Source organism: Symphalangus syndactylus, chromosome 6 (genome assembly GCF_028878055.3).
Source record: "Symphalangus syndactylus isolate Jambi chromosome 6, NHGRI_mSymSyn1-v2.1_pri, whole genome shotgun sequence".
In the NCBI taxonomy this organism is placed as follows: Eukaryota; Metazoa; Chordata; class Mammalia; order Primates; family Hylobatidae; genus Symphalangus; species Symphalangus syndactylus.
Window position 1 is genome coordinate 50,668,951 of NC_072428.2, and position 71,554 is coordinate 50,740,504.

The 71,554-nt window shown below is 41.7% G+C and overlaps 3 protein-coding genes and 1 pseudogene across 6 annotated transcripts; 1 reads left to right on the forward strand and 3 right to left on the reverse strand.

Annotated features, from left to right (window-relative positions):
- Positions 1-637: 637 nt before the first annotated feature.
- On the reverse strand, positions 638-24,612 carry LOC129484506 (E3 ubiquitin-protein ligase TRIM34). 3 transcript variants are annotated; one of them, XM_063641215.1, is made up of 6 exons: positions 24,567-24,612; positions 20,778-20,908; positions 10,444-10,674; positions 3,840-3,862; positions 2,525-2,625; positions 638-2,219 (listed from the first exon to the last, which is right to left on the reverse strand). In XM_063641215.1, the coding sequence occupies exons 2-6, from the start codon at positions 20,850-20,852 to the stop codon at positions 1,327-1,329; spliced, it is 1,323 nt and encodes a 440-aa protein (XP_063497285.1). In that variant the 5' UTR covers positions 20,853-20,908; positions 24,567-24,612; the 3' UTR covers positions 638-1,326. The 3 variants fall into 3 exon arrangements, with proteins under 3 accessions (XP_063497285.1, XP_063497286.1, XP_063497284.1); XM_063641216.1 differs by lacking the exon at positions 24,567-24,612 and having other exon boundaries at positions 638-1,892; positions 2,193-2,219; positions 20,778-22,608; XM_063641214.1 differs by lacking the exon at positions 24,567-24,612 and having other exon boundaries at positions 20,778-22,702.
- A 10,264-nt stretch (positions 24,613-34,876) lies between these two features.
- Positions 34,877-51,024, reverse strand: TRIM6 (tripartite motif containing 6). 2 transcript variants are annotated; one of them, XM_055282663.2, is made up of 8 exons: positions 50,940-51,024; positions 43,907-44,396; positions 43,014-43,109; positions 42,076-42,306; positions 39,229-39,251; positions 37,381-37,481; positions 37,065-37,091; positions 34,877-36,849 (listed from the first exon to the last, which is right to left on the reverse strand). In XM_055282663.2, exons 1-8 carry the CDS (start codon positions 50,972-50,974, stop codon positions 36,284-36,286), a joined length of 1,569 nt encoding a protein of 522 aa, XP_055138638.1. In that variant the 5' UTR covers positions 50,975-51,024; the 3' UTR covers positions 34,877-36,283. The 2 variants fall into 2 exon arrangements, with proteins under 2 accessions (XP_055138638.1, XP_055138639.2); XM_055282664.2 differs by lacking the exon at positions 50,940-51,024 and adding an exon at positions 50,251-50,523.
- A 2,547-nt stretch (positions 51,025-53,571) lies between these two features.
- On the reverse strand, positions 53,572-54,582 carry OR52B6 (olfactory receptor family 52 subfamily B member 6). Its single transcript, XM_055282685.1, is given in 1 exon segment — positions 53,572-54,582. A coding segment is annotated over 1 exon segment (1,011 nt).
- An 8,716-nt stretch (positions 54,583-63,298) lies between these two features.
- LOC129484517 (heterogeneous nuclear ribonucleoprotein A1-like) lies at positions 63,299-64,406 on the forward strand (annotated as a pseudogene).
- The last annotated feature ends 7,148 nt before the right edge of the window (positions 64,407-71,554 follow it).

Genomic DNA, 71,554 nt, shown 5'->3' on the forward strand with positions numbered 1-71,554 from the left:
CTTTTTTATTCTAACATTAGCAGGAACAGGAACATCACTGGCAAGAGTGGGAACAATATAGAGAAAGGAGGAAGTGCCACACTCTTAAATAACCAGATCTCCCATGAACTCACAGCAAGAATGTATTCATTACCATGGGGATGGTGCTAAGCCCTCCATGAGGCCCCCATGATCCAGTCACCTCCCACCAGGCCCCACCTCCAACACTGGGGATTACATTTCAACATGAGATTTGGGCAGGACAAAAATCCCAACTATTTCAAGGATTCTAGTTAATATTGTATTGTATACTGGGAATTTGCTAAGAAAGAAGATTTTAAATGCACTTACCACCACCGCCCCCTACACACAGTAACTATATGATACAGTGGATATATTAATTTACTTGGCTGTAGTAATCATTTTACCATGTAAGTGTGTATCAAAACATCATAGTATGTATATCTTAAATATGTACAATAAAAAAGAAAAAAAACAGTCCCACTCTCAGTATAAAAAGTTCTATAAAATAAAACTAAAATTGGAGTGGTCTTGACAGTGGAGTCTGGGAACTTGAAAAATGATACTTCAGTAAAATCAACTACTATTCCTCTGAAGGCCACAAAACTATTGCACAGGACATTACTACAGCTCACAATTTTTAGTAATCATGAGAGCAAATATTTATTATGTTCCAGACACTAAATCGATGCATTACATTTAGAGACACTTAGTTTTACACAGTGATCTTAATAGTTAGGTACAGTCTTAAATCCCAATTTATATTTCAGGAAAAGGAAACTGAGAAAGTATTCATCATGTTTAGAAAACAAGAGACAAGGTTTGAGCTCAAATACTCTGGACATAAAATCTTCACTCTGAATACACATATTGCTCATATTTTCCTCTCCTTGATTCCTTGTTGTACCTGGGGTATCCTGAGCAACACACTGACATACCCTCCAAGAATCTTTAGTTGATGTTGGTGGTGGTCCTGGGGGTGGTTCCTATGGACTACCTAGGTAGCATGGATGGTGGCTAACAGGCTTTGGGCCTCTTCACATCAGTGATAAAGCGAAACATGGATAAATGGGAAGGCAAGGATGTTATACCCATACTGCTTTGTCTTTAGGAGGGATTAGGTAACTTTCTCTGAAAATATGAAAAAGAATAAATGAATAAATAAGCATCTCTCATAACTCAAGCCAAATACACTGTACATCTCAAGGATGAGTAAAAGTTCTAAAGAAGGGAAACCACAAGGAAGCAATGGTCTGAATGTTGCAGATGAGTCAGTTGCAGGAGATAAGTCAAGACAAAGGGTTGTAGGTGAAGAAACGAGAAAATTCAAGAGCTTGGGGGGCATAGACTCATGGGAGCTGGACAGTTCCAAGGATTGAAATATGGATAAACAGGCTGAGAAAAGCAACATTTAGAGAACTTGTAAATGAGGGAGCCATAGCTTGTGACATTGAAAAATGAGACAATGCCTGCTTCATAGTCTAGGAAAACCCCAACACGGCAGGGAGGCACAGCCATGGAGAGAGTCAAAACCTCGGGATCAGAGGACAAAGACTCCTCAAAGACAGTATACTTACATTTATTCTGTAACCCTATAACCCAGTAGCCAAATAGAGGTCTGTATTTGGAGTAAAGATTTTGATGATTTGCACGTCTTCTAAGAACATACTTTATATTGCGGGAATATGTTCTACAGTATACCCCCAGGATCCAGGCAGTTTTCTTGGACACATCCACTTCCCAGTAATGTTTCCCAGAGGAGAAATATTGGGATCCCAAGACACCATAATTATAACACTGAAAAGGCCAAATTGGCACAGATATCACTTGTCTCTGATCTTCTGAAAGGACAAGATTCAAATTTAGGTTGACTGAATTCAGTGTGACATCCACTGCAAGAAAAAAAAATATATATGTATGTATATGAATATAATAATCTATGTGATATATAAGATTAGGTGACAGATATGGAGTAGGTTTATCTAGTGACATTGTGATGAAGGAACTTGGGAAGTGACTGAAAAACTTGCGTTGATGAATTGGAGGGGTAAAACACTGGAGAAATGTGTTTAGCAAATGTTTTGGGAGGTGCTGAGAACGCATGAGGCTAAGATCAGAAGATATCATTGAAACCATAAACTTCTGAAAGGTAATTGGAAAACAGTTATTTAAAGACTGTAACTTTTTCTTACCCCAGTAGCACCGGACAGCTGTCAGTTCTGAAATAATAAAAGATTCAGTGATGCTGATTAGCAACAAAGGAGTAAGCACTGATACCTATCTATTCTTTAGAGTAGGGACAGGGGAAGGGAATACCATGAAGCTGTGAGCTAGTGAATTAAAAGATAAACCGGAGACCTAGCCATTTTTCCTTACATATAAATGCATCTTCTTCATCACAGAATATTCCTTATTCTCTGACCTCCCTCCTCTCTTCTGTCCTCAATTTTAAGTTATCCCACCTAGACAGTTTATTATCTGACACCACAACAATCCCACATCCACAGTCTTTGCTTCTCCTCACCTCTAAACATTCTCAGCATCCTACTCAGATCTGGAGCATGGAATACAGTCTTCAGTTTCTTGGAAACCGTTTTTGGCTTTTTCAGCCTCCAGATCTCACTCCTAAGGATGAAAAAAATTTTTTGACCCCCACATCTCTCATCCTGTGTCCATCCCTCCCACATCACTGGTTTCATCTCCTTCACATCACTGATGCACTTGAACCCTTCTCCCTGAGCCTGAGGAGGGGGAGAAGGGGGAGCCAGTCCCTAGATCCAGAAGAAATGTGACTGTGTCTATTTTCCCTCTTATCCTCTGGGTGACCTTGAGAAGCTCTTCATTTCTCGAAAGCACAGTTTCTTCCTTAAAAATGAAATTATTAAACCCTCCTTTGATATCTAATGGAAATAATAAAAAATTGGATAAAACAATAGATAGGAAAAGACTTTGCTACCTGTAGAAATGGTATGTGATATGTGGAAAACTCACTGCATCTCAGTGGGTCTTCTGGGAGGGGCCAGAGATGTAGTATTCTAAACTGTAGATCCTGACTGTGATATGGGGCTCTGTGGGGAAATCCTGTGAGCCTATGCCTGAGTTCAAAGCCTGAACTCCAGTGGAATGGCCCATATTTGAGATTTCAGATTCCTGGGAAACACAAACACTTGGCAAAGGAGAAGTTAAGACAACCTAATTAAAAATGGTTAGAATTTTATGTCTTTGTAAGAAACTTGATGTTTCCAAGTGGGTTGGCAATGGTAGACACAAGGAACAAGGACTACGCTTTTCCACAGGAGCTTCTAAAGTGTGTGAACAGGCAGAGATTAATTATCATCACCAGAGTCACAGCTACCGTCCTGAGGCTTGAGTCTACTTTTGGAAATCTAAAGAGAACCTTGCATAATGATCCGGTACCTTCTAAGTAAGCAAAGTAAATATAAAGGAGCTGTCTCCATGCCCTGTTTTAGGATTTGACAAGGCCCTCCATGTTTATGACAAACACATATAAAATAAAAGATCCAGGGCTGGATGCAGGGACAGAGGATGAATTAAATGAGTGAAGTCACCGAAGTCTGACAGTAAAAGCTCTCATCCTTTATATACTTTTTGGCTGTAGCTCTGAACTTCAACCACTGAATTTACTACCATAGGATCGAGTCCATTAATAGTTATGGAACACTCAAATACTCATCGGGGACCAGCAATTTAAGATAACGATACATCCACATTTTACTACTCTGGGAGATTTTTTATTCCAGTTGACCAGCAAATAACTCTAATAGCTACAAACACTTCTTTATAACTCACAAGCACCACTCCTGGCCACCCATACGCACCATTTCATGATTCCACTCATGTCCTAGAAAGAAAAGAGAAAACATGAGTCAAAGTGTATAAAGACTGGTGTAAGACTAATGAAAGAAAGAAGAACAGTAGAAAAAAAATGGAAAAATCAGAAGTGAGTTATATGAAAATGTCAACAAAATTGGCAAACTTTTAGCTAGTCACACCAAGAAAAAAAGTCAGGAATGAAAGATCGGATATTACTACTGACCTTATGGAAATTAAAAGGATTATAAAATGATGAAGAACTGTATGCCAACAAATTAGATAATGAAACAGACAAATTCCTAGAAATACAGAAACTATCGATACTCATTAAAGAACACACAGAAAATATGAATAGGCCTAAAACATGTTAAGAGATTAAGTTGGAATTCAAAGACCTCCTACAGAGAAAAGGCCTCACCCAGATGGCTTCACTGATGAATTCTGCTAAAGGTTTAAAAAGAAATAATATCAAAACTTCATAAATTATTTCAAAAATATAGAAGAGCAGGGAACACTTCCTAATTGATTACATGAGGCTCATCCTACCCTGATAAAAGAAGCCTGATAAAAGAACCAAAGACATCACAAGAAAAGAAAACCATAGGCCAATATCTCTTATCTCTTATAAATACAAAATTCTTCAACAAAAATACAAGAAAATCGAATCTGGCAATCCAGCAAAAAGATTATACCTGATGGCCAAGTAGAATTTATCGAGAAATGCAAGGTTGGTTCAACATAAAAAAAAATCAATTGATGTAATATACCATATTAATAAAATAAAGGATAAAAACCACATGATGATCTCAATAGACATGAAAAAAAAGCATTCAGCAAAATTCAGCACACTTTCATAAAAAAAAAAAAAAAAAAAAAACAGGAATGGTAACAAACTTGGAGTAGAAGAGAGGTCCCTCAGCCTGATAAAACACATCTATGAAAAACCTACAGCTAATATCATACTTTGTGGTGAAAAACTGAATGCTTTTTCCCAAAGATCAGAAAAGACAAGGATGTTTGCTCTCACTACTTCTATTTAACATAGTATTGGAGGTTCTAGTCAGGGCAGTTAGTCACAGAAAACAAATAAAAGGCTCTATGTTGGCAGTTAGATAGAATGAATAAGATTTAGTATTTGATACCACAACAGGGTGACTGTAGTCAACAATAATTTATTATGCATTTAAAATAATTAAAATAGTATAATCTGAATGTTGGTAACACAAAGAAATGATAAATGCTTGAGGTGATGGATACATCATTTACTCTGATGTACTGATGTAATTATTATGCATTGTATACCTGTGCCAAAATCTATGTACCCTATAAATATGTATACTTATTAAGTACCAATAAAAAATAATTTTTAAAAAAGCTTCTATATTGGAAAGAAGGTAGTAAATCTATCTCTTTTTACAGATGATATGGTCTTATGTACAGACAGAAAAGTCCTGTTCTATCCACCGCCTATAGGTAACCTCTTCCAATCTTTTTTTTGTTTTGAAATAGAGTCTCACTCTGTCACCCAGGCTGGAGTGCAGTGGTGCAACCTCAGCTCACTGCAACCTCCACCTCCCCAGTTCAAGCGATTCTCCTGCCTCAGCCTCCCAGGTACCTGGGACTACAGGCACGTGCCACCATGCTCGGATAATTTTTTGTATTTTTAGTAGAGACGGGGTTTCACTGTGTTAGCCAAGATGGTCTTGATCTCCTGACCTCATGATCTGCCTGCCTCGGTCTCCCAAAGTGCTGGGATTACAGGTGTGAGCCACCGCGCCCGGACTCCAATCTTAATTTTAGCTCACACATAGGTGCTGTTTTTTTGTCAACCTTTACATATCTAATCATTGTCTTTTGTCTGTAATCATGTTTTTTATAATACTGTGGCAGGTCAGGTTTCCATTAGCAACCAGAACAATCAGTTTCCCTTAACCCTTTACTATAATTTTGATGAATGCTTAAGTTAAACATTAAAGAACTGGAAATGCTGGTGCCTGAGTACCAGGGCTGAAATGCGAAAGCAAACCCTTTAAAGACCCTGCCTGGGTTTTCTCATACCCTAAAGTCTGATCGAATAATAAAAGCATTCTTACACATACAACTTGTATCAGGGCCCATTTAAGATTAAGAAACTTTCCAAGACTCTAGAGAAAGCTTTCTAAACCCCAGACCCTAGTTAAAGATAGATATAGATTGAATGAAACACTCCTGCTTGTAGGTGCACTCCCACGTGAAGGCATAGAGCTTAAAATGTATATAAGCACCAGAAAAAAAAACTTGTAACTCTGAATTGGTCTGATAAGTTACTCTGACCTTCTCCCTGTAACCAGTTGCAAAAATAAACTCCCTTCTTTTCCAAGTCAGTCTGCATCTCATTGGACTGTGGTGAAAAAAAGCAGCTAGACTTCATTCTGTACAGGTACAATACTAGATTCCACAAAGAAGAAAAAACGGGCACCAGTAACTAAGAATATCTAAAACATAAGCTATTCACCAACCATATTGTTTCCTTTCTTGTGGCGTACTGTCAAAATGGTATCAATATTCACTCAGTCCCTGTCCCAGACACTAAAACATTTTGTCAAGCCAGTCCATCCTTAACTTCTGTTAGTCATCTGCATTCCCCCATCATCACCACTATGGGTTAATTTGTTTTGAGCAAGATGTACCAATATATTTGGCTTTACTCTTTCATGACACCAGCTGGTGTACAACCAAATAAATGGTTTTGCTCTCTATATTAGTATAGTTTTGTTGTTCAACAACTAAAATTGCCTTAACTGGGAAGAAAGTAAGGGTTGTGGCCAGAGAGGTATTACTTTAGTCACAGATGGCTCTGGAAGCTCAAACCTCTGTCACAATTCTGGCCTCTCTGTGCCTATAAATTCTCATTTCTTCCCTATATTTTGACTGTATTCTCAGATTTTAGTTGATAGCAACTTGAATCTCTTTATTTGAATTATCTTCACTGATATTATTTTCTGCTAAAAAGGACAACTTCCCTTCACTGCAATGACAGTACAATTTTGTCATCCACAAGCATTCAGGATTGGGTCAGATGTCCAACTTAAAATAATCACTGTGTGGCTAGTAGGGATGTAAGGATTGGATACGATGATTTACATATAATTAACTAATTCATCCTTGATAGTGCTGATTTTCTCAGGTCTAAACAAGTACAAGGATGGAAATAGACATGCTAGTCTTTCTTCCAAGAGTAATTCCAGGTGTTATTACCAGAAAAACGGGGAATGGATATTGACGAGACAAAAATAATGAGTACCATATAGCCCAAACCCTAGCATTATGCAATAGACCCTTATAAGAAACCTGTAGGACAAATATTCTATGATTCCACTTATATGAGGTACTTAGAATAGGCAAAGTCATAGAGACAGAAAGTAGAATAGTGGTTATCAAAGTAGAACAGTGGTGACCAAAGGGAATGGGGAGCTGTTTTTTAATGGGTACAGTTTCAGTTTGGGATGGCGAAAAAGTCCAGAGAGGGATCACACTAATGGTTGCACAACAATGTGAATGTACTAAATCCATTGAATTGAATGTGCCCCCTGAATCTAAAATTTTTTTTTTTTTTTTTTTTTGAGACGGAGTCTCGCTCTGCCACCCAGGCTGGAGTGCAGTGGCGCGATCTCGGCTCACTGCAAGCTCCGCCTCCTGGGTTCACGCCGTTCTCCTGTCTCAGCCTCTCCGAGTAGCTGGGACTACGGGCGCCCGCCACCATGCCCGGCTAATTTTTTTTTTTTTGTATTTTTAGTAGGGAGGGGGTTTCACCGTGGTCTCGATCTCCTGACCTCGTGATCCGCCCACCTCGGCCTCCCAAAGTGCTGGGATTACAAGCGTGAGCCACCGCGCCCGGCCTAAAATTTTAAAAAATCTGAAAAAAAAATTTAAATAATAATAACTGCCATCTTCATTCCCTCATTTAGCTACCTACCATTCCCTCCTTTCAAAAATAAAAATGGCCAAATATAATAAAACTATTACAGAAAGCATTAAAAATCAAAATATCTCTTTTATAAGGGAAACAACCTAAAATCTCATCTAATTTTTGCATCAATTTTCAAGTTTAGCGTCTTTCTGTCTAGATCGTTCTTTGGCAGTAAGTTTTGAATGTAGCTCTTACGCAGTGAACATCAGTCCCTCTAGCAAACAAACAATGGATATATGATAACACCATCCATCCTGATTGCCATCATGAGAATCCATATAGAAAGAAAGTTGTTACAGGGACTCTCAGGAGATAGGACTGTGGAGGAGAAATACCACAAATACAACAGCATATATCTTTTTTTTTTTTTTTTAGACTGAGTCTCGCTCTGTCGCCCAGGCTGGAGTGCAGTGGTGTGATCTCGGCTCACTGCAAGCTCCACCTCTTGGGTTCACACCATTCTCCTGCCTCAGCCTCCCGAGTAGCTGAGACTACAGGCAGCCGCCATCACCAGCCAATTTTTTGTATATTATAAAATGCCTGGCTAATTTTTTTTATTTTTAGTAGAGACGGGGTTTCACTGTGTTAGCCAGGATGATCTCGATCTCCTGACCTCGTGAACCACCCGCCTTGGCCTCCCAAAGTGCTGGGATTACAGGCGTGAGCCACCACGCCCGGCCAACAGATTATATCTTAACATATTGGAGAGGAATAGCCAAAGTCCCTACTCAGATAAAAGAATAAGTTCCTTAGTTTTCCATTTGCCATTCTTTGAAGCTAACATCTAGAAGTGAAATGTTAATCCCACAGCATTTATAATTTTTGATCTACCAAATTTTTTTTAAATTCCAAGTGACCAAATAGCAACTAAGACTGACTTAAATAGGACAAATGCCTGGACAAATGACATAAACACAGTGTTCTTTTGTGAAGGTGGCGATTCCAAGGGTTGTGAAGAGCTTAAGGAAGAACCATAAAAAAGGGCCTATGGAACCTTTTCGTTTTTGTTTTTACTGAGATGTAGTTCAAATACCATAAGATTTGCCCTTTACAGTGCACAATTTAACAGGTTTTAAAATATTCACAATGTAGTGCAACCATCATTGCACAGTGAATCCAGATCATTTTCATCACTACAAATAGAAATTGTACACTAATTAGCAATTACTTCCTATTAATTCTTCCCCAGAGCCCTGGCAAACACTAATCTAGTTTCTATATTATAGATTTGCTACTTACAGACTTTCATATAAATGGAATCATACAAAAAAGAACTTTGTGTTTGCCTTCCTTCAATTATAATGTTTTCAAGGTGCATCCATGTCATAGCATATATTATTAATTCATTATTTTTCATAGCTAAACAATGTTGTTTGGATATAACACATTTTGCTTATCCATTCATCAGTTAAGGAGATTTGAGTTGTTTTTATTTATGAACAATACTGCTGTGAACTTTCATATATAAGTTTATGCACAGATAAATGTATTCAGTTCTTCTAGGTGTATAGGTAGGAATGGAATGGCTAGGCCGCATGAGAACTCTCTTTATGTTTCTGAGCAACTGCCAAGCAGTTTTTCCTAAGTAGCTTTACTATTTTACATCTCTACTAGCAATTCAAGAAGGTTTCAATTTCTTCACATCTTCCCAAATACTCGGTATTCTCTATCTTTTTTTATTATAGCCATACTAATGAGTGTAAAAGATGTTTAGGAACCTCTGTTCCAGAGTAATCTTAAATTTAAACAAAAAAAGAAGACAAAAGGAAAAAGGAATTTAAAAAAAGCTGAGATACAAGCACCAGAGACAAAGGAAACAATTCAACAAATGAAAATCAGTTACTCTCCTGCTTCCTTCCAAATCTTAAAAAGGAAATATTTGGAAATTCCTCAAAGAAAGGAAAGCACTGTCTGTCTATATATTTGTCCATCTCTCTCCCCAAAAGGCTCAATATTCTATCACTTTATGTTTAAAAAAAATTAACGGGGGGCTGGGCGCAGTGGCTCAGGCCTATAATCCCAGCATTTTGGGAGGCCGAGGCAGGCGGATCACAAGGTCAGGAGATCAAGACCATACTGGCTAGCACGGTGAAACCCCTTCTCTACTAAAAATACAAAAAAAATTAGCCAGGTGTGGTGGCGGGCGCCGTAGTCCCAGCTACTTGGGAGGCTGAGGCAGGAGAATGGCGTGAACCCGGGAGGCGGAGCTTGCAGTGAGCCGAGATCGCGCAACTGCACCCCAGCCTGGGCGACAGAGCGAGACTCCGTCTCAAAAAAACAAGCAAACAAAAACAAACAAACAAAAAAACTTAAATAGAACACATTTCTTAAATGTGTATGCTCTTAAACCTGAAAATGCATGTGTTTACCTGTGACTAATCCGAGTAAAGAGAAGTCTGATGAATGCCTGACACTAGGTCACATATAACAGGGGCCTAGAGACTATAACTAGATATCGTGGATCTTCTCTGCAAGGTAAAATGTATTCCCTTACTTCATAAATTAATAAAAATGTCATTCATGTCCGTGACATCTAGAATGGATGACAAGGCGGCACTGCAAGGCCAAAGAAACCCCTTAGTGTCACCACCAGGATGAGAACGCAAGGACACAGGAGGGAACTGTGTTCCCAGAATCTCAGATTGAGCGAACCTTCTTACCTGCAGCAGCTCCATTGTTGACCACTGACTCCGACACTTCACATCTGAGATGAGCTCTCTCACCAACTGCTTCTGCTGAGCTAGCTCATCCTCAGCCTCTGCAAACTTATCCAGCGTCTTCTTTTCCTCTTCTTCCAATCTTTGCAGCTCTCTCTGCTCCTCACTATTTAGGATGCTTCTAAGCCGATCAAATTCTGTTTGTATTCTTTCTCTCTCAGTTTGTACCTGATACTGCAAGGATGAACAAGAAAGAGATGTAGTAAGTTTGTCAGGCTAAGGGCCTATTGTGCAAGGGGATATATGCGTGTGTGTGTGTCTGTGTATGTGTATTATCTGTATATCTAATTTGTATTATCTGTATATAGATTTTTTTTTTCAGGGAGTTCAAATCAGCAAGGGAGTAGAAGCAATAGAGGTACTTTTTTTTTTTTTTTTTTTTTGAGACGGAGTCTCACTCTGTCACCCAGGCTGGAGTGCAGTGACGCAATCTTGGCTCACTGCAAGCTCCGCCTCCCTGGTTCACGCCATTCTCCTGCCTCAGCCTCTCCGAGTAGCTGGGACTACAGGCGCCCGCCACCACGCCTGGCTAATTTTTTGTATTTTTAGTAGAGACGGGGTTTCACCATGGTCTCGATCTCCTGACCTCGTGATCCGCCCGCTTTAGCCTCCCAAAGTGCTGGGATTACAAGCGTGAGCCACCGCGCCTGGCCGCGATAGAGGTACTTGGAGGGAAGCTATTTTTTCCTACTATTTTCCTTTCAGTACTTACCAAAACAATGACTCAAACTGTCTTATCTAGGCCAACCCTGAGACAATATGTAAAACATAAGGCTTAGCTTCTAGATAGCTTTCCTGGATATTCACGACTGCCTGCTTTACCACACTCCTAATTTGAATCTTGAGGAAAACCATAGTCCTTTATGTAGTGTCTTCCACCGGAAGTAGTAGAGCCCCATTGGAAAAGAGCAATGGAACACAGTATCTGCTAGCCTTCCTCATCATAGAGTCTATCTTTGTGCTCAGTTCCGGGTATGTGTGTGTAATTGTAACATGTCCACTTTGTAGCCTCCACCCCCAACAGGGACAGGACAGAGAAGAGAACTAATCAAATGGCTTCAGGACTCATGCAATGTCAAGGAATAAAAAGGACGAGGCCTCCTTGGATTAAGGTCCTGTCGAGATTCCTGTCTCATAAATCCTTCAGAATCTCCTCTTGCCTTCCAGGAAGTTTTCTCTTATCTGATGTCAGCTTCCAGCTTCTCAGCTTCCTCCTCCTCCTTCTTCAGCCTCTTGAGGACTGCCTGGAGTTTCTCCTATGAGAAGGGAATCACACTAGAGTCAAGCTATAAGCCTTCTTAGTATCTGGATAGAGGACAAACAGGGAAAAAATCAAGTTGATCCCAGAAAAAAGCAATTTACAGAAACTGTGAAGCTGGTGATTAGAATCTATGACATGGGGAAAAATTTGAGGAGATGAATGTATTGTTTACTCATTGTGATGAAAATCAATACCCCTCAAGAGGAGTAGTCTGATTCTCTCTTTCCTTAGAGTAAGTATTTACCCTGCAGAAAGTCCTTTCCTCTTATCAATGCTCTTTCCTGGTTCAATCCACAATGTTCCTTAGCAGTTATCCTGCTTAGAGAAGCAAGAGAGCTAACTTTGGGAAGGAATTTATCACTTATACAATGAAAAAGGAAAAAACAAGACAAAAATCTCTCATTCATGGCTAAGAGACTGTACTCTAGGATTGTCTGTTATGTAAATGAAAGGAATACACAGGAATGTATCCCAGGCATTGGAAGCTGAGCATAGGGTGAAAGATGTACATGGAGAAGATCACAGGACTCAGAATTATGGTTCCACAAGGGGTAAAGAAGGATGAAAAGGGCTGACTCCTTTTTCAGACTCAGCCCGCCTGCACCCAGGTGATTAAAAAGCTTTATTGCTCACAAAAAAAAAAAAAAAAGAAAGAAAGAAAAGGCCGAGCATGGTGGCTCACGCCTGTAATCCCAGCACTTTGGGAGGCTGAGGTGGGTGGATCACGAGATTAGGAGTTCAAGACCAGCCTGGCCAAGATGGTAAAATCCCGTCTCTACTAAAACTACAAAAAAAAAAAAAAAATTAACCGGGCGCGGTGGCAGGCGCCTGTAATCCCAGCTACTTGGGAGGCTGAGGCAGGAAAATCGCTTGAACTCAGAGGGCAGAGGCTGCAGTGAGCCGAGATCACGCCACTGCACTCCAGCCTGGGCGACAGAGTGAGACTCTGTCTCAAAAAAAAAAGAAAAAAAAAAGAAGGATGAAAAGGTGAGATTTTCCACCAACTACCATCTTCTGCCCCATCTGCCTCCATCTAGGGCCCTACCTGACATTCCTTGAATACTTCCTCCGTGAGGAATGTGTGGTGACCACGGTGCTCCTGAGACCGCTCACAAAGCCAGCAAATGACTTTCCTATCCTCCTTACAGAAGAGTAGGAGTTTCTCTCCATGATGATCACAGAGATCTCTCGTCTTCCCATTGTCTGGGCTCAACTTGATCTCCTTGAGTCTCTCCACTATGTTGGCCAGATGCTGATTAGCCTGTAGATGTTCAAATGAGTAACTGATACCACACACAGGACAGCTGCTTTTTCCTCCCGGGCTGGTCAGTGCCTCCTTGTTGCTCACAGTGATGCAGGCTCGGCAGAGGCTGTGGCCACAGCCTAGACTCAAGGGTTCTGTCAACAGCTCCAGGCAGATGGGACAGGTCACCTCCTTTTGTATGTTAAGCAAGGTTTTTGAAGCCATGGCACTGCTTCCCTGGCTTCTTCTCATCCTAACTCCTGAGGCTCTCCTCTCTCTTCTGGTTAAAGACCCCTGGATGGCTGAGAAGATTGAAAGGGGATGGTATAAGAATGGTACAAACAAAAAGCATTCTAATTGCACACACATCAAAGACTGGCCAAGACTGCAATATCAAAGAACAAAGAAGATGAGGAAGAGAAACCAAAAATGGCTGAAAGTGGTCTGGGCAAGCTGTTAATGCCTCAAGGCTTTTGCACTTGTTCATTACTCAGCCTAGAATTACCATCCTGTTGCTATTTGCATGACTTTCGTTTATACTTTTTTCAACTTTCTCCTTACATGTTCCTTCATCAGAAGGGCCTGCTAAGACAAACTTAAGTACAGCAAAACCACAAACTCATCATTCAGTGTACATTTGCCATCTTTCTTTTATTATCACTATCTTTTTTTTTTTTTTGAGACAGAGTCTCGCTCTGTCGCCCAGGCTAGAGTGCAGTGGCGCAATCTCAGCTCACTGCAATCTCCGCTTCGCGGGTTCAAGCTATTCTCCTGCCTCAGCCTCCCCGGTAGCTGGGATTACAGGTGTACGTTACCACGCCCGGCTAATTTTTGTACTTTTAGTAGAGACGGGTTTCACTATGTTGGCCAGGCTGGTCTCGAACTCCTGACCTCAGGTGATCCGCCTGCCTCGGCCTCCCAAAGTGCTGGGATTACAGGCATGAGCTACCATGCCCAGCCTATTATCACTATCTAGTTTTAAATGTCCACCTCTTCTTTCTAAAATATAATCTACACATAGATTAGGCACTTTTGTTTTTTTACTGCTATAGCCTCAGTGTTTAGAACACAGAGAAGCACAGTGTTTGATAAATATATAAAAAAAAAACTTCCTTGTCTCTCCATAGACAACTAAAACTTTATCAGTGGTTCATTATTTTCCTTCCGTTATTTGGAAATTCTTCAATAGCTGAACTTTGGAACCCCAGATGTGGTTTCCAGTGAAGAAGTGCTCGCCTCCTAACACATCTACCCACACAAAATCCTCCCACGCCCTCACACACTTTCCAGAGACACCCACAGAAACAGCAATGACCACAATATGGAGATTTCATTACCAGTTACAATTTAAAAATCACTTTGGCCTGTTTGTTCCTCCTTCAAAAATTCTTGAGAAATAAGAGTACTCCCTTTCTTCAGATGAATAAATAAAATTAAATGATTTACAAAGATCACCCAATTCAATAGGTAGAATTGGGGTGAACATAATATCCTCAGAGTTCTCTTTCAGAGGTCTCCACGCTACTCCACTTATTTAAACAAAGAAAAGCAGAGGTAAAGCCTGAAAGAAGTAGATTGGGATCCAGGGTTATGAGAGTGTAGAAATGGAGGAAACCACATAAGTTGGGAATTTCTGGGGGGTCTTGTATTTGTAGATGGTAGGATTTCATCTTGGCCTGAAGGATGTTATAGAGGTTGATAGGAACCCAAAGGTGTGTATTTGTTGGCGGAGGGGGTGTAACCAGCTGAATTACACATAGATCACAGATTCATACCAATGTCAGATCATTGAGGAATAGAAATACCAAGGAGATGGCTGTTGGTCATGAGGGAGATGTCCCAATATATAAGGGGAGACCACATTTAGGAGCAATGAAGTTCTGTCTGTGTTAAATCCACATCCACTAATTGAATGCCAATTATTCATGTGTTTATTTCGGAAATTCTCACTGAAGACACATTATCTTCCATGATTAAAATCCAGGAAATGGATTAAAATCCAAAGTTGAGTATGAACAGATGGTATTAGCCAGAATAAATAGTCACCTAAAGAAGATAGAAGCTAATTACATAATCATTCATAAAGTGTAAAATGGTAGGTGTAAAAAACACCATCATAGAGAGGTATAGGTTTTTAGAAAATCAAATAATTTGCTAAATAGAGAACTATCCAAGATATCTTGCTTGGATAAGTAAGAGTTTAATGAAAGCTGAATAATGAGAAAGGAATACAGAATGAGAAAGAAAACAAATATTTTAGGTAGAAGGAATCATGTAAGTGAATGCCCCGTTCATGGAGGACATGGCATCATAACATATTTGAAAGTTTTTAAATGTGTGGCTGGTATTCAAAAAGCCCTAGGCCTTGGCATCACATGAGCCTAGAGGAACCTGGATATGTGACACTTCCTAAATGAAGTAAAAGTGACAGTCTCTTTCCAATGAATAGGAGGTGGGGGCAGGGATGGGAGGATGCAGGACAAGTTAACAGAGGAAGCAGATGAGGGTGGGAAGTAGGGTAAGGTAAAGGAAATAAGATTGGAAGTCAGACTAGACATGTGGGGGAAAAAAAGGTTATCATTAGGCTTAAGTCCTTTCTCCTGTAAAAAAGACATCGCCATCACCATCCCCTGGTACGTTATTTTATTTTTATTCTTTTTGGTAAGCACAGACCTCCTTTTCCGTAAGAGGGTTGAGACTCTTGTGACAAAATATTCTCTGTAGGGGCCTGGAAGCTATGCTCATGGTCTTTACAAGGGAATCAGTCTGTTGATGTAAGATTTACCTAAGCTACGTTAGTTTCACACACATCCACATGATCTTGTACCACCATAAGAATCCTCACTAAGGCTGGGCGCGGTGGCTCACGCCTGTGATCTCAGCACTTTGGGAGGCCGAGGCAGGCGGATCATGAGGTCAGGAGATCAAGACCATCCTGGCTAACAAGGTGAAACCCCGTCTCTACTAAAAATACAAAAATTAGCCAGGTGTGGTGGCGAGCGCCTGTAGTCTCAGCTACTCCAGAGGCTGAGGCAGGAGAATGGCGTGAACCCGGGAAGCAGAGCTTGCAGTGAGCCGAGATCGTGCCACTGCACTCCAGCCTGGGCGACAGAGCGAGACTCTGTCTCAAAAAAACAAAACAAAAAGAATCCTCACGGAGAGCTCATCTGAAGCGGCCCTGTCTGCATGCTATATCTCCTGTCCCGTATTCCCCCTGTGGAGTTAAGCTGCATGAGTACAAATGGCAAAACAAACCCGCAATTATTGCTTGTGGTCAGCCAGAGGGTGTACCGCAGAGTAGTGGCATGATGATACAATGCCAATTCTCAGAACCTGAGGTCAGTTTAGACAAGAAACTGTGAGGCAAAGGGAAAAAGGGTGGCTCTCAGTAGGCAGTAACATTTTGATACTTGTTCTAGTAGATAGATTTATACCCTCTACAAAAATTGTTCACTTATGTGAATGTGACCTTATTTGAAAATCACATCTTTGTAGGTGTAATCAAGTTAAGATGAGGTCATACTGGATAAAGACAGGCCCTAAATTTAATGACCTGTAGTTTTTTTTTTTTTTTTTTGAGATGGAGTTTCGCTCTGTCGCCCAGGCTGGAATGCAATGGTACAATCTCAGCTCACTGCAACCCCCGCCTCCTAGGTTCAAGCGATTCTCCTGCCTCAGTCTCCTGAGTAGCTGAGATTACAGGTGTATGCCACCACGCCCAACTAATTTTTAGATTTTAAGTAGAGACGGGGTTTCACCATGTTGGCCAGGCTGGTCTCGAACTCCCGACCTCAGGTGATCCACCTGCCTCGGCCTCCCAAAGTGCTGGGATTACAGGCGTGAGCCACCGCACCCAGCCTTGACTTGTGTTTTTATAAGAGGAGAAGACATACAGACACACAAGAAAGAAAGCCATGTGACAATAGAGGCAGAGATGGGAATAGCACAGATATAAGCCAAAGAATGCCAAGGTTTGCTAGAAACTACCAGAAGCTAAGAGAGAGGAATAGAACCGATTTTCACATAGAGCCTTCTGAAAAATATCAAGTTTGCCACTATCTTGGTTTTGGACTTCTGGACTCCTGAGCTGTGATATAAATTCCTGTTGTCATCTAGTTTGTGATAATTGGTTACAACAGTGCTAGGAAACTAATATAGTTGAACAGGTTTGATAGTGAAAGAAAGATCTGTGATGTGTGACAACCTAGGAATCTTTCCCACACTTGGCAAAAGGATGGGGTACAATAAAAGCTGTATGGAGATAAACCTAGGCCTCGAGACCTGTCTACTCCTCTAACCATCCATCAAAAGACCTTAAGGAGGAAAAAAGGCTGAAAGTTGGCTGGCGAGTGTCATCCAGCCAATGGTACAGATACTAAAAATCATACAAAAGAGATATATTGGTAGCCCCTGGCTACAATGACCATTGGTCAGACCAGGATCTGATGACTAGTAAGACCAGGAGTTTATATGATATGATAATATTTACCCCTGTTTATGGCTAAAGCTATGAGCCAACCACAGATGTGGGGTTGTTATCTTTTATTCAAATCAGTATCCAACCAATAGTTAGAAATACCGGGGGGCTCCAGGAGAGGAAGTAATAGAACATGCATTCTGCCACGGGCTGTGACTTCATGTTCACAGTGAGGCTGCATGTTGATGCTAAAGCTGCTGCCACCATAATGGCAAAAGAATGAGAAAAGTGCAGAGTAACCAGGGTCCCACGTGTGAGAAATGACCCCACCACTTCCCAATGTGGCTCAAGCCCAGAGCAGTCAGGGAGGTAGAGAAGGGAACATGATCGCCATTGGCCTGACAGAACTCCCAGGTTACTTGGTTACCATAGCTGCCTAAGTCTTCTCCTAACATCTGGACTCCTAACATCTGGATATGATAAAGCAAACTTTAAGTCTCTCCGCAGGTAGATAGTAAAATTAGAGTGTCTCTAAGAGTGACTTTTAGGGGGAGGATGTCTTTTGAAGTTTCTAGACAATATCCTAGACACTTCTTCTGGATTCTTGGTCAGAAACTGCCAATAAGGAAAGTAGAGCCTGTTTTGACATCCAGAGGCCCTGAGAGCTCAGAAACATTGTAACATCTCCTCCCCATTCCTCTGTGCACTGAGTTCTTGCTTGGGCTACTCCTTAGAGTCCAGGACTCAATCTGTACCACATTAATGACTCTCCCCCCAAGAGCTGTAGTGTTCTGGTCAATATATCTCCAAAAAGTTATTTTTTAACTTAGAATCATTTTCATTAAGCAACCCCTAATGTCTTTTTCTGTCTGTTACTTCATGAGAATATGCTGAAAGAGTTTTTTTTCAAATTAGTTTCCAACCACCTCAACTGCCACCACTCTGGTAGAAACCACCCGAATTCAGGAAATTGTTCTTCCACTAGTCTTGCTGATACTATCATTGCCCTTACTTTTTTTTTTTTTTTTTTTTTTGAGACGGAGTTTTGCTCTTGTTACCCAGGTTGGAGTGTGGTGGCATGATCTCGACTCACTGCAACCTCTGCCTGCTGGGTTCAAGCGATTCTCTTGCCTCAGCCTCCCAAGTAGCTGGGATTACAGGTGCCTGCCACCATGCCCAGCTAATTTTTGTATTTTTAGTAGAGAGAGTTTCACCATGTTGGCCAGGCTGGTCTCAAACTCATGATCCATCTCAGGTGATCCACCCGCCTTGGCCTCCCACAGTGCTGGGATTATAGGCGTGAGCTACTGTGCCCAGCCATCATTGTCCTTCTTCACTCTGCTCTCATCTCTGTTTTACATCAGTAGACAGAGTGATCACCTTAAAGCAGATGTCAATCACGTTGCTCTTCAGTTCAAACCCATGCCACCCAGAGTGAGGCCAGACTTCATAATGGTCCAGTTAGGTCCACATCACACATCCCTTCCCACTGCCTCAATCCTCAGAGCTCACCTTTTTTTTGAGACAGAGTCTTGCTCTTGTCCCCCAGGCTGGAGTACAATGGCGAGATCTTGGCTCACTGCAACCTCCACCTCCTGGGTTCAACTGATTCTCCTGCCTCAGCCTCCCGAGTAGCTGGGACTACAGGCGTCCACCACCATGCCCGGCTAATTTTTGCATTTTTTTTTAGTAGATACAGGGTTTCACCACGTTGGCCAGGCTGGTCTTGAACTCCTGATCTCTGGTGATCCTCCCGCCTTGTCTTCCCTAATTGCTGGGCTTACAAGCGTGAGCCACGGTGCCTGGCCAGAGCTCACCTTTTATTCCTGTCCATGCACACTCCCATCTTAACCTTCCGTATCCACACTGTTCTCCTTTTAAGTCCGTGGGAAAAACCATTAAAGCCTTTAATTTCCTCGCATTCTTAAGATTCTACTCAAATGTGTTCTTACAATGAAAACTGTTAAAACTTTCATAAAAACTATTTAAAGTTGCAAGGCCTTCATGAGGTCTTTACAGGGTCATTACTCTAATGTAACTTCTTGAAGATGTTACTCCATAGTATTAGTCATTTTCTTGTGTACTCTATCATTCATTGATATGGTCTATGATCACCTTCTAATTAGAATGTAGGCTTCCATGTATATTTCATATTTATTGAATGTTGAATGGATGCTAATTGCACGTTTTTCCATTAGCAGCCTGCTTTATAATCAATTTTATCCCATATGTTGGGTCTTGTGCCTGACTAGACGCCTCTGGGAGACAGTCAGTATGTAGGCAGACATGGATTCTACCCAGGAGTAAGGCAGAGACACAGGATGGCAGTTACAGTGAACTCTGAAGGGTGAGAGCAGAGGCCAGAATGGCATGTGTCAGAATATCTGTAACATATCAATCAAGGTGCAAATTGCTCACAAGTGAGCTTAAGATAGGACATACTCTATGTCAAATTCTTAACAAGAAGATTAAATCTGTGGGCTCCTTCTGAGCCCACAATAAACAACTTCTGTTAAGTAATTGTGAGCAAAGAAAAGCAATAAGAAATTGAGGTTACAAATCAATGCAAAGGTGTGTCTAAGACGAAGAATGATGAGGAGCAAGTTCTGAGACAGGTGAAGATGCTGGTGGCACATGGGTTACTGAAGTAAAAGTAAACTGGTATGTTCAGGGACGTGCAAGGACAGCCCTGAGACAACCTGCAGAAAGACATAGGATAAGAGGGAACAGAGCGGTGTGCAGCAGTCAGATCACTCAACCTGCTATTGTCAGGCAGGCCAAGGACTAAGAATACGTGAGGATGGCCACAGAAAGCCCCTTAGTGGTTGCCAGGAGGGCAGCGAAAGAACCCGCTTCAACCCCTGGCCATGCTCCCATGGCTCCATTCTATCTGACGCCACATACTAGGAGCTAAGCCCTGCACATTCTTGGAAAACAGAGACCTCCTCTCACCAACTTCTCTTTTGAGGAGGGAGGAGAGGGTGGAAAATAAGAGATCTTCTGTTCATCTCTTTAAGAGAGAGAGAGAAAGAGAGAGAATTCAGTTTCCTTTGCAAGGTAGAAAATCAAAATTATATGATAGGAAGGGAATGGAAATGGATTCAGCCTGGAGAAAAAAAAGACACTCCAGAAAACAAAGGCGGCCTTCTGCCTCTTTAACACTGCTTTCAAGGCTGTCTCTCCCCAGACTCTAGGCTGCTATCAGTGTGCACTCAAAGCAGGAAGCCTGCAAGCTAGCCTTTGCTCCCCACAGAGCAGGGGAGCCTTGGGGCCATAAATCAAATTCCCCTAACTTCATTGAGAACTTTTCTCCTGGAGTCTCATACCCTCTACCCCCCACAAAACTCCCCACACACCTTCAGACCTACAGAAATCTCGGCTCCTGGTTGAAGAGGTGCAGAAAAGCCAGGGTTGGTGTGGTCAGGATTCATTCAACAAATGAGGTTCCTCTGTGTGAAGAAGTCCCTCCCTCCTGAGGAGGAACTGCCTGAGAAATGAAAGTGAAATTTTTGGGGCTGTCAGGAAGAGAAAAGGGGAAGGAGCGTCTAGGTGAACTGAGCTGTGTAGTCCTTTAGAGCCTCTGGACAGAAGGTAATGCTCTTAATCCAGTGATTCTCGAGGGCAGAATGGAGGATTTGCACTAGACGGCACATTTGGCAATGTCTGAAGAGATATTTGGTTTTTTGTTTGTTTGTTTGTTTGTTTGTTTTTGAGACAGAGTCTTGCTCTGTCACCCAGGCTGGAGGGCAGTGGCGCGATCTCGGCTCACTGCAAGCTCCGCCTCCCGGGTTCACGCCATTCTCCTGCCTCAGCCTCTCCGAGTAGCTGGGACTACAGGCGCCCGCCACCACGCCCGGCTAATTTTTTTGTATTTTTTAGTAGAGACGGGGTTTCACCGTGGTCTCGATCTCCTGACCTCGTGATCCGCCCACCTCGGCCTCCCAAAGTGCTGGGATTACAAGCGTGAGCCACCGTGCCCGGCCTAGATATTTGGTTATTAACTAGGGGGATGCTACTGGCATCTTAGTGGGTACAGGTCACAGATGCTGCTAAGCATTCTACAATGCACGGGACAGCACCCACAACAAAGAATGATCCATTCCAAAACATCAATAGTGCTGTGTTTGAAAAGCCCTGTTTTAACCTTCCCTGCTTCCCAGGCCAGTTAAACACTCAACTCCCCTTCTCCTACCACTTTCATGGTTGCACATGGTCCCTCGAATCAGTCAATTTGAATTATTCTTTGGATCCAAGGATCCACTTGCGTGCTACCTACCAAAGTACCACGTCACCCCCTAGGAGATGGAGGATGGGTGGCGGAGAGGTGGATGGTGCTGAGAAAAGTTGGCTATAAAGGACCTGGGGAACTTTTGAGAGTGTTGGGAATGTTCTAAATCTTTAAAAGGGGTAAAACTTTTTCAAAACTCATCAAAGTGTGCACAGTAAATGGGTACATATTATTGCACATAACATATACATCAGTAACATTATTTAAAAATGAAAAGTCTTCCAGGTAATTTTTACGTGAATCTGAGGCTGAGAACCACTAGTTGTAAGTAGTAAATCAGGAGTTTTGTGCCCTGAACAGAAAGGGCTGCATTGAAACTGAGGTAACCTTGAAATCAAACCGAACGAGGAGGAAACTTGAACAAGAGTTGCCACTCGTTTGGTCACAGGATGACCCCACATTGTGCCTCCACAAACAGCATGCTCTGTTTTCATGAGGAATATAATTGATAGATTCATTTTCTGTGCTGTATGCATCAAAACAATCCTAGTCTTCTACCTCCTGTAGAGCACGTTACATAATAAAAAGTGTCACCTTTGGAAACCACCTGACAAGGTACAATTTTCATTTTTGCCCTCTCCATCTGACTCATGCATGACGATCAAGGACAATTCCCAGGCAGAACAATTATAAACTTGTTGGAAGTTTAACAACTTTCCCATAAAAAGTATCCACATCCAATATCTTTGGAATATGCTTTGACTACTTTTAAGGGAGTCAATTACTATCAGGTTGGTGCAAAATTAATTGCGGCTTTTGAAATTGAAAGTATTATAAAGCCAGGTGTGGTGGCTCACGCCTATAATCCCAGAACTTTGGGAGGTTGAGGCGGGCGGATCACAAGTTCAGGAGTTCGAGACCACTCTGGCTAACATGGTGAAACCCCCGTCTCTACTAAAATTACAAAAAAAAAAAAAAAAAAAAGCCGGGCATGGTGGCATGCACCTGTAATCCCAGCTACTCGGGAGGCTGAGGCAGGGGAATCGCTTGAACCTGGGAGGCGGAGGTTGCAGTGAGCCGAGATTGCACCACTGCACTCCAGCCTGGGTGTCAGAGCAAGACTCTGTCTCAAAAAATAAAAAATAAAAATAAACAAAATAAATAAAAGTATTATAATAGCAAGAACCGCGATTACTTTTGTACCAGCCTAATACTTTCAGATTTCTTTTCTTTATTTCAATATTGGTAACTAATACATTTAGATAGTATAAAAGGGAAGAAAATCTCGGGAGCCAAAAATCACTAAGCCGAAGGGAAAAGTCAGGTTGGGAACTAACTTGTTAGAGCAAACCTGGCTCCCATTCTATTCCAAAAAAAGACAGCTACTAAGATTAAAAAAATGCTCCGGGCAGAACTCAAAGTCACCCCTCTGCTGAGGTGAGATAAATGAATAACTGGTTACTTGCTTTGCCCTATTGCTTAATGCAACCTGTTTGTCTTTTATCTACCTATGACCTGGAAACCCCCTTCCGGCCTCAGTTGTCCTGCCTTTGCAGACATATATTGATTGATGTCTCACGTCTCCCTCAAATGTATAAAACCAAGCTGTGCCCTGACCACCTTGGGTACATGTTGTCAGGACCTCCTGAGGCTGTCAGGGGTGCGTCCTTAATCTTGGCAAAATAAACTTCCTAAATTGAGAGTTTTCTCAGATACTCTTTCATTTACAATAGTAAAGCGTTAGACAGATTTGTTAAAGCATGAGTTGAGATGTGTATATTACCTTAGCCCATCAGTTCTGTGTGCATGACTTTCAATTTTTCATCATTCATTTTGTTCTCTTGGGTTTTTCCGTTTTTTTTTTTTTTTTTTGAGACGGAGTTTCGCTCTTGTCTCCCAGACTGGAGTGCAATGGCATGATCTTGGCTCACCGCAACCTCTGCCTCCCAGTTTCAAGTGATTCTCCTACCTCAGCCTCCTGAGTAGCTGGGATTACAGGCATGTGCCACCACACCCAGCTAATTTTTCTTTTTCTTTTTTTTTTTTTTCGAGAGGGAGTCTCGCTCTGTCGCCCAGGCTGGAGTGCAGTGGCGTGATCTTGGCTCACTACAAGCTCCGCCTCCCGGGTTTGCACCATTCTCTTTCCTCAGCCTCCCGAGTAGCCAGGACTACAGGCGCCTGCCACAACGCCTGGCTAGTTTTTTGTATTTTTAATAGACACAGGGTTTCACCATGTTGGCCAGGATGGTCTCAAACTCTTGACCTCATGATCTACTTGCCTCGGCCTCCTAAAGTCCTGGGATTACAAGCGTGAGCCACCGCGCCCAGCCGAGTTTTTTCCTTTTTAAAAAACTCATTTCTCTGAGTTCAATGGACATGCAACTACGCTATGTCTTTAATGTCTTTTTGTTATTTTCTTAACAACTGTCTAGTGTGAACCCCGAAAATCTGAGACAGATCTCAGATAATTTAGAAAGTTTATTTTACCAAGGTTGAAGACATGTGTCCCTGACAGCCTCAGGAGGTCCTGACAACATGTGCCCAAGGTGATCAGAGCACAACTTGGTTGTATACATTTTAGAGAGACATGAGACATCAATCAATAAATGTGAGATGTACATTGGTTCCATCTGAAAAGGCAGGACAACTCAAGCAGGGAGGGGGCTTCCAGGTCACAGGTTGGTGAAGGACAACCTGTTGCATTCTTTTGAGTTTCTGATTAGCCTTTTCAAAGGAGTCAATCAGATATGCATTTATGTCAGTGAGCAGAGGGATGACTTTGAATAGAATGGGAGGCAGGTTTGCCCTAAGCAGTTCCCAGCTTGACTTTTCTATTTGGCCTAGTGACTTTGAAGCTCCAAGATTTATTTTCCTTTCATACTACCAACATATAATATATTAATGGTAGAAAAATCACCACTTTTGGAAACTCCTAGGCATTCTTCTGGTGCCTCACTCTCAGCTGAGCTGTGCTTCTGGATGGCAGAAATGACCTGGACAGAAAAATGAGCAAGTTTAGTCATTCAAGAATATGCAGCTATTTCCATGGGCGTGTACTTAGAGCTCTGTGTAAACAGAGGAGTGGCTAATAAATGTTGGCAAGGGTCATATCCTCAAGGCTTGTTTACAGAGGCAGAGAGAGCCAGCTGGGAAATGATCTAGAAACACCAGTGCAGGAGTAACCCTCTGGCTTTACTCAGACCATTCTCCCGGGTCCCAAAGTCCTCCCTGAGCAAGGCACAGCAGGGCTGTCTTCTCTGCCAACCTCTACTTGAAGAACTCATGCGGAAGCCTGGGCCACCACAAGCATCAATACTTGGAAAGCATCAATATGTGGAAAATAATTTTGCATATCTTCTAATTTTTTTCTTGTGAAACGTTTCTGCCTTTTGGTGAATGTTACATTTTTATTTTTCAAATAATCATTTTACACAGATTCTAAAGCTTATTAGCATAGAGCTGTGTACTATTTTAAATACCTATAACGAACCACTTTTCATTTGCAATTTTATTGGTTGGTTATGCTACCTTTTGCCTTGCTTAGATATGTTCACTCACTTTGTCTACTACAATTTATTTTAATGTGTTCTATTCATTAGTATAGTCTCTCAAAGAGCAAGTCTCTCCTTTATGAGAAGACAGAACAACTTTGAGATAGAAAAGGCTGAGATAACTTCCCCAATCTGAAATCCTCCAGTTGCCTCCTCCTGTGAAACTAGCTAGTGGTAGTCTGAGAATGGCTCAGAGAGGAAGGGGCAGGCTCAGTGGGGAGGAAATGCTGATAGGGCCACTAATGCAACAGAGCTTGGACTTTCAGGCCTCAGCCCTGCAGATGTAGCTCCAGCCCATCAACCAGTGAAGAAGATCTTTTGAACCTTTTGTACTCAGCAGTGCAGAGCAGCACACTTACTGAATGAGAAGAAAAATCTGGCCGGGCATTGTGGCTCACACCTGTAATCCTAGCACTTTGGGAGGCTGAGGCTGGTGGACCACGAGGTCAGGAGTTCAAGACCAGTCTGGCCAAGATAGTGAAACCCCGTCTCTACTAAAAATACAAAAATTAGCCGGGTGTGGTGGCAGGCGCCTGTAATCCCAGCTAGTCAGGAGGCTGAGGAAGAGAACTGCTTGAACTCGGGAGGCGGAGGTTGCAGTGAACCGAGGTTGTGCCACTGCACTCCAGTCTGGGTGACAGAGAGAGAGACTCCATCTTAAAAAAAAAAAGAAAAAGAAAAAGAAAACTCTGAGGCCCCTGAGAACACCCAAGGGCCACAGATGCCAACTGTGAAGTGTCATCTGTTAACTTTAGCCTTCCTACAATACATTATAAACAATAAAAATGTACTCATATCCCATAATAAATATTAAAATTCTAAAACTGCATGAGTTTGTTAAAGATGACCACTTGAAATAATGGGTTGTTTGGCAGAAACATTAAATTTATCTCTCTGCTCTAAGGTCTCTTCCTTTCCATAACTTGAAGACACTAGGAGCTTTGTTATTAAGTCTCCAGTATTCTCAAGAATAACTTAAAACACAGTTAGGGCTTAAGAATAACCAAAACGGCCAGGTGCGGTGACTCACGCCTGTAACCCCAGCACTTTGGGAGGCCAAGGTGGGCGGATCACGAGGTCAGGAGATAGCACCCTGGCTAACACAGTGAAACCCCGTCTCTACTAAAAAAAAAAAAAATAGAAAAAATTAGCCGGGTGTGGTGGCGGGCGCCTGTAGTCCCAGCACTTTGGGAGGCCGAGGCAGGTGGATCACGAGGTCAGGAGATCGAGACCATCCTGGCTAACATGGTGAAACCCCATCTCTAATAAAAATACAAAAAATTAGCCGGGTGTGGTGGCGGGCACCTGTAGTCCCAGCTCCTCGGGAGGCTGAGGCAGGAGAATGGTGTGAACCCAGGAGGCGGAGCTTGCAGTGAGCAGAGATGTGCCACTGCACTCTAGCCTGGGTGACAGAGCAGGACTCCATCTCAAAAAAAAAAAAAGAATAACCAAAAACATTTAAGTTTAAAGAAATGAGTATGGTCTCAGTGGAAAAGCAGCCGTGAGGAGAAAAACAGTTCCCTTAGTCTCAGAGAAAGCAGATGAGAGTCACTTGAATTGGAAGGGTGCCTAGCTCAGGAGAGGCACGGTGGCGGGGGGAGGGCTGAGGGTGTGGAGATTAAAAACAAAACAGCAGTAAAAACAGACCTAGGCGGCCAGGCGCGGTGGCTCACGCCTGTAAATTCTAGCGCTTTGAGAGGCCGAGGCTGGCGGATCACGAGGTCAGGTGTTCGAGACCAGCCTGGCCAGCATGGTGAAACTCCGTCTCTACTAAAAATACAAAAATTAGCCGGGCGTGGTGGTGCCTGCCTGTAATCCCAGCTACTCGGGAGGCTGAGGCAGGAGAATCGCTTGAACCCAGGAGGCGGAGGTTGCAGTGAGCTGAGATTGTGCCACTGCACTCCAGCCTGGGCAACAGAGCAAGACTCCGTCTCCAAAAAAAAAAAAAAAAGAAAAGAAAAAACAGACCTAGGGTTAGAGACAGGATCAAGAGATTACCTAGCATTGTTTTCAGGCAAATGGAAGATCCCTGACATCTCACACAAAAGAGAACAACAGGTTCTGTGTCTATTCCAATAGGAATTTCAGATTCCCGGGGTTGTGAAACTTCTGGTCACCCTTTGGTGATGGCTCCAGATACTGCTTCCTGCACATTGTCCATGGAGCATCCTGCAGGTTGAGGGCTCCTCATGCCCTGAGATTCTCCTGAGCCCACCGAAACTTTCCAGTGTGGATGCCCCACTCCTAATTATGACTCAGCACAGTCCTAATGCCCCAGAAATACAAGATGGAATGACTGCCACAAACGCCTTCAGAGATGATGGGAAAGGGAAAGCCCTAAAACTGATTCCTGGGTGGTGAGAACCCACACTTAGTACTCACTGTGTTACTGGTGGAGGATGTCCAGGTTCTCGGCATCTTGATAAAGAACTGGACAAAATGCACAAACAGGCCGGGTGCAGTGGCTCACAATGCCTGTAATCCCAGCATTTTGAGAGGCTGAGGCAGGTGGATCACCTGAGGTCAGGAGTTCGAGACCAGCTGGCCAACATAGAGAAATCCCATCTCTACTAAAATACAAAAATTAGCTGGGCATGTTGGCATGTGTCTATAGTCTTAGCTATTCAGGAGACTGAGGCAGGAGCATCTCTTGAACCTGGGAGGCAGAAGTTGTAGTAAGCCAATATCACGACACTGCACACTTCAGCCTGGGCTGGGCAACAAAGTGACTCCATATCAAAAAAAACAAAACAACAACAACAAAAGAGCACAAAGAAAGGAAAGAATGAAATAACAAAAACAGATTTATTGAAAATGAAAGTACACTCCACAACTTGGGAGCAGGCCGAGTGTAGGGGCTCAAGAGCCCCCGTTACAGAATTTTCTGGGGTTTCGATATCTTCTAGAGGTTTCTCATTGGTTATTTGGTGTATACCCTACGTAAATGAAGAGGATGAAATAAAGTTACAGAGTCATTTACTTGGTATGGGCCCTATGTAAATGGAGGGGATGTTACTCAGTGTGTGGCCTTTGTAAATAGGACAGTCCCTGTCATTGTGGAAATATTTCCTGATTTAGTCCTAGAAAGTCCTTAGATTTCCTGCCTCCAGGCCCTATTCTGCTTTGACTGGACTTTTAATTTTGAATCCATACCTTTTCCTTCTGTAGTCTTTTCCTGAAAACACAAAATTTGGAAGCAACTTAAAGGCTTCAAAGTTTTGTCAGCAGGGGGTGCCATTTCTGAGGTCAGAAGGCTTGCTAAAAAGATAATGGCCTAAGAATGCAGATTTTGTGTTTGCTATTTCAAGTCCTTGTTTCTTTGTAACCAGTTTCCTATCTTGACCTTGGGGGCTGGAGATTCTGAAAATATCCCAAAAGAGTTACCTGTAATTTAAGAAGTGCAGCAGCTTGTAGTGATCCAGAACCTCGGCATTGCAATAAAGGGGTGACTGGGATGCAGGGGTCAAAGGAAAATGGATAGAAATGGATTTCCTCCAGTTGCCGTGGATGAGTGCTGGAGATAGGAATGTGTGTCTACACATAGAGAGGCTGCCTGTATCTAACTTGGAATCCCTTCCCCCACCAAAGGTCACCAAGATAGGGGGACTAAAAATATTCTAGTAAAGCTGGGACCAGAGCAGAAACGGCTTTACCAGTTTAGAAGCAGAGAAAGGATAGTTTGCAACAAAAATGCCAAAACACACAGGGACTCTACCACATACTACATGAACACTCCACAGCAGCTTTTGCCCTGCTATCTCACTGTAGGAGCAGAACAGGCTTTACTTCATTCCTGAGGACTACCAGAGCCTCTCACTTCAACGGAAAGAAGCAGCTAATCGGGACGAAGAGAACACTGACAAACACCATTGCAGAGGGAGCCCATGACAGTACTTCTGACCCTCCCGCTGTAAGGCATAATATGCACTAGTAACCTGAAAAATGGAGACTTAGCTGGGCAGATAGAGAAAGTGATTTCCAAAGAAAGAGAATTACTACAGAAGTAGAAAAGAATACCAGGAACTTCCAGTTTTAGTTCCAACATGTAAAGAGCTTGAGACTCATTACTCCAACCCTCAGAAGAAAAAAAAAAAGCTTGGCTGGACGCAGTGGCTCACGCCTGTAATCCCAGCAGTATAGGAGGCTGAGGCGGGCGGATCACGAGGTCAGGAGTTAGAGACCAGTCTGGCCAACCTGGTGAAACGCCATCTGTACTAAAAATACAAAAACTTAGCCGGGCGCAGTGGCGCGCGCCTGTAGTCCCGGTTACTTGGGAGGTTGAGGCAGGAGAATCGATAGAACCCAGGAGGCGGAGGTTGCAGTGAGCCGAGATCCCGCCACCACGCTCCAGCCTGGGCGGCAGAGTGAGACTCAGTCTCAACAAAAAAAAAAAAGAAGAAGAAGAAAGAAAAGGAAAAAAAGCGAAACCAGCTAAAAATCAATGACTTTCCTAAGTCTCATCAGATAATTAAAGTCACAGGAAAAAAATTGCCACCCCAAAATCTAGAGACAGGTAAATACAGAGAATAAACAGCCTAAATCTACTTACCTGAAGCATGAGTCAGGACGGGCGCAGTGGCTCACACCTGTAATTCCAGCACTTTGGGAGGCTGAGGCGGGTGGATCACTTGAGGTCGGGAGTTGGAGACCAGCCTGGCCAACATGTCGAAACCCTGTCTACAAAAATACAAAAATTAGCCAGGCATGGTGGTGGGCGCCTGTAATCCCAGCTACTCGGGAGGCTGAGACAGGAGGATCGCTTGAATCCAGGAGACAGAGGTTGCAGTGAGCTGAGATGGCACCACTACTTTATCCTGGGCAACAGAGTGAGGCTCAGTCTCAAAAAAAAAAAAAAAAAAAAAAAAATTTAAAAGAGGAGTTGCCTGAGTCATATACTGATAGGAACACTTAAACAGTAATTCTGACAAATTGCCGGAGGCTGATTATGGACTAGCTTGAGAGAGAGAAAAACTCCTAGCACCTAGACTTAGGGCCCCGCCCCCGCCCCACTTTTCTTGGAATTTACCTCCAAAAACCAAAGCGAGTTCCCATAGTGGAAAGCCAAGAAAAAGATCCTTTCTTTTCTGGCAGAGAGAGAGTAAAAGAACCATTCTGAAATATGTTCAGAGCATCCCCCATAAAAAAGGCCTACTCTGCATTGGAAAAGACTTGAAAGCAGAATGCTTTCTCCAAATAAGACAAAGAACTGAAGATTCCTGCACTTCTCTGGTAACAGAATGAAGGAGGTATATTCTTGTGGGATCATGTGGTTACCACTGAAACTGTTTTGGGGACATCAAAATATTGATAATGGCAATCTGTTGGCCTTTATGGTACAAAATGCCTGAGAGGCAGGGACAGCTATTCCATATGCAGAGTAGATGTCAACTTTTGTCAATAAGTACTTGCAGAGGCTCTTTCTAGGTAACAGGAGTACCAAGTCCACTTGCTACACAAAGTTGGTCGTTTCTCCCAAGGAGTTCATATGACTCAGGCTACCCTCATATCACCATTTGCACACAATACATTGATTCACACATTCTTAATTTTCTCCAGGATTACTGTGAATTGTTACCCAATGACATGAAGCCTGCTCATGTGAGTGATTTAAAATGGCTTGTCCTTATCATGCTACACTGATGTTTCCCAAGTAAGTCGTGGTTTTAGCTTTGTCACTGTTTCTCTCCCCAATCTGCCCTAAATGAGATTTGTGTCCTCCTTATGTCTTATAGTTGTACAAAGCTTCAAGTAGAATTTCCTCTCATAGTCCAATCTTTTCTCCCCCAGAGTATACTACATTTGATGTTATCTATAATCAATCAAGGCTCAAGAATCAAAACAATCATGTACTTGTGCCATTGTTTTATAATAGATTAATCAATATGCAGTGTATACGGTTTATCATCTAGGCTAATTTTCTCTCTTCTTTTACCCTGTATATCCATTGACATTCCTGACTGTGGTGTTAAAATTTGCATAAGAAATGATTTTGTTTTTCAACATAAGCTTTCAACTTAAAGTTTTCATCATTACCTGGGTCGGTCACGTAAGCTAGACCCCAACTTTAATATTACTTATATCATTTATGAGTAATATAGTTATAGGAGTCTATTCCTTCATTAGGCCTGAGATTACATTTTGAGCATTATACATTACTTTGACTGTTTTTTTTTGTTGTTGAGATGGAGTCTCACTCTATTTCCCAGGCTGGAATGCAGTGGCATGATCTCGGCTCACTGCAACCTTTGCCTCCAGGGTTCAAGCGATTCCCCTGCCTCTGCCTCCTGAGTAGCTGGAATTACAGGCGCGTGCCACCATGCCCGGCTAATTTTTGTATTTTTAGTAGAGACGGGGTTTCACCATGTTAGTCAGGCTGGTCAAACAGTAAATATTTTAGGATTTGCAGGTCAAGCAGTCTCTGTTGCAACCAGTCAACACTGCTGTTGTAACCTGAAAGCAGCCACAGATGATACATAAGTGAGCATGGTGATATTCCAATAAAGTACATTTACAAAAATAGGTATCAAGTAGGATTTGGCTCACACACTGACCTTTTCAGATTTCTAACAGAGAGAAATGAATAAAAATGTTGCCTCTGAATTTTGCTGCCCTGTTTTGTAGGCCAATTCTGCCACTTCATATTTGTCCAACTTTGAGCAAGTTCTTTCATCTCACTGTACCTCCATTTTCTCATTTTTTTTTAAAGGATAATGACAGTACCTATGTTCATACGACCACTATAAAGATTAAGCCCAGGCCGTGCACGGTGACTCAAGCCTGTAATTCCAGCACTTTGGGAGGCCGAGGCGGGTGGATCACCTGAGGTCAGGAGTTCGAGACCAATCTGCCAACATGGTGAAACCCCCGTCTCTACTAAAAATACAGTATTAGCTGGACATGGTGGCAGGTGCCTGTAATCCCAGCTACTCAGGAGGCTGAGGCAGGAGAATCGCTTAAACCCAGGAGGCGGAGGTTGCAGTGAGCCAAGATCACCCCACTGCACTCCAGCCTGGATGACAGAACAAGACTCTGTCACAAACAAACAAACAAACAACAACAACAACAACAAAAAACAAGAAAGCTGGAGTGGCTAAATTAATATCTAACAAAGTAGAGTTTGGAGAAAAAGATATTAGTAGAGATAGAGGGTCATTCCATAATGAGAAACGGCTCAATTCAAGAGGATGTAACATTCCTAAATGTGTATGCTCCTTACAAAAGAGCTTCAAAAATCAGAAAGCAAAATCTGATAGAACTGCAGGAGAAATAGGCAAATCCACAAATATAGTTGGAAATTTCAACACCCCTCTCTCATAGAAAATCAGTAAGGATATAGAAGATTTGAATAATATCAACCAACATGATGTTTATTCAACACTGTACCCCAGGACAACAGAATACACATTTCTTTCAAGTACAAATGAAACATTTACCAATATAGATCATATCCTTTACCGTAAAACAAGTCTCAATACATTTAAAAATGATTCAAGTCATATAAAGTCTATATCTGGACCATTTAAAATTAAATTATAAACCAATAACAAAAAGATATATGAACGTCCTCATAGATTTGGGAAAAAAATATAATTTAAATAATTCAATGGTGAAAGAAGAAATCAAAAGGAAAAATAGAATCTTGAATAGAATGGAGAATATATCAAAATTTGTGAGATGCATTTAAAGCCACAGAAGGAAATTTATAGCTCTAAGTGCTATATATACAAAAAAGAACCCCATCTGATTTATTGCCTTGATAGTGATGAGTTTCACAAGTCAAAATGTGTCAAGTTATATACTTTATGAAATGTATTATATGTCAGTTATATCACAATAATAATGTTAAGACAGTCCTCTTCCCCTAAAAAAATTATTTTTAAGTTAGAATCAAACTTACATGCCAGCTCTAACCAGCACTCACTTGTTGGGAAATATTAGGATAACTATACCACATGTCTACAACTTTAGTGACAATACAGTTCTCTTTTACAAACTTTAGGCTATAGAATGGAATTAACATAGTTGAAGAAAAAAGCTGAGATCCTGAGTCCTCTATAATGAGAAAAAGGATTACTTAGGGTTCCAGGCAGTTTCCACCAAAATCTGAGTTTTTTTTCCCTTGAAATTTGATTGTACATGATTGCATACAGCTAGACATTTAAAAAATCTTCACAGTTAGGTTTAGCCCTATGGCTATTCTCATTAACAGAAAATGAGCAGATATTACAAATCCCATCTATGAACTAAGGATTTAAGAAGCACGTTTTCTCCCCTAAGTTTTCTTTACCTTTCTGCCAGCTTCATGCTGTTACTATTCTCGGGTACAGCAAGTGCCACAAGATGAAAGCAAGCTTGGTGCATGAATCCCACATGGAACAGCACCACTCACCACCAGTTACATACACTCATGACCGATTGTTTCACATTAACAAGAAGTACATTTCTTTAGTATTTGATCCATTATGTATTTTTAGAGTTCTTTTTCATAGTAGTTTAGCCTACTCTATCACATGTCAAGAACAGAATGCCTCTGTCAAGCCCCCATAACCCCTCAAGAAAAGGTCAGAGCTATGCACTTACCCTAATAATTGTCCCCAAGTCTCAGATTGAGCAACCTTCCCCAGGTCTTACCTATAGAATTCCAGCAAGTACTTAGTTTGGCTTTCACTATTATCTAAAGTCATTCACTGGACAATACTTTCGGTTCTCCAAGTGAATTTACTTATAAAGTTAATATCACAATAAAGATGTTAAGAAAGTCCCTCTCTCTTTCAAAATCTTCTTTTTAAGTTAGCATCAAACTTAAATACCGGCTCTAGCAAGCACTCACATTTTGGGAAATATTAGGATAACTATACCACATCCCTAGAACTCTGGTGACGAAAAAAAAAATTACTTATAAAGTAAATTCACTTGGAAAGTAAATTTACTTGTAAAGTGAGTTTACAGAAGAGCTGGGCTAACTCTTTTGCCTAGAACTTATTGTATGGGAAAATAAGTAGGGAGGGGATAAGTACTCCAGCAGATCTTTCTCTTTCCTGAACTTCCACCAGCCCCATGGGCCCCAGTCAGCCGGCCCTATCTCCTTTTAAATCTCTTCCAATTGAAATGCAGACCAGGATGAGGAGTTTGCATCCAGCCTCTGGGCTTCCACAGATATGATCTCCCAAATATTATAAAACTGTGCCTTAGAACAAACCAGTAGTGAGCTTTTACTATACTCTGCACTACTTTATCTCACCATAGACACCCAAGCCGAGCCTTGATAACAAATCAGTATTTCCTCAAACCATGAAGGAGCTTCAAGTGCCCAACAGACTGAGGACTAACGGCAGGGGCCAGAGTCGGCAGAATCATTCTCTGGTCATGAGCCCTTTCTATGATCTTCCAAATTTCTACACTTCCAGATATGTTGAGATCTGCTTTTCTCTGGCATTACCTTCCATAAAAATGCCTCAGGGCAGCTGGGAGGGTGCAGGTTCTTGTAGAGATAAACATATGTGCCTTGAAACTCCTCTGTATCCCGAGTCCATAGGCTTTTACACTAGGGCTCACTTAGGGACAGAAATTTCATTATAGGATCTACTCCAGAGTTGTCCAATAGAAATACAATGTAAGCCACATATGTAATTTTAAGGTTTCTAGTATCAACATTAAAAAAGTAAAACGAAACAGGTAAGATGAATAACATATTTTATTTAATCCAATAGAGCCAACACATTATCATTGCAATACACAAAGGAAAAGTTATTAGTGAGATATTTTACATTATTTTTTGAAGTAGGTATTTGAAATATGGTATATATTTTATACTTTGAGCACATCTCAATTCAGACTAGTCATGTGTGAAGTACTCAACAGACATTGGTGGCTCCTGGATACCATATGGGACAGCCAGTGCCATTCTCCTCCTTGGTATTTGTTTCTACCCTCACATGTACCTCATAATTTCTTTTATAGCTGGTTCAAAAAACGTATCGCACCTCTCTACCAAAGTCATAGCAGCTCACTCAATAGCTGTTTGTTCCTGCGCATAAAGAGAGTGTGGAAAAGCTGGAAGAAACCATCCTCTTCCTTTAAGTGCTTTATAGTGTTCATATTTTCTCTTTGTATTTTCTTTCTATTCTGAGAGAAAAATACATATTGGGTTGTTTTTCTCTCCCCATTACCCTTTTGTTTTTACTGCAATTAATTTGAAAGATGTATTTTTTTTTATTGTTCTATTGCTACTCTTAAATGTAGAGAGGAAGGCCAAAGGTTGTAGTGAAGACGGTAGTGAAGACTCTCTTCAATTTGAGTTTGAAGCTACCCAAATTATCATTATAATGGTTTGGTTTTAGAGCTCAATCCTATACATACTTACACAAAAACAGTAATTTATTTGCTTATTATTGCATTTTATAGAACCTGGCAAAGATATTACAAGAATGTAAAAACACAGGCCAATTTCTTTCATTAACATAGATGAAAACAAAATCTAAACAATACGTTATCAAAATAAATCCAGTATTGCATACAACAAATAATAATGGTGTATTTCAGCAAGTTGTGGCCAATATAACAAACTGAAGTAAAAGCACCCCCTATCCACCTCAAGACCTGTCATCAGTCAAAGATGCTTACTCTCACCACTGGGTGCATCCTAGTACTGAGTAAATGTTTAAAACAAAAGAACTGGCTGGGTGCAGTGGCTCACATCTGTAATCCCAGCACTTTGGGAGACCGAGGCGGGTGGATCACTTGCGGTCAGGAGTTCGAGATCAGCCTGGCCAACACGGTGAAACCCTATCTTTACAAAAATACAAAAATTAGTTGGGCATGGTGGTGGGTGCCTGTAATCCCAGCTACTCGGGATGCTGAGGCAGGAGGTTCGCTTCAACCCAGGAGGCAGAGGTTGCAGTGAGCCAAGATTGCACCACTGCACTCCAGCCTGGGCGACAGAGCGAGATTCCATCTCAAAAAAATTCAAAAACCAAAAAACAACAAAAGAATTGAGAACACAGAAAAACAAGATCAGAAGGGAGAATCACATGCTGATAAGCCTCAGGGTACTTATCAGAAGTGGGTGGAAACAGAAGAATATTCAAGAGCTTGGACGACGCAGGGTCATAGGAATTACACAGTTGCAAGGATTAAAATATGGACAAAGAGTAGTGGGAAAGTAGTATTTAGAGAAAGTGTAGATGGGGAAGCCATGGTTTGTGACATTATAAAAGGAGACAGTGCCAGCCTCATAATCTAAGAAAACCCCAACACGGCGAGGGGGCACTGTCATGGAGAGGAGCAGGGAAGGGGAAGAATCCTCATAGGCCCTATATTCATGGTTATGCTGTAACCCAATTACCCAGTATCCACTCTGAGGCTGATACCTGGAGTAAGCATTGTGATTTTGAGCGTGATGGTTGAAAGAGAATGTAAGTCCCAGTGAATTGCTGCATACCCCCAGGATCCAGGCAGTCTTCTTGGCCACATCTACCTCCCAGTAATGCTTTCCGGAGGAGAAGTGCTGGGAGCCCAGGACACTACAGTCATAATGCTTTTCCAGGCGGGGAGGTCCAGATACTTTAGCTCCCACAAACCTCACTTGTCTCCGGTTTTTAGCCAGGACAAGATTTAAATTAGCTGTGTGTGGATTCAGGGTCACGTCCACTGTAGGAAAAGGTACAACATCAGCAGATGAGAATGGGGACATGGGTCTCATTATGCTGAGAAGAGGAAACACAGGAAGTGGTTGGAGGAACTGGAACTATAAGGCGGGGATGGGGGAGGCATCAACACCTAGGACCTGTGTGGCTATGTCTGGGGAGGGCATGTGAAAGGAGATCAGAATGTGCCAACCCAAAGAGGCCATGGCTTCTACTTACCCCAGTAGCTCTGGACATCTGTCAGCTCTGTAATGATGAAAAGAGTTAATAATGTTGAATAGGACCAACTGTCTCATGTCTGGTGTCTCTCTCCTTACTAGATTGAGGGGAACGGTGAGGAATCCTGTGAGGATGTCACCTGGCCATTTCATCTCCCCTTAAATACAAACTGCATCTTCTTCAGCACACTATGTCCCTCCCTCTGGGACCTCCCTCTTTGCCACTATGCTCAAATACCGCCTATATCCTCTATCCCGCTTATTTCTTCCCACGACAGTAATTTCACATCCAAACTCTTTCCCCTGAATCTCCTTACCTCTAAACACTCGCAGCATCCTTTTCAGATCTGGGGCTCGAAACATACTTCTCAGCTTTGTAGGGAGAGCTTCTGGCTTCCTCAGGGTCCAGAACTCACTCCTAGAAAGGACAGGATTTCTGAGTTCCCACACTGCTGACTGTGGGTTCCTCCACCACCCATCTCCCTTACCTCCCAAGCCTACTGATGAATTCCAATCCTCCTTTCTGAATACACTTAGCATCATTCTGCAAACAGCCTTGGCACTGGAGCCAGAAGACCTAGACTAGAAACTATCGTCTCATCATCTACATAAACTTGTGTAAGATTTAACTTTTTTTTTGAGAAGGAGTCTCGCTCTGTCGCCCAGGCTGGAGTGCAGTGGCGCGATCTCGGCTCACTGCAACCTCCACCTCCCAGGTTCAAGCGATTCTCCTGCCTCAGCCTTCCGAGTAGCTGGGACTACAGGCGCGTGCCACCATGCCTGGCTAATTTTCTTGTATTTTTAGTAGAGACAGGGTTGCACCATGTTAGCCAGGATGGTTTTGATCTCCTGACCTCATGATCTGCCCTCCTCAGCCTCCCAAAGTGCTGGGATTACAGGTGTGAGTCACTGCGCCTGTCCAAGATTTAACTTCTTAAAGTCTCATTTTGTTTTTCTGTTGTTGTTTTTAGAAAATACTATAATTTTCCTTTTTCTGTGTCCTAGAGGTGTTATGCAGTTCAGTAAAATAATGGCTTGGAAATCTTTTGCTACCTCTAAAAAAACGATATAAAATATTTAAAATCAGAGGGGTTGAAGATGTCTGGGTTGACAGGCAGAACACCAGGGGCCTATTGCTGGGGCTTTGAGAGTATCAAGTGAAGGGGTTTCTTCAGAACAGTCTGTGGGCTTAGGCCCTAGGATTTCTCAGAAAACCTTCAAAACAGCATTTTAGGATTTGCTGTCTCTGGGAATGTTACGCCACTAGCTGGAGAAAAGATGTCCTCACCTCCAAACGGAGAGTACAGATTTCAGAAGGGACAATAGGCTTCCTATTTCATGTGTCTGTGAGGAGCATGAAGGAACCAAGTGTGCAAGCAGCTTGACATGTCACCTTGTTGGATGAGACTCTGGAGTATGTGACAGAGAACATATTTGATTCCCGGGCTAAATTATTATCCCCAAGAGCTCGGGTTTACGTTTTTACTGGAATTGAGATGAAAGAAAATCTACTAGGGAGCAAGGCCTGGGAGAAAGAAAAACTTAAGGCAGACGTCCCAAGACCAAATTCTTAGACCTTGAGAAATAATGCAGATGGGAATGTCACACTGATAAAATTCACGGGCAGGAAGTTGCAGTGAGCCGAGATCATGCCACTGCACTCCAGCCTGGGCAACAGAGTGAAACTCTGTTTCAAAAAAAAAAAAAAAAAAATTTATAGGCAAAGAAAATTCCTGTGTATTTTGAGGTAACTATAAACTTAAGAATCAGGGATGAAAGCAGGCACAGAGGTTTATGGAAAAGTACACTAACAGGGTACTTGGGGAGTCACTGATACTGCAACTCTTTATTCATTTTTTTTGTTTGTTTGAGGCAGAGTATCCCTTTGTCTCCCAGGCTGGAGTGCAGTGGCGCAATACTGCAACTCTTTATTCTAAATAACAGTACCGTCCCCAACTACTGACCCCCCATCACCCACATTTTCCTACCAGAGAAGCCAGTTCATCCCCTTTATGTGGGGATGCCAAAAGTCTCATGTGATGCGCAATTCAAGACTACTCTCTGGAATCTTCCCCACTCTGATTCTTCTTCCCTTTCCCACTGATCATGGGTAAAGGAATCATTTATCAGTCCAGGGGAACTACCTCATGTTCTACTACACATACCTTTCTGTGACATCACTCACATCCTAGGAAGGAAAAAGACACGTTAAGTCAAGGAGTAACAGGTCATGCCCTTATCCACATTTCTCCTTCCATGTCCACTACCCCACGATATGATACAAAGAAAGATAATCCTAATGTGGAGGCCACAAAGTAGAGAAAAAACTCAGGGCAGACTGTCCCTAAGAACCCATGTGAGGACATCAAAAAATAACTCAATCGACTCATCAGTGTCTTGATTTTTACAACATTGTGTGTGTGCATATGTGTGTGTAATGTTATGTATGTATAGCATGTATTATTTGTCAGGCATTGTGCCTGGCCTAGAGAACCTCAGATGATTAAGTCATAATTTCCATCCTTGGGTAGCTTACATCCTGTTCTGGTTGCTGAAGATACAGGCTCATGGGCTTTAAATATGGTTGTTTCTCAAACTTCACCTTCTCTAACCCTCTACCCTACCTTTGCTGACTTCATCCATTTCCTTCATTTTAATGCACACATGTTGATGATTCTCAAATCAGTACTTCTGCTCAGCCCCCTTTCCTTATGATTTTGATTAATATATACACCAGCAAATGAGTCACAGGTACCTCAAATGCAAGATGTTTAAAAGAAAACTTATTTCTGCAACTCTTGTCTCCCTTCCATCCTACTGAATCATACTAGCAACCACTTAAGTCACCAAATTTAAACAAAATAGGAAATAACTACCATATATTCACCCTGGCATCCTATCTTTGCCCAAGTCAGTCCACTTCACATCCTTAATTTCATTTGGTCACCAGTTGTTCACCTTTATCACTGCCACTGCTAGTCTCATTTCCGTGGAATTGGCTATTCCTTTCTATCTGGTCTTTTTATCTTCTGCTCCATACATCTCAATGACCTCGAAGAACAGCTTAAGATTGGTCCATATAACACAGGATTAACTATTTTCTCTGTATTAGGGCTGTTTATGGTGGCATTTCATAGAGACACAACTCAAACTGGCTGGCTTGAACATAGAACGTGGTAGAGGTGCTGTATCAATTTGCAGTAAATATCCAGGATTGTATCAATCTTACATTGTGGCCGTACTGAGGAACTGAAATGATCAAATCGATGTGCTATTTTGTGTGGCTACTTCTCTTATGTTGGCTTTATGTCCATATTTTGAAGCTTTTATCTTGGCTATAAAATCTTTTTTTTTTTTTTTTTTTTTTTTGAGACGGAGTCTTGCTCTGTCCCCCAGGCTGGAGTGCAGTGGCGTGATCTCGGCTCACTGCAAGCTCTGCCTCCTGGGTTCGCGCCATTCTCCTGCCTCAGCCTCCTGAGTAGCTGGGACTACAGGCGCCCGCCACCATGCCCGGCTAATTTTTTTGTGTTTTTAGTAGAGACAGGGTTTCACCGTGTTAGCCAGGATGGTCTCAATCTGCTGACCTCATGATCCGCCTGCCTCGGCCTCCCAAAGTGCTGGGATTACAGGCGTGAGCCACCGCGCTTGGCCTTGGCTATAAAATCTTAATGGGCAACAATTCACACAGATATGGAAAAGAGAAAGAACAATGTCTGTGATGGGAAAATTCTAGAAAGTTTGTTAGAAAAGACTACTCAAGTTTAAATGTCCATTGGGCAGTCATACTAACGAATGTGGAAGTGTCTAAACTAGCAATATGAATTGATGATTCATTTGCATTTAAAAAATATTTACAGTTTGAGGAGTGTTGAGGAGCCAGAACAAAAGAGTAAAGGAGAAAGTATCAGGGTAATAATATCAATGATGAGGACAAAAAGGCAAGAAGAATAAAATGAAAATGCAAAGCAGGAGGCAGTGAATGAGAAAAAGCTGTAACAGGCAGAAAGTAGCTACCCATGGCTCTAATACTAAGACCCAAGAATATGTAAATAAACAATTATTCCACCAAGAAAGAAAGAGCAAGAGGAAAGCAGGAAGGCAAACAAAATTTAAAGAATATCTTACACTCTGAAGGTTACAGAATATCACAAGCTACATCATGCCTCAAATTCATAGCCACACTATTCATTCTATGCAGAAAACAGTTGCTAGAATTTCAACCTCAGTTCAAGTCCCTCCATCAAATCTCTCTAGGCTTGATACCTTGTAATCTTCGACCTACACACATACAGACCAGAGCCAAGACCCCCAAAACCAGTTCAAATATCGATTACTACAGTATGTTAAATGATTCTGCTCTACAGAAGAGAGTGAAAACAAAGAAGGGCTGGTAATACATGGTCTCTAAGAATTTAGCTTGGCATAAGTGTGCCTGTGACTAAGCTGGGTAAGAAGCACTTGGCAAATTCCCAACACAGCATCAGAGACAAGAGGTGCCTAATGAACAGTGGTTCTCAACTGGGAGAGCACTGTGTTCACCCAGGGGCTATTGTGGCAATGTCTGAAGAAATTTGGGGTTGTCACATCTGGGGTGGTGCTGCTGACATCTAGTGAGCAGAGGCCAGAGACGCTGCTAAGCATCCTACAACGTACAGGAGAATCCCACGCAGCAAAGAATTATCCAGCCAGAAATGTAAATAGTGCCAAGACTGAGAAAGACAGAACGGAAAGAACAACATCACTGGATACAACAGATCTTCTCCACAGCATCAAATAAACTTTTAGACAACCCTTTATAAATAAAAATGGGATTTTCCCTTGCATTTGTACTCTGAATTATCTTATGCTTTACTCCATACCTCTAAACAGTTTAATAGGGGATAGGCACTATAGCGCCAAGGGAATGTTTTTTCTTGTCCCCGCAACGATGGTGGTCTGATGTCCCAGAAAGGAAGGAAAGTTAGTTTCTCTTTTCCTTGACTCTCAGATCTGGGCTGCTTCACAAGCCTTACCTGCAGCAGCTCCATTGTTGACCCCTGACATCGATGCTCCAGATCCGAGATGAGCTCTCGCAGCGACTGGGTCTGGTAGACCAGATCATTCTCAGCTTCTTCTATAATTCGTAGCCCCTTCTTCTCTTCCTGTTCCAGCTTTTTCAGCTCCCGCTGCTCCACTCTGTCTAGGATATTTCGCAGCTGATTAAACTCTGTCTGGATCCTGCGTCTCTCAGGCTCCATCTGATTCTTCAGGAACAGTGAAGAAAAAGAGGCTGCTAGTCGGGCACACTGAGGGTCTCCTCTATTAAAAGCAGGGGAGTTGGGCTCAGGACTGCTTTCCTGGGCCAGGCCTCCCAGGGAGAGGGAGGGTAAATGCTGCAGGAGAAAGCCTTTGTAGCTTGTTCTTTCCTTCTTTTCTCCCTTCAGCTCTGCCCAGACCATTGGCCCGGGCTGCTTTATCTAGGCCATCTAGACATCAACTGTGATTCCTGGGTGACGTTTAGATTCCAGGAAGCCTCCCTCACCTCTGCATCAGCCTCCTCTTCCAATTTTGAGTACTGAGGTAGAAATTACTGGCCTGTGACTAACCTGTCTCAGATCTGGGCTTCTTCACAAGCCTTACCTGCATTCTCCCTTGCATTTGTATTCTGAATGCAAGGGAAAAGCCAAAGAGACTGAAACTGTAGAGCAAGACCCAGAATTATGAATTGGGGCGATCCCTAGCCATGGTTCCTCTGCTCTGTGATTGTCTCCTAGGTTCAGTTTTGATATGTTTGCTATTTACCTCCCCTCTCCTCCCCCGTTTGGAAGCAATACAGTGGAGGGCCAGGCAAAGGGAAGCTCTTCTAGTCATGGCATCAGAGGACGGACAGGACAAGGACTCCTTTGCCCCCAGCTCCTATGACCTGCCATGATTCCTGCCCCAGGACATCTTCAGAAAAAGTCTCCCTTGCCTTCCAGGATGTCTTCTTCTCTCTGATAAAAGCTGTTAGCTTCTCAGCTTCCTGCTCCTCGTTCTTCAGCTTCTTTAGAGACTCCTGAAACTTCTCCTGAAAGAAACAAATCAGGTCAAGCAGGATCAAGCCTTCAGTTGACTCAGTACCCAGACATAGAATGAATGGGACAGAGATTCTGCTAACCTCAAAAGAAACCTGTCATAACCTAGGATGAAAACTTGAGAAGGCCAACAAATCTTTTATATACACAGGATGAAAACCAACAGGGATAGGCTGATTCTCCACCCTCTTTGGGAAGGTGCCTGACCACAAAGCACCTGTGGCTCACGCCTGTAATCCCAGCACTTTGGGAGGCTGAGGCGGGCGGATCACCTGAGCTCAGGAGTTTGAGATCAGCCTGGGCAACATGGCGAAACCCCATCTCTACTAAACACACACACACACACACACACACACACGCACAATTAGCTGGGCATGGTGGTGCACATCTATAGTCCCAGCTACTTGGGAGGCCAGGCACGAGAATTGCTTGAACCCGGGAGGCGGAGGTTGCAGTGAGCCGAGATCGCACCACTGCACTCCAACCTGGGCGACAGAGCGAGACGCCTTCTCAAAATAAATACATGAGTAAATAAATTCCTTTACCTTCCCTGCCAACATATCTCCACACTCAGTCAACCAATTACTCCTTTTACCCCGAGCAGCTCTATCTACTCAATCTGGAATAGCAAGTAAGAGATAAAGAATCTATTCTTAATCAGTGAGGCAGTTTCCAGGTTCATTCTCTAGGTAAATGAAGACTACAAAGAGATCAGATCAGAGCATGATAAAACGTTAAAACCTGCCAAAGACCCTGTTTCTCTGTCTCCCCTTCCATCCTGGGGTCTCACCTGGTACTCCTGGGCAACCTCCTCCACGAGGAACGTGTGGTGACCACGGTGCTCCTGAGACCGCTCACAAAGCCAGCAAATGACCTTCCCATCCTCCTGACAGAAGAGCTGCAGTTTTTCTCCATGGTCTGCACAAAGAACTGCTTTCAGCTGCTTCCCAGGGCCCAGCGCTACCTCTCTGAGCCGCCTCACTATGTTGGCCAGATGCCGATTAGGCCGCAGGTTCCCTGGCTGGTAGCTGGTCTGGCACACAGGGCAGCTTCTTTCCCCTTCTTGACCAATCACTGATTCCCTGCTATTCGGTGTGATGCAGGCTTGGCAGAAGCTGTGGCCACAGTCTATGCTCAGGGGTTCTATTAGGAGCTCCAGGCAGATAGGGCAGGTCACCTCTTCTCGTATGTCCACCAGTACTGGTGAAGTCATTGTAGCTACTCTCCTGGCTCCTGCCTGCCCAGCCCTGATTTCTAAGATGTTTCCTGCTTGTAGAAACCTAGGTAGATGAACAAACAAAAAAAGGGTCAGGGTAAGAAAGGAGGGAGAATAAAGGAATACTGACTGCCCAGTCCTGGATAAAGAGGTCAGACATCTGGGGTAACAAGGGCTTCTCATTCTAATATCCAATACGTTCTTTATCCCGGCTCATACAAGGCACCAATTTCTCCCCATATTAGAGCAGTGATAATTTCCTCTTGCTCCTATTGAATGGAGTGACAAACTGAGGCCCTGGAAAGGAGGGGCCTGTGTGAGTCACTGTCTGTGTGATCTTTTCTTTTTTTCGAGATGGAGACTCACTCCGTCACCCAGGCTGGAATGCAGTGGTACAATCTCAGCTCACTGCAACCTCCGCCTCCCAGGTTCAAGCAGTTCTCCTGCCTCAGTCTCCCGAGTAGCTGGGATTACAGGCATGTGCCACAACACCTGGCTAGTTTTTGTATTTTTAGTAGAGATGGAGTTTCACCAGGTTAGCCAGGTGGTCTTTCCGGCTAATTTTTTTTTGTATTTTTTAGTAGAGATGGGGTTTCACTGTGTTAGCCAGGGTGGTCTTGATCTCCTGACCGCATGATCCGCCCGCCTTGGCCTCCCAAAGGGTTGGGATTACAGGCATGAGCCACCGCACCCGGCCTATTTTACTTCTTACACCACTTAATATAGATCTTTACTTGTTTGAATCCTCGCAGTGAAATGTAAGCTCCATGAGATCTGAGATTTTTGTTCATGGTTGTATCCTTGGCAGCTAGCATAGAGCCTGACAGATAGGTCCTCAACTTTTGATGAATGAGGGGGTCAGAACCCCCTCATCCTCTACAGTGATCATCTGTGACCTTTCCATGAGCTGTTTCACCTCTCTGCCAACACCCTTGCGTCACTCTCTGGTATCTGATCTCTAAGACTGTGCAAACACTTCCACTTCTTAACAGCCCTGCTCCACATAGAGCCCTCTCACCACGTGCTCCCCTTCTCAGAAAAAAACAAAGAAACAGCAATGGCCACAATAAGGGGTGGTAATTTTTTTGTTGTTGTTGAAACTGAGTCTTGCTCTATCACCCAGGCTGGAGTACAGTGGCACTATCTCGGCTCACTGCAACCTCTGCCTCCCGGGTTCAAGTGATTCTCGTGCCTCAGCCTCCTGAGTAGCTGGGATTACAGGTGAGCGCCACCATGCCCAGCTAATTTTTGTATTTTTAGTAGAGAGGGGGTTTTACCATGTTGGCCAGGCTGGTCTTGAACTCCTGACCTCAAGTGATCTGCCTGCCTTGGCCTCCCAAAGTGCTGGGATTACAGGCGTGAGCCACTGCACCCAGCCTGGGGAGGTAATATTTTTACAACTCATGATTCTGTAACCAGTTGTGATTTAGAAATCACATTCTCTTGCTTTCTTTCTCCCTCATGGACAACTCTGCATAAATAAGAGTATTCTCCATTCTTTAATAAGAAGAGACATTAAGTGACTTTACAAAATCATGCATCTTGTAAGTTGTAGAATTGGCATAACCTAACCTTTCCAGGGTGCTAGTTCAAAGCTTCGTCCTCAAACTCATAAATTTGACCAAAGACAGTCAGTGTAAAGGCTGTGAAAGTCAGGCATGGACCAAATGCTTTGGAAGTATGGAAATGAGAGAGATCCTATTTGATGATGGGATTTTGCCAGGGCCTGTCTTAAACTTCAGCAGGATCCTAAGGGGGTCCATATGTAAGGAGAGGTGGCCGGTAAGGCAGTTGAGGCCTTATATCTTCATTGAGAAATATGACCTTTATTCTCTATTTTTCTTGTAAGAGTTGTTGATAAATTACATTACCATTGTTTAAAATCACACTGAGAATACTCTTTAGAAAATTTTTAAAACTGTTTCCAGCATTGAGTTATTTACATTGGAAGCCATTTGCTCTGCCTGCCTACCTGGAGTTGTGTTTGGGCCACCAAAGAAGAGCCAGCTAACACTGCCTATGTGAAGCTCTGGCCCTGGTTCCAGGCGTGACCTCGCTGTTCTGAACAGGCCACAGTGCGTAGGGAGCAGGCGGAATCCTCTAACTTGTCTTTGGCTGGTTTCCCAGCAAAAGTAAACGCACATTGATGTAAAAAACATAGTCCGTGTGGGCCTAAACACGAGGCCCTGTAAATTGTACCAGTTTACCCCCATCTTGAGGACCTGGTGGATTTAAAAAGTATATCAAATTGCCTCCCAATAACAACACTCCCCTTGGAAGAAAGGGCCTGAGAAAGTGTCTCAGATAAGGGTAAGAAAAAGTCATGGGACATAAGCATAAGCCTCCTAGCGGCCCTGCTGGGGGATCTAGCGAGCTGAAAACAGGCCCTTGGTGCTGCCATCTAGTGTTCTGTGGTACTTCTGCAAGTACTGGCCTGGGTCGTCAGCTTTGCCATGCTTAGCAGCAGCAATGCTCACAGCAAATATTTACAGAAAGCCCATTAGGTACTCAGCAAGAATTTAATTATTTTGTATGTAATAACTCAATAATTCCATATAACAACATTACGAATGTCCCTTAAATCTCATTTCATAGTTGCATAAACTGGTATTTAGTAGATCCTTCAAGTGGCAGGGGCCGGTTTTGAATGCAGATACGCAGGCTGCAGAACTGGAGCTCTTATTACTCCTTTATATTCCTCATCTCCATAAAGGGTGCAAAATATAATTAACAAATTAATGAACTCTGTACATCTAACTGGTAGTACTAATTGGTATTACAGATGTATTTACCTATCATTCTGAGAGTCTGTTTAATCAAATTAATGACACCTGTGGGAACTGCACTATTATTTCCTTTGTTAAAATCTCCTACCATACCCACATCATCTCACTTAGCACACTGCACTATAAGGCTCTATTGCCTTTGATAAATTAGCATTATGAGGGCAGAGGCCCAGTCTCACTTTATCTTCCAGGTGCCCCAGACCTTAGCACTGCAGCTAACACAGGAAATGATCAATTAACTTTATAATGGATTGAAAATTATAACTTAACTGCTGAGCTTATAGTTGGCCTTGATGTTGGCACTAGAGTATAGAAATAAATGTGCTATCTTATGAAACTGTTACTGTTAAAAAAAATAATTGTTTTGGCCGGGCGTGGTGGCTCAAGCCTGTAATCCCAGCACTTTGGGAGGCTGAGGCAGGTGGATCACAAGGTCAGGAGATCTAGACCATCCTGGCTAACATGATGAAACCCCGTCTCTACTAAAAATACAAAAATTTAGCCAGGTGTGGTGGCGGGTGCCTGCAGTCCCAGCTACTCGGGAGGCTGAGGCAGGAGAATGGTGTGAACCCGGGAGGCGAAGCTTGCAGTGAGTCGAGATTGTGCCACTGCACTCCAGCCTGGGCGACAGAGCGAGACTCCGTCTCAAAAAAAAAAAAATAATAATTGTGTTGGTATTATATTTTAATTGAAAGTCCAATTCCAATTCATCTTCCCCAACAAACACATGCACACTTTCATTTCAGGCAAAACTGTATTTAGCGTACCCAATTCTCTTGAAGGAGAATTACTGCCTCATAAACGCAGCGTAGTAATAGTCCCAAACTGAAAAGAATCCATGACATCACTAACTGGTAAATGAACAAACTGTGGTGTATCCATACAGTGGCATATTACCAAACAATTAAACTGTTAATATATACAACAAGATAAATCTCAAAAGCATGCAAAGTGAAAGAACCCAAACATCAAATTTAAGTTATTGTATGATGCTATTTATGTGAAATCCTAGAAAAGAGAAAGCTATGGTATTTGAAAGCACATCAGTGGAAGCCAGGGCCCAGGAGTGAGAGAAAAGGATGAACTGCAAAGGGCATAAGGAAATATGAAGGGTGACGGAAATGCCCTTTATGTATAATGATCATGGTGGTGGTTACACAGCTGACTGCAACTGTGAAAATTCACAGAATTGCATGCTTAAAATTTGTAACTTGCTAGATAGAACTCAATAAACTGACAGAAACAAAAAAATACAAGAAAAATTAAAGGCTTGGTTTCTGATCTTCTAAGCATAATGAACTGTGTTGTCAAACATGTAGCCAGATATGGCTATTGAGCATTTGAAGTGTGGCTACTCAGAAATGGGTTGCTTTAGGTACAAAATACACATTGGATTTTGAAGATTTAGTGTAAAAAAGTTAAAAGATCTTATTAATTTTTTATATTGATCACATGTCCTAATTGTATTTTGCATGTATTGGGTTAAATAAAATATATTAAAATTAGTTTCACCTGCTTATTTTTAATGAGGCTACTTGAGTATGTAACATTACATATGTGGCTTCATTCTATTTCTACTTCATTATATGTCTTTTTTTCTATCTAATATGCTGCTTTAGATATTCATCTAATACTCTCTTTAGACAGAGAAAAATTCTTGAGCAGAAAAAAGATTTGTAAGAGTTGAGGTCTCTTGTCAAAGCTGAGGCTTGGGAAAGAAATTGTGAAGGAGGGGAGCATACAGTTAGCATAGGTTTGAGTGACCCTTGCCCACACACCAGCAAGCCCTGACTGCCCGCTGCAGCTGAGTGCAGCCCAAGGGAGATATGGAAGGCTGCCAGTTTCCAACTGAGGCCAAGTCTCCAGAGCAGTGTGGATGGGCTAGAGAAGGCATTCTGACTGTGAGGAGTGCAGACGAGAAGAGCCTGCAGTCCCAGAGCCCAGTGCATTAAATTAGCAGAAGAAAGAGCCCAAATTCACAACCAGGTGGGACCAATTAAATCAGAACCAGACGCCTGAAAAAGGTCTGCTAACTAGTAACATTGCAACCACTTGGAGTTCTTTATGCAGAATCTCAGTCTTTCCTGGAATGATTCAGAATTTGCACTTTAATATTAAAGTTCTCTAGGTGATTCTTATGCACATTAAGGCTTCAGAAGCACTGCCTGAGATAAAGGACCTTCTTTCCCAGGTGGATACAATTTAGGGCGCAAAACAGCTAGAAGAGGGAGGGGGACAGAGAATGGCCTGCTATTTAAATATGAAGCATCTTTTAGAATGGAAGCTCGCATCGATATCAAAATGGCTTTCAGAATAAAAATCAGTGACTCAGCAGAGGATACTGGGGCTGGTGTAGGCTAGGGGTTCAGAGTTAGGAATGACAGAGCGGGCCTGTCCACCAGCTGGGAGCCCTAGTGAAAGTGGAATAAAATAGGTGGCAGTTGCATTTATAAGCGAGTTGGGCATGAGTTCTTGCACTTTAGGAATAACATTTTTTTAATCTTTGTGTAGAGTTATATTTAACCTATTATCTGCAATTGATTATCCAACAGGACTCAATAAATATTTGAATTGGAACATAATCAGTTTCAATACAAAAAAAATTTAATTTCCACTTCAAAAGAATTTCTACCCCCTGCATTTCAGAAACCTATAATTTAAAAATTGTTTTGATTGTGCATTTTTTTTAAAGCTAGGCATGGAGTTTGCCAGTAATAATGACCATAATTTGTGTCAGGCAGCCTCCTACGTGTTTAAATCTGTCTCACTTAATCCTCACCAAAACTCTAAGATACACTATTACTCCGTCCATCTTATAGATGGAAGAAACTAAAGCTCAAAGAAGTCAAGTTAACAGTCTTCGGGCACACAGCCAGTGTCTGTCAGAGTCAGGATTTGAACACACGCAGTCTGGCTGCGGCATCTATGCTCCTAACCACACATTTCTGTCTCTATTGACTGATTGATTAAAAATAAAATGTCTCTAACCTCAGTGGGGTCATTTGCAGTGAGAAAGAAAAAGAAATAAAGATATAATGAGTTCCGAAAGAGAAAGGACCTTATCTCTTTCACTGCCCTGTCACCTCTGCCAGAAGTGACAATAAGAGCCAGTCAGCAGAACGGTAGACAAACCTCTCTGACCCGCACATCTGGGGAATGAGAAGCCAAGAAGTTCCAGATGTAAGCAACATCAGGTGGTCAAAGGTCTTCGGAGCAATCCAAGGCGCCTTAAACTAATCTTAAGGAACAGAGCGCGCTCACTCGTCTTTTATCTAAACTCAACCACGCATGACTCTGCTCCGTTCCGAGAAAGGCAGGGGCTCCCTCCTCCGCCAGCCTTTGGCTGTTGAACGGACAGACCCACAGGTCAGGAGTTTGCGGAAGGCTCATCTCCCAACTCCCTCTGGGAGGAGTCCGGCCGCTTGGGGTGGGGGATAAATGGTGCTCACTTCCTGGAGCGGCCAGGCTGGAGATGGGGGGAGGGGATGGGGGGAAGTGGGAAGGGGGGAAGGGATGCTGACTCTGAATCCACGCCTGACAAATGGTTTGCAGTGATTCCCTAAAGCAGTTTCCAGAGCTGCCTCCCCTACATATTCTAGCTTCTAGAATCGAGGTTTAACTCTCTTTATACGGCCTATTCCCAGCTGCAAAGGTGCCTCTTCTGTGCTCCCTTCCCAAACTTGAGTCAACTTGAAAATGCAGAAGTCTCCCTCATTCTTCTTTCCCCCGTGAACCTCACCACCCGACCTGCAGGGCGGGTCAAACTCTCCAGACAAGTGGGGACAGCGGTAGCTGGCCAGAAAATGCAATTGCTCACTAACCTGGAATCTGTGGCCTGGATCAGAGCCGAGGACATGCAGCAGCCGCGTCCTCCTCCCAAGCCGAAAGACTCAGGGGGGAAGGGGCGGGGCCAGGGGAGGAGGAGGGTCAAATTGTCCAGCACCGCAGGAGATCCAGCCGATTCCATGGGTGTGGTCACCAGTGACCTCTCAGGTGGTAAGGGAGATCGAGATAGTTTTTGAGGCCGGGCGCGGTGGTTCACCCCTGTAATCCTAGCACTTTAGGAGGCCGAGGCGGGCGGATCACGAGGTCAGGAGATTGAGACCATCCTGGCCAACATGATGAAACCCCGTCTCTACTAAAAATACAAAAATTAGCTGGGCATGCCTGTAGTCCTAGCTACTCGGGAGGCTGAGGCAGGAGAATCGCTTGAACCCGGGAGGCGGAGGTTGCACTCCAACCTGGAGACAGAGCGAGACTCTGTCTCAAAAAAAAAAAAAAAATTTTGTTTTTGAAGGTAGCAACGCAAAGCTGTTCATCTTACCTGATGAACGGCAAATCCGGAGGCCTCTGAGAACACCAGGCCAGAGGTGACCCTTGTAAATTGTCTGCAGTGTACTGTAGCTTTCCAATATCCTATCAGAGTTTCATTACACTGATAATACACCTGTACTCCATATAAACATATTAATTTAAATGTCTAAATAAAAACAAAGTAATACGAGTGAGTAAAAGATAGCCCCTTTGCATAATGGCGTGTTTTGCCAAACGATTATTAAAATTCATCAATTTAAAATTACATGTATGTATGTATAAAGCTGTGTGTGTGTATCTGTAATTTTGACTTATATAACTAGAAGACAATCTTTGTTTTTATTTAGGTCTTATGAATACATGTAAAGCTTATAGAGCCTCAGAACTCTACAGCCTGGGCAACAAAGCAAGGCTCTGTCTCAAAAAAAAAAAAAAAAAAAAAAAAGAAAAAGAAAGTTGAGATACAGAGAAGTAAAATAACTTGCCCAGACTCACACAGTGAGTAAATGGAACAGTCATTTCCAACAGAGTCAATTTCAAAAAGATCTAGAACTTAAAACTTGATCACCACATCTTACAGTTTTCTTTTCCACATAATAAGGATGCTAATGACTCCTCTCTCTAATTCTTATTATCATTGTCTTGAGGATGCAGAGCGCTATGTGGAAAGAAAAAGGTGGAAATGAACTGAACATTCATTGAATGCTTATTATGCAATAGATATGTAATGTTATATTATTCTCATCTTCTTCAAACATGAGCAGAAAATTAAGTTTATGGATATTATGCAAACTCTCAAGCTTATTGACCAAGTAGTACATCTAACTTTTAAATCCATATCTCCTGGCACCTAGCACAATTCTCTCCTCTACGTGACATTGAGTCCCAGTGTCTCCCAGGAGGAAGAACTCCTGCAAAGAAGAATGAGTCTAGAACAGAAAAGTGATGTTAAATTTTTTAAAGAAGGATTTTATACACATATACTCATATTACATATTTGCTATGAGAGGGTTCTCATGCTTTGGGGCAATATGATAAAAAGCCTTCAAAATAATCTTTTCTTTCTCAAGAAGTGTACACTCTAGAAAGGGAGTTAAGACACAAAGATGAGATTTTTAATAAAACAAGAAACAATATACTAATGATCCAACAAAATAGTAATTTAGATGAAACGTGGGGCAGAATCTCAAATGATGGCTCTTTCACTGTGGGCTGAGTATAGGAGTGGGCAGGGTTGAGATGCGAACTATGTTTTCAAGAATAGTTTGGTCTTGGGCTAAAATTCAGGTTGAGTTGCTCTTCTCAATCTTAGAGAACATCAGCCTAGGCTAATTCCTGATGTTAGTAGTTATTATTGAGCAAGTTATTAAATAACATAAAGATGTTTATATTTCTTTAACTATTTATTAAATGATACATACTTCCATAGGTATTAGATATGAGTAGGTATTTTTATTTCTAATTTTAATGATGAATATGACTTTTAAATACAAAGCATATTTGGATGGAACAGAGTCCTATACAATTGTCTACATTTCAGGGAAAACTTTGTCCAGAACAGGTAATGGTTAGTTCAGAATTATTTGATAAAAGTTGATAAATGGATATGTCCACCTATTTATGCTGCTGCTGTGTTAGTATCTCTGAACATGGGTATATACATGTATGTGATCGTGAATTTGTGCAACTGGTAAGAAAAATATCATTCCATGAGACTATAAATTCTTAGACATGACAGTTCTCAGGGGTTCCCATCATGAGAAAGATGCTGAACTGGCAAATGTCAAAATTATATACAAGTGATTAAGAACACATTAGGAAGCCAATGTAAGCAGTTAGAAAAAGGTTTCACTTAGAACGTAAATTTGGTTCTTACATTTCCCTTAATTAGCTAGTTTTTCTTGAGGTGATGGAAAATCAAATTGCATTTCAATAGTAAGAGTAAGAGGACGAGACAGATTTTACTAAAGATTTCCAATAAAAGAAATCAGAGGTGGATTTGAGTAGATGACATATTTAAATAAATTGGGAGATCGATGAGAATAACACAGGGATAATTGGAAGATGTAGAGGCGAGAATGGGCTAAATACAGGACAACTGATAGGTATAGAAAAGGGTTGAGACTAAGTTGAAAGCATTTATTTAGATCCTTTGGCAAGATTTGAAAACATCTGCTTAGCTCCTTCCAGTATTTGCTTAGTCCTCACTCCATAAATAACGGGATTGAGCATAGGAGGAATAACAACATAGAGGTTGGCCAGGAGAATATGGACATAGTGTGGGATACTTCTCCCACCAAACCTGTAGGCAAAGACAGAAAAAAGGGCAGGGACATAGAAGAGTAGGATGACACAGATACGGGATCCACAGGTACTCAGGGCCTTGGAGCGGGCACCTTGAGAAGGGAGGCGGAAGACTGCTTGGAGGATGTGGATGTAGGAAACAGTAATAAGGATGATGTCCAAGCCTGTGGAGAGAAGAGCAGCTGCCAACCCATACCAGACATTGATGGAGATATCAGAACAGGACAGATGGGCAATGCCCATGTGCTCACAAAATGTGTGTGCAATGATGTTGATCCGGCAATAGTGCAGGCGCTTAAGGAGAAAGATGGATGGAAACATAATGATGAAGCTGCGGCTCAGGGCGGCAGTGACGATCTTCCCAATGACCTTGCTTGTGAGGATTGTGACATATCGCAGGGGGGAGCAGATGGCCACATAGCGGTCAAAGGCCATGGCCTGCAGGACAGCAAAGTCGGCCACAAAGAGGAAGTGAATGAAGAACATCTGAGTGAGGCAGCCATCAAAGGAAATGTGGCTATAACCTAGTCACAAATTGGCCAGGGCCTTAGGCATGGTGGCGGTAGAGAGCAAGACATCAGCACTGGCCAGCATGGATAAGAATATGTACATGGGCTCATGCAGGATTGCCTGGGAGAGGATGACACAAATTAGGATGCCATTGCCTGCCAGGGCAGCGATGTACATGATGCAGAAGGGGATGGACAGCCAGATATGTAGGTGCTCCAGCCCAGGGATGCCAGTGAGGAAGCAGCCTGCTATGCGAGTGTCAGAGTTGTTCATAGCAGCTATGCTGTTAGCAGAAAAAAGGGCCATGATTTTATGCAGAGCCCTCACCTGTGCCATAGGGAAAAAAAGAGCTTCAGATTTTTAAACACATTAGTAGAGTGTCTATAAAAGTGTCCATATGCACAAGGCCTGCATATACTTACAGGCCCAGTGACAGTTATGGCCTCTGCACACAGGCGTATCTCTACAGATAATCACACACAGGCTCTGCACACAGCCATATTCTCCGTAAATAATTCACATAGGCTCTGCACAGTTACAGGACCTGCCCACAGACAGGCTCAGTGTTCTTACTCAGAACCTCTCCACACAGCTTTAAGAATTTCAGGAAACTAGGCCGGGCACAGTGGCTCACGCCTGTAATCCCAGCACTTTGGGAGGCTGAGGCTGTGGATCACGAGGTCAGGAGTTCAAGACCAGCCTGGCCAAGATGGTGAAACCCTGTCTCTACTGAAAATACAAAAAATCAGCCGAGTGTGCTAGCAGGCGCCTGTAATCCCAGCTACTCGGGAGGCCGAGGCAGGAGAATCGCTTGAACTCAGAGGGTGGAGGTTGCAGTGAGCCGAGATCACGCCACTGCACTCCAGCCTGGGCGACAGAGTGAGACTTCGTCTCAAAAAAATAAAAAATACAAATTTTTCAGGAAACCAAAGGGCTCAAAAACATTGCCAGACTCAGCACAGTGCCATAGGTCCAGAAAAGAACAGGGATAGGTAGAACATCAAAACCAATCTCTATAATCTCTTTGGGCATGTGAACTGTAATGAGCTCTGCAAAAGCCCCAGGTCCTGCAGAGAGGACTGCAGTCCTACAACAAGAGGACTAAACAACAATTTGCTTAGCAGATTATGTGAAAGAGTAGGGTTGGGGGTGGTGGGCACTGCCAACCCTGCACCCCTTTTTCCCTAGGCACAGATGCGCTGATAAGTATGAAGGCAGTTAAGGTAGCTATGGCATTTAGAAAGAACACCGGAGAGGGTGTGAAAAAACCTGGGTCAGAGGTCTGCCCTGTTAACTATTGGCTGCTTGATCTTGGACAAGTCACTGTCTTCTCTGAGTAACAATTGTCTTTCTTTCTTTCTTTCTTTCTTTCTTTCTTTCTTTCTTTCTTTCTTTCTTTCTTTCTTTCTTTCTTTCTTTCTTTCTTTCTTTTTCTTTCTTTCTTTCTTTCTTTCTTTCTTTCTTTCTTTCGAGACGGAGTCTCGCTCTGTCGCCCAGGCTGGAGTGCAGTGGCACAATCTCGGCTCACTGCAAGCTCTGCCTCTTGGGTTCACGCCATTCTCCTGCCTCAGCCTCCCAAGGAGCTGGGACTACAGGCGCCCGCCACCACGCCTGGCTAATTTTTTCGTATTTTTAGTAGAGACGGGGTTTCACCGTGTTAGCCAGGATGGTCTTGATCTCCTGACCTCGTGATCAGCCCGCCTCGGCCTCCCAAAGTGCTAGGATTACAGGCATGAGCCACCGCACCCGGCCAAGTAACAATTTTTTAATTTTTAAAATGAGCATAATTGTTGTTTTGTTGGTATATTAAGCTAAATTTTCTCTGTGGAAGGCTTATTAAATTGCGTGTGACTTCCTGAGTCACCTCTGTGGCTGTGAAATGTAGCACTGTCATCCAGAGCAGAAAGGAAGGTGTAGAACAATGCTTCTGAAGCTTGGTCTCCACAGCATCATCAGGGAACTTGTAAATTCTTCGGCCCTACCACAAACCTACGGATGAGAAAACCTAGAGTCGGGTTAACAGTCTGTGTTTTAGCAAGCTCTCTAAGTGATTCTGATTCATGCTGAAGTGTTTGTGAGCCACTGATGTAAGAACTTTTTGAACTTTCTTCCCCATCTACTCTAGATGTCTATCACTTCCGCCAGGATCATTACCTTTTAGTATCCATTGGTTTCTGCTGCGTCTATAAATTCTCAGACTTCAACTAAATCTAACTAGTATTATCCTCAGCTTACATAGTCAGGATGTGAAAAAAATGACACAATCACAAGAGTAGTCTTTAGCACATATTAGGACGCATAATTCCTCCTCAGTCCTATTAAACTACTCTCACAATGAATATACGACTTTTTTTTTTTTTTTTTTTTTTGAGATAGAGTCTCGCTCTGTCGCCCTGCCTGGAGTGCAATGATGTGATCTCCGCTCACTGCAACCTCTGCCTCCTGGGTTCAAGTGATTCTCCTGTCTCAGCCTCCCAAATAACTGGGATTACAGGTGCCCACCACCATGCCCAGCTAATTTTTTTTGTGTGTTTTTAGTAGAGATGGGGTTTCACCATGTTGGCCAGGCTGGTCTTGAACTCCTGATCTCAAGTAATTCACCCACCTTGGCCTCCCAGAGTGCTGGGATTACAGGTGTGAGCCACCATGCCTGGCATATATGACTTTTGTCACTGCCCAAATTCTGTTTTTCTCTCTCCACTGAATGTTTCTCTTTTGTAACTCACATTTCAGGACTATCAGGAACATATCCCTCATATTATTCCCTTCCTGTAAATTTATTTATCTCTGCATCCATCCTCCCCTCATTTCCTCCAGTCCCAGAGAAAGAGATGCCAGTATCTTTTCTATTTTCCAATGTTTCTTTTGTCATAGCTGGAACATATTTTACTTTGCCTAAATATAAGAAAAATTTCTTGAGTTATTTTTTGGAGGTGCTGGGAAATGAACCTAGGGCCTCGTGTATGAATATTTAACATATTAGATTCTTTTTAAAACACCTCATACACACACAAACATACATATGCATACTTATATGCATGCATTCATATGTGTACATATGTACATATGCATGTATATACATGTATTTATGTGTATGAATGTATGTAGCTATATCGTCAAGAATAATTTCCCCATCTATTCTCTGAATTACTTTTCTTTCCTACCACTTCAGTGACTTTGTTTCATCGATTATTCTCCTGGATCATTATTAAAAAATATTCAAATCTTTTTAACCTGAAGACAAGCAAAAAATTAACAACAGCTATAATAAAAACATTTTATTCTACTAAACTCTCTTTTAAATTACTGTTTTGTCTCTCTTCTTTCCTTTAAAAATCATTCTTCCATGAAAGATCACTTTTGACTTTGATTTCTCTACCTTCCACCGGTTCTTCTCTTGTACCTTGGTCTGATCCTGCTCTCATTAAAGTCATCTCTCTCCCTGCAGAATGGTTTACTGTTTGTGTTTCCTAATGGTCTGTAGCAATCATCTCACTCTTTCCTCTCTCTGACCAATCTTATCTACTACCTTGGCTCCATTTAGCCTTCATGTGCTAATATCGCCCAAATCTACATTGCCATTTATGTTGCTTTCCAGGCTCTAGATCCACTTATCCAAAGACCTCCCAACTGGTTTCCTAGTCTGCAGTTCTTCTAGTCTCTAAACCATTCCTCATAATTAAACAATGTTTCCAAAAGATAATTTTGCATATGCACTATCTCGATTAAGGATAATAACTGCCCATTGCCTGAAAGATTCATGCAACTAACACACACACACACACACACACACACACTCTCTCTCTCTCCCTCCCTGCTTTCTCTTTTCTCTACTCATACTGGAAAGCATGTATGCCCCTGAAGCTACTCTTTTTTTCCTGTGGTCTTTTATACATTCTGCTTCTTCTACCTCCATCCTCGTCTTTAACACAGCCAGTCTATATTTCTCATCCAGAAAGATTTCTCACCCCTCCAAATGGCTGGATCAGCAACTTTCTCTGTACTATTGCATTCCCCTGCAGCCATCTCTCTTTCTCCCTATCTATACGTACTGCACTAAAATATTTTCAGTCCCAATATATTGTGAGCTGTCTGTGAGCCAGGACTGTGCCTCATTTGCTATTGACTGGGTTAGAATTTACACTTAATGAATGTTCAAAAGAAGGTGGAGGAGGTCAATTCCCACTTACTCAGCCATGTAAGTTTTCACTGACAACAACGCACACCAGTACCACAAAAATCACAGGTTTCTTATCATAGATCTTCTGTTCTCATGTTCTCTTCATGTCTGTAGCTGGTGCCACTGTTGTGCTCATTCTTCCCACAGCACCCATCACTCATCATGTTCATCCTCTGCTACATGTTCACACCTTTGTTGGTGACATCAGCGCTTGCAAACTCCTTTCTTCTCCAGCTTGACTTCAGTTCTCCTCCTAAATAATGAACCTCCAAGGTAGCCTGTGTCCATCTGGTGTCTCCCTGTTCTCCATCCCAGTAATTTCTGTTTTCACTCCAATTTTGGCATCCGTTAAAGTCTTCACACCTCAAAACTGAGCAACTCCACTTTAAGTGTCTATCTGGCAGCTCTTTTTAAAAAACCTTCCACTCCATATATACTTAACCCCCTTGTCCACGAGTTCCTTCTTCAGATATCTTTGGAAACTCCTGTCTTTTCTAATGTATCTTTTCCAATTAAACATCTCTTGGCCACCGTGGAAATTTACACGTTTTAGAGTAGAATCAGGTCAGAGATAGACTATTCAAAGTTAAATACAAAATTAAATACATTAACTACAAGAATGGAAGCAGATTTTATTTACTTTCACTTGGCTTTAGGCTTCAACTCTGCAAGGCTGAATTCCTTGGTTAGAAACTTGAATAATACTGACCACATTTAATTCTCTCGGTCACTAACAATTCCTTATCCTGGCTCGTATTCCTAGTTTTCATTCTTAGGCAGTATATTTTTGTTTGATAAATTTATATATATGATCTATTACAAATTTAGGCAGTTTCTATTAGAACTTTTTTTTGTCATCTGTTGACTTATCCCTTATTGGGGTCCCAAAATATGAATGTTAGTTCCAAACCTTCTCTTCCTTCCTGTCCTCCAAGACCCAGTACAGCAGATGGGCTAATCTCTGCAATGATGGAGAAATCTAGACTATCAAGCAAACATTCCTTTATCTTCTTTTCTCTGTACTCTGGCAATCCTCCTTCATCCTCTAATTCTCTTTCATTTTTTTTTTAATGGGAGAAATTATCCCTTCTACTATTTTAGTAAATTTCTACCACCTGTTTTTGAATCCTTTACCTGACTCCTCTGTCCAGGGACTTGACCCATTTATCCCTTATGCGTGATCTCCCATATGCTGTAGTTTTCTTTCCACTGTTTCTCAATGTCTCAGGACATAATCTATCTGTAATTTATGATTCTTGCATCCTCCTTGAGAGCCAAGGATTATTTACTCATCCAGTCTCTCCAACCTTACCTAGAAAGTGACCATCCAAACTGCCCTTCTTCCACTCCACCCTCAGGAAAACACAATTCATTCCAGCTACCCTTGCCCATTATTCTCTCTGCCCCTCTTTGAACATTGCCCATTTCTCATCCTATTCCTCCATATTAATACTTCCTCTTCATCCTAAAAATATCTGACCCAGACTTGCCTCCCTGATGTCACCTGTTCAGATTCAGAGCTTCCCAATTCCAAAATTCATACACAGCGCAGTCTTCCTTAATATACAGAATCGAATCTTAGGTCTTGCCTCATACAGTGTTTATTCCCTCCTCTCCTCTGGGAGCAGGGATTCTCCTGCCTCTGTGTATCTTTCCCTTTCTCAGCTCCAATTCCCTCCCCTGCCATCAGGGCTGATTTCCCCGTCCCATTCAACACAAGGACCTAAGGCACATCGTATATGCTTTGGCATAGAGCCAGTTAGAAGAGATTATTGACAGACACTCTTAATATCTGAAGAAGGGAAGGGCTCAGCAACAACTCAGAGGCTCTTGGCCTGAGAGTGTTCATTAAATTTGTTTTTGCATTTCCTGTTCCAACACTAGTTTTTTTCGATGTCTTCAATTCCACCTTTTTTTCTCTCTTCTTAGTGTCCTTCGTAAAGTCTTCTTCTCTTGGGGTTTTTTAATTTATCACCTTCTTTGTGTCTGTCTGAAAACCCATGTTTCTTTTTTACCTTAGAGCTTTTAGTTTACCCCTCCACTGCCCCTAAACATCTATTACATTCATATATTATTCTAAAGGGAGGGATGTACAGGGATTATTACCCCTGTCTTGCTCACTGAAACATTTGACAATTTTTGATTGATCCCTTCATTGGATCAGCATTTGAGATCAATAGTTGAAGAAATCATGTCTCCTTACCATGAACAGTTATCATTAATCACAATACAGCAGTGAGTACAACTTGCTGTGAGTCCAGAAACCAGATAAATAATTCATCTGGTATAGCTAGGGGAGGCTTCGCAGAGTATCAAATTGTAGTTAGTACTAGAGAGAGAGAGAGAGTATGTAAGGTTATTGCGCGTGCTTAATTGAACAATGAATATGAAAGGACTTTAAGGATGAAATAAATGACAATGGCAATGCTTTCAAGAATATAGATTAAGGGGCAAGAAGAAAATAATAACACTAGAGCCAGGGCAGAAATAGTAAAGACTAGTATTCAGGGTACAATAAATTGTATCAATCTGTCTCAGAATCTTTCAAAATTAAGATGACTCATTTTTCTGGGCCAGGCTTAACTTAGTTTTTCTTTCTTTTTTTTAAATGATTCACTCACCATAAAATTTACTTTTTTAAAGTGTAAAATTCAGTGGCTTCTGGTTTATTCACTAGGTTTTTCAACTATTACTACTAATTCTAGATAATTTTTTATACCCCAGAGAGAATCTCCTTGCTCATTAGCAGTCACACCACATACTTCCCTCCCCATTGGCGTCTGGAAACCACTAATCCATTATCTGTCTTTATAGATTTTCCTATTCTGGACATTTCATATAAATCAAATCACACAATTGTGATCTTTCAATGTGGTTTCTTTAACTCAGCAACCTGTTTTCAATGCTCACCTATTTTGTAGCATGTGTCAATACTTCATTCCTTTGTATGGCCAAATATCTGATTGCATGGATATAATGCATTTTATTTATCCACCCTTGGATTGATGAACATTTGGTTTATTTTCATTTGGGGGGTACTATTAAGAATTGTGATGCCATAAAACATTTGTGTGCCAGTTTCTGTGTGGATATGTTTTTATTTCTCCTGGGTATATATCTAGAGGTGGAATTGCTGAATTATATGTTAACTCTAATTGAGTTTAATTGTTTGAGGAATGCTAGACTGTTTATCAAAGTGGCTATACCATTTTACATTCCCACCAACAGTGTATGAGGATTATAATTTCTCCACATCCTCACCAACACCTGCTGTTACCTGAAACTTTAAATCTAGATCTCTTAGTAAGTGTGAGGTGATATCTCATTGTGGTTTTGATTTGCATTTCTTTGATCGTCTGTTTATGGGTTCACTTGTCATTTCCATACCTGCTTTGAGAAATATCTATGCAAATTTTTTGCTTATTTTGGATATTTGACTTTTTATTATTGAATTGTAAAGATGGCAAAGATTGCTTATTAATTCTAGATATAAGATCCTTATCAAATATATGATTTGCAATTTTTTTTTTCATTCTGAGTGTCATTTTTTTTCACTTCCTTAGTGGTGTCCCTTGAAGAACAATTTATTTTTTAATTTTGATGAAGTACATTTTACCTATATTTTCTTTTGTTGCTCATGCTTTTGGTGTCATATCTAAGAATACTTTGCCAAATCCAAGGTCATGATGGTCTCCCATTACGTTTTCTTGTAAGTGTTTTATAATTTTTGCTCTTTGTTTTGTATATTGACTTTGAGTGTTATATATTGATCTGCAACATTGTTGGACTCACTTATTAGTTCTAATAGTATTTTTTAAGTGTATCATTTAGCACTTTCTTTTTTTTTTTTGCGACGGAGTCTCTCTCTGTCGCCCAGGCTAGAGTGCAGTGGCGTGATCTCGGCTCACTGAAAGCTCCGCCTCCTGGGTTCATTCCATTCTCCTGCCTCAGCCTCCCGGGTAGCTGGGACTACAGGCACCCACCACCATGCCCGGCTAATTTTGTATTTTTAGTAGAGACGGGGTTTCTCCGTGTTGGTCAGGCTGGTCTCAATCTCCTGACTTCATGATCCACCCGCCTTGACTTCCCAAAGTGCTGGGATTACAGGCGTGAGCCACCGCACCTGGCCAGCACTTTCTATATATAAGATCAGGCCATCTGTGAGTAGAGATAATCTTATTTACTACTTTCAATTCTTGGTGCCTTTTATTTTCTTTTATTTGAGCTGTGAATTTTTCATAGACGACCTTTACCAGGTTATGAGAGTTTTATTCTATACTAGTTTGTTGAGTGTCTTCTTTTGAAGATTATCTTCTATTTGAAGGAAATTTTGCCAGATATGTAGTTCTTAGCTGGCAATTTATTTTCTTTCAGCATTTTAAATATGTCATCCTCCTGCCTGCTCACTTTCAGGGTTTCTGATGAGCTATCAGCATTCATCTTATTCAGGATCCCTTGCACACAATGAGTCACTTCTCTCTTTCCTCTCTCTTTTTAAAATAAGGTGCTGCTGTTTTACTAATAGGTATAAGAATAATGGAAATGCCTCCTGTAATCCTAGCACTTTGGGAGGCCAAGGCGGTCGGATCACCTGAGGTTGGGAGTTCGAGACCAGCCTGACCAACATAGAGAAACCCCGTCTCTACTAAAAATACAAAATTAGCCAGGCGTGGTGGTCCATGCCTGTAATCCCAGCTACTTGGGAGGCTGAGGCAGGAGAATCACTTGAACGCAGGAGGCGGAGGTTGAGGTGAGCCAAGATCGTACCATTGCACTCCAGTCTGGGCAACGAGAGTGAAACTCTGTCTAAAAAAAACCAAAAAATTAAGAAAAAAAAAAGGAAATGCCTTTCTGCCTGTGGATGCTGCCGAAGAAGCATCATTAAAGTCTGTCTTCTCCCTGCCCTCATGTCTAAGTCAGAGTCTCCTAAAGAGCCCGAACAGCTGAAGAAACTGTTCATTGGAGGGCTGAGCTTTGAAACAACCGAGGAGAGGCTGAGGAAGGAGCCATTTTGAGCAATGGGGAACACTCATGGATTGTGTGGTAATGAGAGACCCAAACACCAAGTGCTCCAGGGGCTTTCGGTTTGTCACATATGCCACTGTGGAAGAGGTGGATGCAGCCATGAATGCAGGGCCACACAAGGTGGATGGAAGAGTCGTGGAACCAAAGAGAGCTGTCTCAAGAGAAGATTCTCAAAGACCTACTTAAGTGTGAAAAAGATATTTGTTGGTGGCATTAAAGAAGACACTGAAGAACATCACCTGAGAGATTATTTTGACCAGTATGGGAATATTGAAGTGATTGACTGAGGCAGTGGCAAGAAAAGGGGCTTTGCCTTTGTAACCTTTGACAACTATGACTCTGTGGATAAGACTGTCATTCAGAAATACCATCCTGTGGGTGGCCACAGCTGTGAAGTTAGGAAAGCCCTGTGAAAGCAAGAGATGGCTAGTGCTTCATCCAGCCAAAGAGGTCGAAGTGGCTCTGGAAACTTTGATGGTGGTCATGGAGGTGGTTTCGGTGGGAATGACAAATTTGGTCATGGAGGAAACTTCAGTGGTTATGGTGGCTTTAGTGGCAGCCATGGTGGTGGTGGATATGGTGGCAGTGGGGATGGCTACAGTGGGTTTGGTAATGATGAAAGCAATTTTGGAGGTGGTGGAAGCTACAATGATTTTGGCAATTACAACAATCAGTCTTCAAATTTCGGACCCATGAAGGGAGGAAACTTTGGAGGCAGAAGCTCTGGCCCCTATGCTGGTGGAGGCCAATATTTTGCCAAACCTCGAAATCAAAGTGGCTATGGTGGTTCCAGTAGCAGCAGCAGCTATGGCAGTGGAAGAAGATTTTAATTAGGAAACAAAGCTTAGCAGGAGAGGAGAGCAAGAGAAGTGACAGGGAAGCTACAGGTTACAACAGATTTGTGAACTCAGCCAAGCACAGTGGTGGCAGGGCCCAGCTGCTACAAAGAAGACATGTTTTAGACAAATACTCATGTTTATGGGCAAAAAACTCGAGGACTGTATTTGTGACTAATTGTATAACAGGTTATTTTAGTTTCTGTTCTGTGGAAAGTGTAAAGCATCCCAACAAAGAGTTATAATGTAGATTTTTAACTTTTTTTGCACCTATGCTGTTGAATTCGAAATGTAATAGTCTGATTGTGATGCTGAATAAATGTCTTTAAAAAAGACTGGAAATAAGTAGAAATTATAAAATATAATAAAAATGATAATAAAATGGCTAAGAAATGTGTGGAAAAATTTTCAACCTCACTAGAAATAGAATATATATTCCCACCAAGCTAGCAAAGGTCAAAGAGTTATGAGCCTATCGATTTTTTTAAAGTCTATACTTTATATTTTTTACCAAAGAGGTGACACATTTTATTTAAATGCTTTACTTCTTTGAGATGGAAAGTGAATACTGCCATGTCTGAGTACTTACTATGTGCCAGCTCTGGCACTAAGGCAATTAAGATAAATACTTTAGGAGGAATAGGAACTATTTGAGAGCATTTTCATATAAAAATGGTTCTAAAGAAAATGTGCTCAGAAGTTTTGGAACAAACTCACTTCTCTCTTGATGCTTTCAAGATTTTCTTTTTGCTTTTGGCTTTCAACATTTTCATTATTATGATGTGGATATCTTAGTTTATCCTACGTGGAGTTCTTTGAGCTTCTTGAATGTGTAGAGTCATATTTAAAAAGTCAAATTTAGGGAGTTTTTTTGCCATTAGTTTTCCAATATTCTTTCTGCATCTTTCTCTCTTGCCCCCCTTTCTAGGACTCTCGCTATGAATATGGTGGTATACTTGGGTATGTCCCAAATGTTCTGATTCTCTGTTTATTTTTTGTCTTTTTCTTTTAATTCTTCATATTGGATAATCTAAATAAGCTTATCTTTGCTTGCGGATTCTTTCTCCTGATTGCTCAAATCTGCATTTGAATTCCTTTAGTGAATTTTTAATTTTAGTTTTTATAATTTTTTTTTTTTTGGATGCGGAGTCTTGCTCTGTCACCCAGGCTGAAGTGCAGTAGTGCGATCTCAGCTCCCTGCAACCTCCACCTCCTGGGTTCAAGCAATTCACCTGCCTCAGCCTCCTGAGTAGCTGGGACTACAGGCGCATGACGCCACACCCCGCTAATTTTTTGTATTTTAATAGAGAGGGGGTTTCACTGTGTTGCCCAGGCTGGTTGCGAACTCCTGAGCTCAGGCAATCTGCCTGCCTCAGCCTCCCAAAGTGCTGGGATTACAGACATGAGCCACAGTGCTCGACCTATAATTAAAAAAATATATATATTTATAGTCACCTTGAAACATACATATTTTTTCTTGTCATGTAATTTTGTTTTGTTTAAGCATTTCCTTTTTTTTTCCATTATACTTTAAGTTCTGGGGTACGTGTGCAGAACGTGCAAGTTTGTTACATAGGTATACACGTGCCATGGTGGTATGTTGCACCCGTCAACCCATCATATACATTAGGTATTGCTCCTAATGCTATCCCTCCCTGACCCTGCAACAGGCTCTGGTGTGTGATGTTCCCCTCCCTGTGTCCATGTGTTCTCATTGTTCAACTCCCACTTATGAGTGAAAACATGTGGTGTTTGGTTTTCTGTTCCAGTGTTAGTTTGCTGAGAATGATGGTTTCCAGCTTCATCCATGTCCCTGCAAAGGACGTGAACTCATCCTTTTATATGGCTGCATAGTATCCCATGGTGTATATGTGCCACAATTTCTTTATCCAGTCTATCACTGATGGGCATTTGGGTTGGTTCCAAGTCTTTGCTATTGTGAACAGTGCTGCAACAAACATATGTGTGCATGTGTCTTTATAGTAGAATGATTTATAATCCTTTGGGTATGTACTCAGTAATGGCATTGCTGGGTCAAATGGTATTTCTGGTTCTAGATCCTTGAGGAATCACCACACTGTCTTCCACAATGGTTGAACAAATTTACACTCCCACCAACAGTGTAAAAGCGTTCCTATTTCTCTACATCCTCTCCAGCATCTGTTGTTTCCTGACTTTTTAATGATCACCATTCTAACTGGCATGAGATGGTACTTATTGTGGTTTTGATTTGCATTTCCCTAATGACCAGGGTGGATAAGCTTTTTTTCATATGTGTGTTGGCTGCATAAATGTCTTCTTTTGAGAAGTGTCTATTCATATCATTTCATATCTTCCTGCAACTAGCTCAGTGTCTGCCGAAAGGCCACCCAGTTTTGTGTTTGAAACCCAGGGCCCTGGTGGTGTAGGCACCCGAGGGAATCTCCTGGTCTGCGGGTTGTGAAGACTGTGGGAAAAGCACAGTGTCTGGGGCGAAATGCACTGTTCTTCATGGCACAGTCCCTCACGGCTTCCCTTGGCTAGGGGAGGGAGTTCACCAACCCCTTGCACTTCTTGGGTGAGGTGACGCCCCACTCTGCTTCGGTTAGCCCTCTGTGGGATGCACCCACCGTCTAACCAGTTCCAATGAGATGAGCCGGGTACCTCAGTTGGAAATGCAGAAATCACCTGCCTTCTACATTGATCTTGCTGGGAGCTGCAAACCGGAGCTGTTACTATTCGGCCATCTTGCCAGCCACACTTCAGTTTTTCCAATTTTTAACACCAGAATGTCTATTTGGCTCCTTTTTATAAAGTTGGCTTCTGTTTGTTGAAATTTAATATTTGGTGTGATGTTTTTCTCATATTTTCTTTAGTTGCATAGACATGATTTCCTTTAGCTTTTTGAATATATTTAAGCCAGCTCATTTAGTCTTGTATAGTAAGTCTAACATCTGGGGTTTTTCAGGGACAGATTTTATTGATTTTTCTTTTTCCCGTGTATAGGTCACATGTCTTATATCTTTGAATGTCTCATAATTTTTTTGTTAAAACCGGAAAATTTAAATAATATAAAGTGATAACCATGGAAAGTAGATTCTCCTCCATTCCCAGGATGTGCTGTTGTTGCTAATTATTGTAGGTTTTTCTTTTTTAAGTGACTTTTTGGACTATTTCTGTAAAGGTTTAATTGTTTGTCATGTACAACCACTGCATATTCTACTCAGTTATCTTAGTGGTCAGCTAATGAACAGACAGAGATTTTCTTAAATATTTGTGAACAATCAATCTCCCAGGTTGCTGAAGGGCTTCACTGGCATTTTGAGGCACACTTTAAACACTTAGCAGTGCAGTTTAGAATGCTTTCTTTGCCTCCACTTCCCGCTTTTGTGGAGTGTTAAGGTCAGCAACAGGTGAGAGAATAGGGCCTCCTCACAGCTCTACACATGCACCTGAACTTCTGGATTCCCACAGATATGTCAGTCCTTTTCAAAACGTGGTTAAGTAATCCTGGAGAAGGTTTTCAGAGGACGTTAGCACTTTCAAGAATCATAAATAAGGGGTAGAATTTAGACATTGAGAGAAGGCAAGATTGCACTTTTGGAGTAAAATATAAGCAGTGAGATGTAAGAATGATGGAGAATATATAAAGTCCTATATGGGTATGCTTTGGGGGAGAATTTTAGACACATTCACATAGGTAGAACCCATATACATAGGAAAGATATTGCCTGCTGAGCACGGAAATAAAATGTATTCTGTAGGCGTAAAGGGAATAGTTATGCACTTTTATGCAAGATTGTGAGTGACTTGATAGTTTCCTGTTTTCAGGGACAAATAAGGGAGCACAATTAGGTAAAGGTTTGCAAAATATTGACAGAACCAGAATAAGAATCAGCATTCTCGTTCTACAGTTCCAATTAATAATCAGGATGGGTTCAGGTGAGGCAGTGGTGAAGAAATGGAGTAGGCAGATAAAAGAGGGGTTCCAAAAGAAAAATCACAGAAGTAGGAAAACAAAATATCAGGTTTGAAGGAGGAGGAACAGTCATAGTGAACCCTCAGATTACATCCTTGAGAAATCTCAGACTGAGTTAGTTGGTGAGAGAAAAACAGTCTTGGAATTTTAGTTGACGACAGAAGGCCAGTATTCTCTCAGGTTATGGGTCTGGTGGGACACGGTCCTGATATACTAACAAGGTGGTTATGGTAATGGCTATAGGCAGGAAATAATGGGCTTAATTAATACCTTTTGTCAGCCTTTGATAAATGATGTACAGGTTATGACAAGAGATAGACTGTGTTTTTCTTAGTGCTTGTTACATGATGAAGGCAAAGGGATCCAAGTTATAAAAAAGACTTAAATGGATTCAAGGCTAGTCAGTCTCAGAATCAAACGTGACATTTTGTCCTCAGCGAATGGCAATCACCATGATGGCCACATTGAATTTAAGTAGCTTCAATCCAGGACTCTTCATTCTGTTGGGGATCCCAGGGCTGGAGCAGTTCTGCATCTGGGTGGGAATTCTCTCCTTTACCAGTTACCTTGTCTTCCTTGCAGGGAATGTCATCCTTCTCTACCTTATCACTATGGAACACAACCTCCATGAACTCGTGTTTTTCTTCCTCTCTATACTGGCCTCTGCAAACCTCATATTATGCATCACATGTTTCCCCAAAACATTTGGGATATTCTAGTTGAAAGCTCAGAAAATAATATTTCTTGGATTCTTCACCAGGTTTTATTTTGGTCTACTTCATTTCAGCTTTTTTTCTGGACTTGGCCATCTTGTTGGGTGTGGTGTTTGATCATTACATGACCATTGGTTTCCCTTTGAGATACACCAGTGACTTGACACCTCAGACACTTGGCAAGATTGTGGTAAACATTGATTGGAGGTTTAATAACATTTTGCCCATTGATTTCCTGGGGAAGCATTTTCCCTTCTGCAGAACACACATGAATTCTAACACATACTGTGAGCACATAGGTGTGGCCCTGCTTTCCTATGCTGATATCTCCATCAATATCTGGTATGACTTTACTATATTGGTAATGACTATTATCTCAGATCTGATCCTCATGGATATTTCTTACATCCTCACCCTTCATGCTGTTTTCCACCTTCCATCCAGTGATGCCCTTCTGAAGGCCCTAAGCACCTCTGGTTCTCATGTCAGTGTCATTCTCATATTTTACACACCAACCATGCTTTCTGCCCTTACTCATCACTTTGGCAAAAATATCTCTTACACTTTTTACATCATGTTTGTGGGCCTCTATAGGGCAATCCCTCCTGTACTCAATTCCATAATTATGGAGTAAAAACAAAGCAGATTGGAAACAAGGTCATACTTTTATTCTTTCTTAAAGGGATGCAGCGATATGAGGATAAGAATATGGAGAAATGGGCTGTGAAAAATTTAAAATAATTCTTATGTAAATCACTAGCAGAAAGTCTTCCAATGAGAAATCTAATTTTTATGAATTTTAAGATTTCAACGCTGTTGGAGAAACTCATTAGCACAATTAAAGGAATTAGGAGATAAGAGAGATAAGGACTATTCAAGTTGCAAGAAAATAATAGGCATCAAATGGAAGCATTCTAATTTACTACCATCAAAAACATAAATATGGGAAGCACTCATTCTATGGCCTAAAATGAGGTGTTGCTTATTTCAAAATATAAATAAGTGCAGAAACTTTTGCCCTTCTTTTAGTCCTTTCATCCTGTTTCAATTTTCTCTTTTTCAAATAAAGAAACAAATTAATTTACAGGCTTGTGAGGCTCACTGTGTTTAAGATATAGCAAGCTCATAAATTCAGTAAGCATTTTTATGCTGAAAATTACCAAGTCTAAAGCTGTACATCAAATTCCTTATCTGCCCCTATAGCCAACTTCCTATTTGATGTCTACTCTTAGATTTCCCACTGAAACTTCAAAATCAACATGTTCAAATAAAAATTACCATCTTCTCTCCTTATTTGCTTCATGATCCACAAATCATCTTGAATTCTCTCTTATTAAACAGTACAAAATTTAACTAGTTTTCCATGTCAAAGTCTATTTTTCTTATCTCATTTATTTTCTTTAATTATTTAATCATTTAAAAATATGTTTATTATTTATTATGTCTTTTAAATATGCTTTGAATTTATCCACACACTTCACATTAAAATATGATCACTATTGTCTCGCTCTCCCAAGTTTCGATACCCTAATTTAGGAATTTGCTACCTCCAATCGTTTTTTCTCTCCCATCCACTTGCTACTCAGAAAATATCACGGTCTTACTAAACTCAAACCTAGATCAACTCACTCTTCTGCTTTAAATCATTCAACAGTAGATCTATTTGCTTTGAATAAAATCCAAATTTCCTAACATGTATGTTTTCATAGCCTTTTATGGTATGACGATGCCAACCAGTCATTGCTTGGTGTCCACTAGCCCCAACCTTCTTCTTTTCTCTTACTCTTGCATGCCCTTATGTTACAATCATACCATATTTCTTTTAGTTTTTCAAACAAAGTATGTTTTCTTTCCACTTGGAACTTTATACATGCTATTCCCTCTGGCAAATGAAACTTAGCTTGAACTTGGGTAACAAGGAAGAGAAGAGGAAATGATTTTGTAATCTTTATGCATAAAATACTTTGTCCTACTTCACTCCACTAGGACAGTGATATATATATATATTTCATATATATGTTTCATATGTATATTTCATATACATATGAAAAGGAAAATAACAAGTGAGGATGAGGAGAAATTAGAACCCTGATACATTGGTAGTGGGAATGTAAAATGGCGCAGCCTCTATGGAAAACTGTTCGGGTGTTCCTCAAAAAGTTAAATGTAGAATTACCATTTGACCTAGCAATTCTACTCCTAGGTATATACCCAAGAGAACTGAAACAGGTGTTCAAATAAAAACTTGTAAATGGTTGCTTGTAAGACCATTATTCATAGTAGCAAAAATAGAAGTAAAAATAAGTAAAATGTATATCAACTGATGAATGTGGTATAATTATACAATAAAATATATTCAGCCACAAAAAGGAATAAAGTTTCAATACATGCTGAAATATGAATGAATCTTGAAAATATGGCAAGTGAAAGAAATCAGACACAAATGGCTGACATATTGCATAATTTCATGTACATTAAATGTCTAGAAGAGATACATTTGTAGAGACAGGAAGTACGTTAATGGAGGAAAAGGAAGTGGAGAGTGACTAGTTAGTGAATATGGGGTTTCTTTTTGGGGTGATAAAAAGGCCTGAAA

What these genes read in the sequence shown, in the direction of transcription:
- LOC129484506 (XM_063641215.1), bottom strand. Translation starts at nt 20,852, where the DNA reads ATGAATCCTGACCACACCAACCCTGGCTTTTCTGCACCTCTTCAACCA. An exon ending in AGATTTCTGTAGGTCTGAAG is followed by an intron (nt 10,675 to 20,777) that starts GTGTGTGGGGAG and finishes TCATCCTTGCAG; the next exon opens with TATCAGGTACAAACTGAGAG. An exon ending in CAACAATGGAGCTGCTGCAG is followed by an intron (nt 3,863 to 10,443) that starts GTAAGAAGGTTC and finishes TTTTCTTTCTAG; the next exon opens with GACATGAGTGGAATCATGAA.
- TRIM6 (XM_055282664.2), bottom strand. Translation starts at nt 50,309, where the DNA reads ATGTTGCTTACATCTGGAACTTCTTGGCTTCTCATTCCCCAGATGTGC. An exon ending in CAGATGTGCGGGTCAGAGAG is followed by an intron (nt 44,397 to 50,250) that starts GTTTGTCTACCG and finishes TCATCTACCTAG; the next exon opens with GTTTCTACAAGCAGGAAACA. An exon ending in GATGCTGCGAGTGTTTAGAG is followed by an intron (nt 37,092 to 37,380) that starts GTAAGGAGATTC and finishes TCATCATTACAG; the next exon opens with AGCTGACAGATGTCCAGAGC.